The 71,387-nt window shown below is 45.0% G+C and overlaps 2 protein-coding genes and 1 long non-coding RNA gene across 3 annotated transcripts; 1 reads left to right on the forward strand and 2 right to left on the reverse strand.

Moving 5' to 3' along the window:
- Positions 1 to 18,079: 18,079 nt before the first annotated feature.
- LOC116581416 lies at positions 18,080 to 26,758 on the reverse strand. Its single transcript, XR_004282056.1, has 2 exons — positions 26,612 to 26,758; positions 18,080 to 18,258 (listed from the first exon to the last, which is right to left on the reverse strand). It is a non-coding gene; the product is annotated as an uncharacterized LOC116581416 (long non-coding RNA).
- A 24,031-nt stretch (positions 26,759 to 50,789) lies between these two features.
- Positions 50,790 to 60,071, reverse strand: TRIM72 (tripartite motif containing 72). Its single transcript, XM_032328144.1, has 7 exons — positions 59,677 to 60,071; positions 58,848 to 59,244; positions 55,731 to 55,826; positions 55,415 to 55,645; positions 54,916 to 54,938; positions 53,933 to 54,051; positions 50,790 to 52,916 (listed from the first exon to the last, which is right to left on the reverse strand). The coding sequence occupies exons 2-7, from the start codon at positions 59,235 to 59,237 to the stop codon at positions 52,342 to 52,344; spliced, it is 1,434 nt and encodes a 477-aa protein (XP_032184035.1). The 5' UTR covers positions 59,238 to 59,244; positions 59,677 to 60,071; the 3' UTR covers positions 50,790 to 52,341.
- A 7,556-nt stretch (positions 60,072 to 67,627) lies between these two features.
- On the forward strand, positions 67,628 to 69,042 carry LOC116581308 (apoptosis-associated speck-like protein containing a CARD). The gene is made up of 3 exons (XM_032328431.1): positions 67,628 to 67,981; positions 68,241 to 68,294; positions 68,683 to 69,042. The coding sequence occupies exons 1-3, from the start codon at positions 67,711 to 67,713 to the stop codon at positions 68,937 to 68,939; spliced, it is 582 nt and encodes a 193-aa protein (XP_032184322.1). The 5' UTR covers positions 67,628 to 67,710; the 3' UTR covers positions 68,940 to 69,042.
- Positions 69,043 to 71,387: the final 2,345 nt, after the last annotated feature.

Consider the following 71,387-nt stretch of genomic DNA (forward strand, 5'->3'; position numbering starts at 1 on the left):
TCTTGTTCAACATAGTATTAAAAGTCCTAGCAACAGCAATCAGACAACAAAGAGAAATAAAAGATATCCAAATTGGCAATGAAGAAGTCAAACTCTCTCTCTTCGCAGATGACATGATTCTTTATATGGAAAACCCAAAAGACTCCACCCCCAAACTACTAGAACTCATACAACAATTCAGTAACATGGCAGGATACAAAGTCAATGTGCAGAAATCAGTGGCTTTCTTATACACTAACAATGAAAATACAGAAAGGGAAATTAGAGAATCAATTCCATTTACTATAGCACCAAGAACCATAAGACACCTGGGAATAAACCTAACAAAAGAGGTAAAGGATCTGTACTTGAGGAACTACAGAACACTTATGAAAGAAATTGAAGAAGAAGCAAAAAGATGGAAGACCATTCCATGCTCTTGGATTGGAAGAATAAACATTGTTAAATGTCTATACTGCCTAGAGCAATCTATACTTTCAATGGCATTCCAATAAAAATTCCACCGGTATTCTTCAAAGAGCTGGAGCAAATAATCCAAAAATTTGTATGGAATCAGAAGAGACCCCGAATCACTAAGGAAATGTTGAAAAACAAAAATAAAGCTGGGGCCATCACGTTACCTGATTTCAAGCTTTATTACAAAGCTGTGATCACCAAGACAGCATGGTACTGGCATAAAAACAGACACATAGACCAGTGGAGCAGAGTAGAGAGCCCAGATATGGACCCTCAACTCTATGATCAATTAATCTTCGACAAAACAGGAAAAAATATACAGTGGAAAAAAGACAGTCTCTTCAATAAATGGTCCTGGGAAAACTGGACAGCTCTATGTAAAAGAATGAAACTCGACCATTCTCTTACACCGTACACAAAGATAAACTCAAAATGGATAAAAGACCTCAACGTGAGACAGGAATCCATCAGAATCCTAGAGGAGAACATAGGCAGTAATCTCTTCGATATCAGCCACAGCAACTTCTTTCAAGATATGTCTCCAAAGGCAAAGGAAACAAAAGCAAAAATAAACTTTTGGGACTTCATCAAAATCAAAAGCTTCTGCACAGCCAAGGAAACAGTCAAAAAAACAAAGAGGCAACCCACGGAATGGGAGAAGATATTTGCAAATGACAGTACAGACAAAAGGTAGATATCCAGGATCTATATGAACTCCTCAAACTCAACACACACGAAATGGGTCTGTTTTTATTGAGGTCTGCAACTGACCATGAGCAGTAGGGTATGAAAGCTGCCCTTTCTGGCCTCCTGACTCCATTTTAAATGAGATTTCCTTTATTCAGTCACACACAAAATACATAGAATACAAAACTGTACCTTGTATGTGACTGCTAATGTGATTCCCCAAGCCAATGATTTTTTTCACTCTATCTGTAACACATTTTCTCTTGCCCCTAGTCCTACCTTCTTAATTACCAGAGCAAATAAAGGTTTGTTTTCCAAAAAAATCAATAAAATTCTATACATTTATAATAAAATTACTTATTTAAAAATATGTGTGTGTAAGAAAACCAAAATGTTAATAGTGACTATCTTTGGATGGTTGGATTATGGATTTGTTCCAGTCATTTATTGCTGCTTAACGAACCACTCCAAATCTTAGTGACTTATTGTGTCATGGTCCTGTAGACTGTCCAGCTTCAGCAGTTCTCACTGAAGGCTATCATGTGGTCACAGTCAGATTATGACAAACACTAGAGTAGAGTCATCTGAGGCTCAGTTGGGCTGGACTTTCAAAAGTGGTCATTCACATTGCCAGCAGTTGGTGCAGGTGGGGGCTTCGTTGGGACTACTGACTGAAGTACCTCCATCTGCCTCTCTGGGTTCCTTGGGCTTCTCACAGCATATTGATTAGACGTTAAGAGTAAGTGTTCTAGGAAATAATAATCAAAAGTGTCCAGTCTCATGAGACTTCGACTTGAAAACTGCCACAGGATCTCTTCCACCATATTCTATTGGTCAAGCAGTCACAGAACTCACCCACATTGAAGGAGAGAGGACTAGATTCCACTTCTAAGTGGGAATTGTGTCAAAGAATTATGGTCTATTTTAATCGGCCACAGGACGATATTCATTTTCTTCTATATTTTTTGTATTTAAAACTTTTATACAAAAAAGAATGATTTTTATAATCAGAAAGAAAAGAAAAACACCAATAAATAATTTAAAACAACAAAGTGCCTATACATCTATACATGTTAGCAGTAAAGAGCAAAGAGGAGTAAAGTCATAGGCCCTGGATGAAAGGATTCAATGAGAGTGTGGAGGAATAATTTCATGTATATGCTTGATTTGTTTCGGTAAAAGCTTTCACATGCTGATTAACACAGGACGCTGCTATAGCTCAGACATGAGGGCTTCTTTGTCCTGAAGAGTGGCCAAGGGCCCATTATCTGTAAAGGCATGGGTAAATTTTCAGAATGGCTATCCACACCACGGAGCCTTTCTCACTTACTCAACAATAGGTCTTCACCTGATGAGGTGACCCCTGTCTATGGGTTCCCAGCCATTTCCTCTCATCCATTTCTCAGCCCCTCTCTTGATAAAACCTTAGCTTGGGTTCCACTGTAAATGGACCTTGAAACAAGGTGCAAGTGCAAGTAATTTACTTGGGAGGTGATACAAGAAATACTGGTGTTGACGTGGGAACGGAAAGAGCTCCTTAAAAAATGTGTGATGAAAAAATTAACACTATGGACAATTGAAGCTCAATACCTTGAGAACTCTGGAAACCAGTGTAAAACATACCTCAGAGTTATCTGCCTGGGAGGTAAGGGGGTCTAGATTCTTTTTTTTTTTTTTAAGATTTATTTATTTGACAGAGAGAACACAAGTAGGCAGAGCAGCAGGCAGAGGGAGAGGGAAATGCTCCCCTGAGTGGGGAACTGGATGCAGGGCTCAATCCCAGGACCCTGGGATCATAACCTGAGCTGAAGGCAGCCACTTAACCAACTGAGCCACCCAGACACCCCTAGATTCTTACCCACAATTCAAATCAGCTATTAGTTGAGGGGTGCTCTCTGGAGTAGCCTTAATTCTCTGGTACTCCCAACATGCCTGCCATTATGCTCAGGAAGAAGAGGCTCCAGAGGCAGAAAGAGCCCTCAGGCAACCACTTGAAGGCAATGACACCTAGAAATCTGGCCGGCTTGCAAGAGAATGTTAAATACTGATGGCGTGTAAGGAGAGAAACTACAATGTCTGCTACAAATACTAAATTTTTTTCTTAGCACTTATCATTACATGAAATTATATATTTATTTGGGGTTTTTTTATTGTCTAACCCCCAACTAGACTATATAAGATCCCTGAGAGCAGAGATTCTTGTGTATCTTGTTCAGTGCACAGGACAGTGACTGGCTCATAGAAAAGATTCATAATAAAATTAATTGAATCAGAATGAAAATTTCAGAAAGATAGCAGAGTAGAAAGTATTGGGAATCCTTCTCCCTACCTAGACAGCAATTGTACTGGCAGAACATGTTTTATGTGACGATATAGGAATTCTGGAGTCTATTCAGAGACTCGTGGCAAATTTCAGTCTATTTCAGTTCCCAGTACTACGGCAGCTATGGATCCCCCATCTCCCGCAGGTGGAAGGAAACTGTGCTTGTGTTCTAGGAGCAGCTTGCATGCAGCTTGCAGGAGTGTTCTGATTGCTGATTGCCCCTTCTGATCTCAGAAGTTCAGACACAGCCAGGCAACCATGTTGGACCCCACCCATTTATGCAAGCACTTCCATCTCTGGCAGAATCAACTTCCAGGATATTTAATGGGCTGGTGCCTTTTTCTCCTCCATTTTTCTCTTTTTTCAATTTTGGGAACCAGAATAATAAATGCATTTCAAGAACTAGACCATTTGGGATTCCTGAGTGGCTCAGTCAGTTAAGTGTCTGCCTTCGACTCAGGTCATGATCCCAGGGTCCTGGGATGGAGTCCCACATCAGGCTCCTTGCTCAGCAGGGAGTCTGCTTCCTCTTCTCCCTTTGCCTGCCACTTCCCCCACTTGTGCTCTGTCTTTCTCTGTGACAAATAAGTAAATAAAATCTTTAAAAAAAAAAAAAAAAGAACTAGGACATTCAAAAGCAACTATTAATCCCTATCAAAATACCACCAACTTTTTTCGAAGAAATGGAACAAATAATCCTAAAATTTATATGGAACCAAAAAATAGCCAGAGGAATGTTGAAAAAGAAAACCAAAGCGAGGGGCATCACAATTCCAGACTTCAAGCTCTATTACAAAGCTGTAATCATCAAGACAGTATGGCACCAAAAAAGACACATAAATCAATGGAACAGAATAGATAGCCCAGAAATGGACCCTCAATTCTATGGCCAATTAATATTTGACAAAAACAGGAAGAATATCCAATGGAAAAGATAGTCTCTTCAACAAATGGTGTTGGGAAAATTAGACAGCTACATGCAGAAGAATGAAACTGGACCGTTTCCTTACGCCACACACAAAAATAGACTCCAAATGGATGAAAAACCTCAATGTGAGACAGGAATCCATCAAAATCCTTGAGGAGAACATAGTCAGCAAACTCTTCAACCTCAGCCACAACAACTTCTTCCTAGGAACATTGTCAAAGACAAAGGAAGCAAGGGCAAAAATGAACTACTGGGACTTCATCAACACAAAAAGCTTTTGATATAAGTGAACCAGAGAAAGACAATTATCATATTATCATATCTCTCTGATATGAGGAATTTGAGAGGCAAGGTGCAGGGGTCATGGGGGATAGAGAGGGGAAAAAACGAAACAAGGTGGGACCAGGGAGGGAGACAAACCATGATACTCTTTTTTTTTTTTTATAAACATATATTTTTATCCCCAGGGGTACAGGTCTGTGAATCGCCAGGTTTACACACTTCACAGCACTCACCAAAGCACATACTCTCCCCAATGTCCATACGTGATACTCTTAATCTCAGGAAACAAATCGGGCATTGTTGGGGGGTGGGGAGGAGGGACAGGGTGGCTGGGTTATGGACATTTGGGAGAGTATGGGCTATGGTGGGTGCTGTGAATTGTGTAAGACTGATGATTCACAGACCTGTACCCCTGAAGCAAATACATTATATGTTCATTTTTAAAAATAAAAAAAAAACTTTTGTACAGCAAAGGAAACAGTCAACAAAACCAAAAGACAACCAACAGAATGGGAAATGACATATCAGATAAAGGGCTGGTATCCAAAATCTATAAAGAACTTATCAAACTCAACACCCAAAGAACAAATAATCTAATAAAGAAATAGACAGGGACGCCTGGGTGGCTCAGTTGGTTAAGCAGTTGCCTTCGGCTCAGGTCATGATCCCAGTGTCCTGGGATCGAGTCCCACATCGGGCTCCTTGCTTGGCAGGGAGCCTGCTTCTCCCTCTGCCTCTGCCTCTGCCTGCCTCTCTGTCTGCCTATGCTCGCTCGCTCTCTCTCCCTCTATCCCTGACAAATAAATAAATAAAATCTTAAAAAAAAAATTTTTTTTAATTAAAAAAAAAAAGAAATGGGCAGAAGACACGAACAGACGTTTCTGCAAAGAAGGCATCCAAATGACCAACAGACACATGAAAAAGTGCTCAACATCACTCGGCATCAGGGAAATATAAATCAAAATCACAGTGAGATACCATCTCACACCAGTCAGAATGGCTAAAATTAACAAGTCAGGAAATGACAGATGCTGGCTAGGATGCGGAGAAAGGGGAACCCTCCTACACTGTTGGTGGGAATGCAAGAGGTGCAGCCACTCTGGAAAATAGTATGAAGATTCTTCAAAAAGTTGAAAATAGAGCTACCCTATAACCCAGGAATTGCACTACTGGGTATTAATCCCAAAGATACAAATATAGTAATATGAAGGAGCACCTGCACCCCAATGTTTATAGCAGCAATATCCAGAATAACCAAACTATGGAAAGACCCAACATGTCCAGCAACAGATGAATGGATAAAGATGTGAGATATATATACAATGAAATATTATGCAGCCATCAAAAAATATCTTGCCATTTGCAGTGATGTGGATGGAACTAGAGAGTATTAGGCTATGTGAAGTAAGCCAAGCAGAGAAAGACAATTATCATATGAGCTCACTGATATGAGGAATTTGAGAAACAAGACAGAGGCTCATAGTGGATGGGAGGGAAAAATGATACAATGTGAAACCAGAGAGGGAGACAAACCATAAGCAACTCTTAATCTCAGGAAACAAATGGGGTTGCTGGAGGGGAGGAGGGTGGGGAGGATAGGGTGGCTGGGTGATGGACACTGGGGAGGGTATGTGTTATGGTGAGTGCTGTGAAGTGTGTAGACTGAAGAATCACAGACCAGTACCCCTAAAACAAAGTTTTAATTTCAAAAACTAAGAAATAATAAAATCTTTTTTAAAAAAACAACTGCTACAGAAAAGAGTTTACAAAGTCTCTATAATTGCCCTAAGAAGAACTTAATACCTCAAGCTCTTCCCTGGCACAGAGATAACCTATAACAATGAGAGAGAGAGAGAGAACAAACCCCTGGGGAAAGGAGAGAATCTGACTTCCAGAGTTACTATATTGTTAGAAAGTATGGCCCATTCAAAGGGAAAAAACAGAAACTATTCCAGAGAAAGACCAGATGGTAGACCTACTAGATAAAACTTTAAAACAACTGTCTTAAAGTTGCCCAAATAACTAAAGGAAAACATAAAGAAAAAACAAAATGAAAATATCAATAAAAAGAAAACCAAAATTAAAAATAACCTAAAAAGAAACCAAAAAATTCTAGAGCCAAAAACCACAGTAACTGAAGGGTAAAATTCACCAGGAGTATACAAAAGCAGGTTTGAGCAGACAGAAACATGAATCAGCAAACTTAAAGGTAGGCCAATAACCTGAAGTTATTGAGTCTAAGAAACAGAAAGAAAAAAAATTAAAGAAAAGTGAAAAGAGCCTATAGGACCTATGGAACATCATTAAGCAGACCAATACAAACATTGTGGGAGTGCTAGAAGAGAAAGAGAATCAGAGAGATTATTTGAAGTAATAATGACTGAAAAATTCCCAGCCTTTTTGAAGGACCTGAGTATATAGATTACAAAAGTTCAATAAAATCCAAGTAGAATGAATTCGAAGAGACCCATATAAGATATATTATAATGAAACTGTCAAAAAATAAAGACAAGAGAGTCTGAAAGCAGCAAAAGAGAAATGAATCACTGCACAGAAGGTATATTAAATAAGATTTCAGACAATTTCTCATCAGAAACTTTGGAGGCCAGAAGGCAATGGGCTGATATATTCAAAGTACTGAAAGAAAAAAACTGTAAGCCAAGAATTTTATATCCCGCAAAACTGTCCTTCAAAAGTGGAGGAGAAATCAAGACATTCTCAGGTTAACAAAAGCTGAAGGAGCTCATTACCACTAGACCTACCTGGAAAGAAATACTAAAGGTAGTCCTGCAGTTTGAAATGAAAGGACACTAGACAACAGCTTGAAGTCATATGAATAAATAAAGATCTCAGTAAAGAGGAATACCTGCGATTATAAACACTAGTATTCTTATAAAAAGTTTGCATTATAGGCACCTGGGTGGCTCAGTCAATTAAGTGGCTGCCTTCAGCTCAGGTCATGATCCTGGCGTCCTGGGATCAAGCCCCACATCGGGCTCCCCAATCAGTAGAGAGTCTGTTTCTCCCTCTCCCTCTGCCTACTCCTCTGCCTACTTATGGTCTCCCTCTGTCAAAAAAATAAATAAAATCTTTTTAAAATAATAATAATAATAAGGTTGCATTATGAATTTTTTGGTTTTCTATAGGATTTAGGAGATTACTACACTTTGTAAACCATTGGTTTGTATGCCACATTTTGTTTTCTACATATTTGAAGAAACTAATGCATATTTTTAAACAACTGTTAGCCTGCATTTTTGTTTTTACATCTTTTATAAAGATGTAAATTAGTGATGTAAGTAAGCAAAATGGCATGCTGATGGAGCTGTAAGGGAGCAGAGTTAGTATATTCATGAAGTGAAATTATAAATTCAAATTAGAGGGGTGCCTGGGTGGCTCAGTGGGTTAAAGCCTCTGCTTTCAGCTCAGGTCATAATCCCAGGGTCCTGGGATTGAGCCCCACATTGGGCTTTCTGCTCAGCAGGGAGCTTGCTTCCCCTTCTTTCTCTCTCTGCCTGTCTCTCTGCCTACGTGTGATTTCTGTCTGTCAAATAAACAAATAAAATCTTAAAAATAATAATAATAAATAAATTCAAATTAGAATGTTATAAACTTGGGGTTCCTGGGTGGCCCAGTGGGTTAAAACCTCTGCCTTCAGCTCAGGTCATGATTAAATGTTAATTAAAATTAAATTAAAATGTTTCACTGCAAAAAAAATCAACTTTATAAACACAAAAAAGGTGATTAAGAAAGTTTTAAGACATAAGAAAATAAACTGTGACATTACAGAAGTAAGTCCCTCCTTATCAGTAATTACTCTGAATGTAAATAGATTACCCCCCTACAAAAGATAAGGATTGGCAGAATGAGTTTAAAAACCATAATCCAACTATAAGCTGTGTGCTCTCCATAAGAGACTCACTTTAGGTAGAAAAGACACAAACAAATTGAAAGTAAGCAGATGGAAAAAAGATACTTGCAAATAGTAACCAGGAAAGAGCAAGGGTAGCTATATTATCATCAGACAAAATCTTTTTTTTTTTAAGATTTTATTTATTTATTTATTTGACAGAGGGAGAGAAAGATACCACAAGTACACAGGGATTCAGGCAGAGAGAGTGGGGAAACAGGCTCCCTGCTGAGCAGAGAGCCCAATGTGGTGCTTGATCCCAGGATCCTGAGATCATGGCCTGAGCCTAAGGCAGAGGATTAACCCACTGAGCCACCCAGGCACCCCCATCAGACAAAATCTTTAAAAAAATTTTGAGAGCTAGCGAGAGAGCCCATCCACATGCATGAGCAGAAGGTGGGGGAACGGGGCAGAAAGAGAGGGAGAGAATATCAAGAAGACTTCTCAGTGAGCACAGAGCCCAACTTGGGGCTCAATTTCACAACCCTGAGCTCATGACCTGAGTCGAAATCAAGAGTTAGACACTTAACCCAACTGAGCCACCCAAGTTAAATTTTAAATCAAAAACTTTACACAAAGGGTAAAGAAAGACATTATATGTTAATAAAAATTTTAATACAGCAAGAAAATATAGCAATTATAAACATTTACATACCTAATAATGGACCATCAAAATATGGTCTATGAAGCAAAAAGTTGACAGAATTTAAGGGATAAATAGACCATCCTATAATAATTCTTGGGAGACTTCAATACTCTGTTCTCAATAATGGGTAGAATGACCAGACAGAAGATAAGTAAGGACATAGAGGAATTGAACAACAAAATAAGCCAAATAGATTAAGAGACATACAGAAGAATTTACCCCACAGGAACAGAATAAACATTCTTCTCAAGTTCATATTGGATGTTCTCTAAGACAGACTTTAGGTTATGCAAAAAATTAAGTCTCAATAGATTTTTTATTAAGTAAGCACTATGCCTAACATGAGGCTTGAACTCACAACCCCAACATCAAGAGTTGCATGCTTGTTGTTGCAAGTGATCCAGCCAGGTGCCCCAAGTCTCAATACATTTTAAAAGACATATATCATACAAAGCATCTTTTCCAACCATGGTAGGATAAAGTTAGAACCAATAATACAAGGAAAACTGGAAAATTCACAGATTTGTGAAAATTAAGCAATGTACTCTTTTTTTTCAATATTTTATTTATTTATGTGACAGAGAGGAAAAGGGGGAGACCAAGCAGGGGGAAGAGCAGAGGCAGAAGGAGAAGCAGGTTCCCTGCTGTGCAGGGAGCCTGATGCAGGGAGCCTGATGCAGGGCTCAATCCCGGGACCCCAGGATCATGACCTGAGCCAAAAGCAGACACTTAACCAACTGAGCCACACAGGTACCCCTAAGCAACATACTCTCAAAGATCAATGGGCTAAAGAAGAAATTACAAGGGAAATGTTTTAAATATTTAGAGATGAATAAAGTAAAACCACAACATACAAAACTTAAAATGGGATGCAGTGAAAGCAGTGCTAAGGGGAAATTTATAGTCAAAAACACACTAAAATAAAAGGAAGATCTCAAATCAGCATCCTAACTTTACAATTTAAGAAACTAGAAATTCAGATGGATTTTCCATCCAGACTATGGATTTCTGCATCAGTAAGGATAAGTCAGGTTTTGCTGCAGTAACAATCAACACCAAATTCTCAGTGCCTAATATAATACAATTTATTTCTTTTTTTGACATTTTTATTTATTTCTTTTCAGCATAACAGTATTCATTGTTTTAAAGATTTTATTTATTTATTTATTTATTTATTTGTCAGAGAGAGAGAGCACATGCACAAACAGGCAGAGTGGCAGGCAGACACGGAGAGAGAAACAGCCTCCCCGCTGAGCAAGGAGCCTGATGCGGAGCTCCATCCCAGGACCCTGGGATCATAATCTGAACCAAAGGCTTCGGCTTAACCAACTGAGCCACCCAGGCATCCCAGAAGTTTATTTCTTATTTGTCCAAAATTTACTACGGGAAAGAGATTCTCTCAAGAAGTTATCTTTCATGTGTTATCTCAGAAATCCAGGCAGGGAAGAGGAATTGTCTCCTGCACCTGGAAATAGAAGAAAAAAATAGTGACCAGTAGTGATGACTATCATAGAATCCTAACTATGAAATCTTCAAAACTTGAAATAATTTGAGTGAACCAGTGTTCTTTTTTTTTAAGACTTTTTATTTGTTTATTTGACAGACAAAAATCACAAGCAGGCAGAGAGAGAGAGGGGGAAGCAAGCTCCCTGCTGAGCAGAGAACCCAATGTGGGGCTCAATCCCAGGATGCTGGGATCATGACCTAAGCCAAAGGCAGAGACTTTAACCCACTGAGCCACCCAGGTACCCGAGTGAACCAGTGTTCTTAACACCAAATAAAACTAAATAGAAAATAAAGCAAATTGCTGGGGGATTCAAAAGTAAACACGACCACCATTTACCTAGCACTTTACAAGTCACTTTCACAGACATAACCTCTTCTGATACTCATGCTCAAACTGCAAGTTAGATGCTGTTATCAATTATAACTGGTATTTCTCTTGGGCATATATTTTTATATTTAATATAGATTATTATTACTGACCTTTCCTGTGACTTAAGAAATCTCCAAAGTTAGAAAAAACATCTTCCTTTGATATATTATCCAATATTTGTTTTACTTACATTATTTAATTTCTGACTTGCTGCAATGTTTTAATTATTTTTTATTTTTTATTTTGTGTGTATGTGGTGTGAAATAAGGAGTCCAATTTCATTTTTGTCCATATGAACAAATAATTTCCCAGTTCCATTTATTGAAAAGATTTTAAAACAAGCTTTTAGAAGGAAATTTTACTTCTCTATATTTATTTGGGGTTTTTGTGTGTTTTTTTAGCCATTCATCTGTTCACTATGCAAGTCAATATAAAGCAAGATTCCAGTATTACATAGCACCACCAATGCAATTATTTTCTCTTTCAGTTTGAGTAAATCTGGCACAGCTAGGAAACCACTTCAAAGAATTGTTCTGATCATTTTGTTGACTCCCCAAGAGCAAAAAGTATGGGCAGGAATAACATCCAGTCATAACTCTTTCCCACACAAGATATGTTCAGCGGTCAAAAAGTCATCATTTGCAGCAAGTATGAAAATCCAAGACCATTAACAGTAACTTGTTAGAACTAATCTTATTCAGCAAGATGAACATTTATATATTCATATATAATCTAATCTATTCCTTGTTCAGCTAAGGTTGACTAATCTTCTAATGAGAAAATATAACGGGAAAACACCATCCATAACATCAAAAAGTTGCAAAATACATAAGCACAAATCTAATATGAAATATGTAAAAACTGTATTTTTTAACTATTGGGCTTTCCTTAAGGACATCAAAGAATCGAGAGATAAGCCATATTCTTAGATAACAAGGCTTAACACTATAAATACATCAGTTCTCTATCAAAGAAATCAGTAATTCAGTATGATCTCACCCAACAGAATTATTATTGAATTTGACAGCTGATTCTAAAATTTATCTGGCAGTGGGGTGCCTGGGTGGTTCAATCAGTTAAGCATCTGCCTTCAGCTCAGGTCATGGTCCTGGAGCCCTGCATTGGTCCTTGCTTAGCAGGGTCTGCTTCTCCCTCTCCCTCTGCTGTTCACCTACTTGTGTGTTCACTCTCTCTCTCTGTCAAATAAATAAATAAAATCTTTTTTAAAAATCATAATTATATAATACCACCCACATATATATAGATATATCTAGAGAGAGAGACAGAAAAAAAATGTGAGAAGAAAGAAAAATATAGTAGTGGTATCTTCTGCTTGATGGTATTATAGTGTACAATGAAAAACAATTCCTTCTATTTTTCTGATTTTCAGAAATTTAAACAATAAATGTGCATTGTTTTAAAATGAAATAAATAAATAAGTTTTTAAAAAATAAAACTCACCTGGAAGAGAAAACACATAGAAATAGCTTAGAAAACTATGAAACAAACCTTATTAGATCATACCATTCCACAGCCAGAGATGCCACATCAAAGTAAAACCCCAAACCCATTGTAAGTTAAAGTATGGTATTGGTTCCTGAATAAATGCATAAGGCTAATGAAAACAATACTGAATGTATACACAGAAATCTGGTATTCTCATCAGAAATAATTTATTTGTCTTCATGAAAAAGCAAATATTTTCTTTTCGTTGCTCCGTTTTTTGCTTCCTTTTTGCAGACCAGTTTCTAAAACAGTAGACAATGTTTGCTGCGCTCCGTTCTGCTCCTCCCACTCCCCTTTAAACCCATCTCAATCAGTCATTTGCCCCACACCAGCCCCCACCCCCATCAAAACCATCTTCATCAACGTCACCAGGGATACATGGTTGACTGCAGGAGCTGTTTCTCAACCTTCATCTTAAGTGATCCAGCGCACCTTTTGGCAGTTGACCGGTCCTTCCCGGAACTAATTTGTACTTTGGCTTCATCCAGTCCTTCCTTCCTCTTCCTGTTGTCAGTCCCTTCTACTCTCCCAGACTCCTAAGGAGGACCTCAGAGCTCAGTCTTTGGGCCTTTTTTTTTTTTAAATCTATACTCTGTTCTTGGGTGGCCTCAGGGCTGTAAATATCATCCACATGCTGACAATGTCCAAGTTTATGCCTCCAACCCAGACTCCGATATCCCACTGCCTGCTCGATTCTAACACGTACTTCAAACCAAGTATGTCTAAAACAGAATGCCTGGTGGCTCCTGATCTTCCTTCCCTCGGCCGGCCCCATCTCAGCTTCAAGCAGACAACAAAGCTAGGTCAGGCCAAGGCCTGACTGATTGATCAGTCAAGACACAATTAGCCACTGTTAGGTTCAGACCGTTTATTACTTACCTAGATGGCAAACAAATTTCTACATGGTTCTTGTCCTGAGAATCAGAAAGGGTGAATTGGAAAAGGGGAGGCAATATTCTAGACTAATAGAGGAGGCAGTTTTAGTCTGTAGCCCTTAGGGGTGGGGGCTGGTGCGCAAGAAAGTTCTATACCTCTTCAGAACCCGGGAGATCACAGAAACTGATTTGTGATGGCCTCCTAAGGGAAGAAGAGAGGCCAGCAGAAAGCGACCCCAGTGCAGCTCTTCACAGGCCTCCCATTCTCTCTGTTCTAGGAAGATCACAGGCACTCTCCCAAAATTCAGGCAAGCTGTTGTTCAAGCCTTTGCTTGTGTGGACTATGTGGCATTCCAGGAGGCCAAGGCACCGTGGTGGAGATGTTCTCACACATTCAGTTAATAGTAACAGTGCTTTGGGTCATCTGTCGACATGGGGCATCTTGTCCCTTTCTCCCACCTTTACCTCTCCGAGCTCATCCCTTTCTCTTTGACCCCTCACTCCTTCCGCTCCAGCCATGCTGGCCTCCTTGCTGGTACCCAGACATACCAGGCACACTTCCAGCACATTGGCGGTTCCCTTTACTGGACTATTCTTCCTCCAGATGTCTTCAAGACTGATTCTCTCAACTACCTCAGATAAGTGGGGTATCACATAAGTCTTTATATTCAACTTGGCAAATCCTCTTTTCTTCTCCCTAATTTTCTGCCTTTGCCCTCAAGAGAATGAGGAAGGTAGCAGGGTCTCTTTAATCTCCCATGTCCCACACGGCACCCAGGATTGTGGCTCCTCTCTTCCCAACACAATCTCCCGGACCCATCTCTCCAAATTTTTCTCCCAGCCCCCACCTACACAGACAAGTTACCTCTGTCTGAACCTCCCCAATTTGCTTGAACTACCCTATTCAAAGGAACTGGCCACACAGGATCTACCCTTCTGAGGAGATTCTGGGAAGTACAAATACTATATTGTTTTTCCATTACGCTTATTGCTGAGAAAAGTTCCACCTGAATGTCATTCTTAACAATCTGGTTAAGCCTTTGGGGTCTGAAGCCATACTAAGGCTTCAGACTATTTCTATAGCACATCCCCAATGATACATAAAGGGAATATTGGTCTCAAAGCTGCCTGTTGCTCTCAGAAGCATTCTAGATGGTTCCACACACTTCCTCAGTTATTCAACCAGAGATCCAAACTTCAGGCAGGAGAAATAAACAGCCATACCATCTGTTTTCTGGGAGTCCTAGGTCTTCCCTCTCCAAGATCACACTAAGACCATGTTTGGCAGCGGTCACTGGCAGGGCAGAGAAACCATGCACTGCCACCACCCCTGAAATACGTCTTCCTGTGTTTCCCGTCTTTGAAAGAGGAAGTGGCTCAGGACATGACCTGAGGACTGAAAAGAAAGTTTCTAATTTCTGGAATAGGACAGAAAGGAAGTTGTACTTCCTTCATATGAAAGGAACAGAAGGAAAAGAAGTACAAACTCTTTTATATGATATTTTTGCTTCTGGAGGAGAGGGATAGACACAAATGTCAAAGGGCAACAACTTCTCCCCAACTTCTAGGGAGTAGGTCAGATATGTCCTAAGATACACAACTCTGTTCAGTCCCTGACAGTTGAGCCACACCTACAAAGACATCGTATGGGTTTTTTTTCCCTCCCACTTTTTGCCCTCTCTTCCCTGTATGTTCACGTACAAACAGTATTATGACAATATTAAAGAAAACAAGAAAAAGCAACATACAGCCCCACTTCTATCACATATCAGTTTTTCTGCCCTCACTCCCAGCACAGACATAATTTACAAATTTGCCATGACAGGGTTGGTTTAACCCTGTATCCTGGTTTTGTCATAGAACACTTTAGCACAAATATTTCATATTTATACCCATTTTAATGGATACAAAGTATTCCATTAAGTTGAGAAGTTTTAGTAATTTTAGGCAGTTCTGTATTAAAAAATTATCTACGTATAACTTTTTGCTTCTCTGTAATTCCTTTTTATGGATATAATTTTAAGATGAAATGACTCAAGCAAGTTAGATGCACACTTTGGGGCCCTGTTTTTTTTTAACTGATTTATTTATTTTCAGAAAAACAGTATTCATTATTTTTTCACCACACCCAGTGCTCCATGCAATCCGTGCCCTCTATAATACCCACCACCTGGTTCCCAGACCTCCCACCCCCCCCCCCGCCACTTCAAACCCCTCAGATTGTTTTTCAGAGTCCACAGTCTCTCATGATTCACCTCCCCTTCCAATTTCCCCCAACTCCCTTCTCCTCTCCATCTCCCCATGTCCTCCATGCTATTTGTTATGCTCCACAAATAAGTGAAACTGTATGATAATTGACTCTCTCTGCTTGACTTATTTCACTCAGCACAATCTCTTCCAGTCCCGTCCATGTTGCTACAGAAGTTGGGTATTCGTCCTTTCTGATGGAGGCATCATACTCCATAGTGTAGATGGACCACATCTTCCTTATCCATTCATACTTTGGGGCCCTTTAAATGACTCTCTCCCAATGGGTTGTCCCACATGCATCCCATTTTGAAGTCAACATTTTACAGTGCTTTATAGTTTCAAACCATTTTATAAATTTTATCTCAATCACACTGACAGGCTGATCTAAATTCCACCTCCTGGGGCGGATACTTTAGTGGGCTAACTCCAGCTCCCTCTCCCATGCCTCTAAGACAGAGACTAGGAAAGGGGCCTGTAGGGTTCCCCCCCTGCCTTCCAGCCACGCGTGGCCATGCGGTCCCACCCTGAGCAATGAGATGTAAGGGAAGCGTGACGGACAAGGAGGCTCAGGCTCTCCCTGAACCTTCGTCCTGAAATGTGGAAGTGACAACCGGGGCAGACCGTGTTGTGAAGGAGCAGTGGTCACGGGAAGGGAATAAAGTCTATTCCCAAGAGAAGCAAAGATAACACGAGGGAGACACAGAGCCCCTGAGAGAGAAAGGGAGAGTGAGTCCTGCAGCAGCCTGAATTCTGTGGTGATTTCCAGTCTAGTCCGATGGAACTGTCCGTAAGAGTAATAGACTGTTCAAAATATAACTTTAAACGAGGAGTTGTACTGGTCACACAAGCATGCTTAAAGATGACCTTGAGAAAAACATGTACTGGCCGCGGGCCTCTGGTGAAGAGGATGATGCACGTCCTTGAAGCTGAGCAGCTGGGGATGCCCAGCTTGCCCAGGGCGGAACGCTGCCGGCTCCATGGAAGCCAAGCAGCTGGGAACGCCTGGCCTGCTCAGGCTGGAAGCCACCTGCTTCCGTTTTTTTTGTCGTCTCTCCTACCTCAGAGAAAGCCTGCTGCTAAGGTAATCCCTTGCAGTGCACTTGCTCAACTATAAATTCATGCTGCTGGACCAGACACACTTTATTTCTCCTCTTGTTTACCTCTAAGACTCGGGACCAACATATTACATGTTCCTTCTTGTTTACCTACTAGACCGATGGCTATTGTATAACCTTTTCTTCTCCTTTGTTGCTATCTTGTATCGAATAAATACAGGGCTGAGGAGCTGTTTGGGGCAACAGTCCTTCCAGCTGTCAAACCCTGCTCCCTCTCTCTTACAACTCACATGTTTGTGCCTCATTCTTCTCCTGTGCACCCTTAGGAAAGTGGCAGTCCAGGCCTCACGCATCTGCGTACCTGATCCCTTGTCTCCACACCAAGCCCCTATTTTCTTGTAGAAATTCAGGTAGGTATTTATTCTTTATAAGCAGTCCAGCCTGCAGGTATTACAGCTGTTCTTACAATGTGTATTCCATGTTGGTGAACTCAAATGGCAGAGCAATTAGGGATTTTGTTCTTTACCACAAGAGGAGAGGAGGATGTTCACACACCAGGAGCCTGTTGATAGCTGTCTGGACCACCTGTATGCTGCAGAGCATTGCAGGATGAAGCAGACTGCAGATGATTTCAAATTTTTTGTTCTTTTATCAAAGTATGCCCCAACTTCTGGCTAAATAAAGCCAAGGATCAAGAGGGAAAAGGGCTAGCATTAGATTCATCTTTATCCCTATTTGAAGAGGCATCAGTCAGTAGAAACTCAATTGAGCACAGAACTGCTCTGTGGAGATTCAAACACAAATATACCTCACCTGAGTTAGCCATTGGAAGCCACCCAGCATCATGGTTAAAAGCATGTCAGTTGGGACGCCTGGGGGGGCTCAGTGGGTTAAAGCCTCTGCCTCCGGCTCAGGTCATGATCCCAGGGTCCTGGGATTGAGTCCCGCATCGGGCTCTCTGCTCGGTGGGGAGCCTGCTTCCTCCTTTCTCTCTGCCTGCCTCTCTGCCTCCTTGTGATCTCTGTCTGTCAAATAAATAAATAAATCTTTTTTTTAAAAAAAGCATATCAGTTAATCTGGGTTCAGTCACTAACTGTTTTCTACTAGCTGGGTCACTTTGGGCAAGTTAACTTACTCTCTGAGCTTCATTTTCCTTATAATAGTTAAACATTATAAATAAATTATTTTACTAGCAAAAATATGTTTATTCAAGAATTGCTTAAATTTATGCACAGAATTGCAATTTATGAAAGCTATGACAAAACCACAGGCAAGTACAACAAACAAAGGAGAGGAATATTTTTATAGAAATTGAGGAAGCTGATAGGGATTGTTTGGAACAAAAGTCCATTAAAGAGAAGCAGAGGTCCAGGAGAAGACAGTTTCCCATTGGCTGGATTGCTGGAGTAGTCAACTTCTTGTAGACGTAGTATACATCTTTGCCTGTTGAAACCTGCCACTTTCCTAAGGGTGCATGGGAGAAGAATGAGGCACAAACAAGTCAGCTGTAAAAGAATGGGAGCAGGGGACAACAGCTGAAGGACTGTCACCCTGAACTCCTCAATCCCATATTTATTAGATACAAGATAACAAAGGAGAAGAAAAGGTTATACATTAGTCATGCATCTAGTGGGTAAACAAGAAGGAACGAGAATCGTATGTTGTCACAAGTTTTAGAGGTAAACAAAAGAGTAGGATGTGTCGGTCGAGCAGCAGGAGATCTGTAGCTGTGCAACACACTTCAGTGTATTACCTTAGCAGGAAGCTTTCTCTGAGATAGGGGAGACAAAATGGGAAGCAGGGCGGTGTTCCACCCTGAGCCGGCCGGGCCGACCCAGCTGCTGGCTTCAAAGACCTGAATCATCGCCTCCGCCAGAGGCCTGCTGCTAGCACATGTCTTTGTCAAGGTCATCTTTAAGCGTGCTTGCAGGACCAGTACAACTCCTCATTAGTTAAAGTTATAGTTTAAGCAGTATGTTATTCTGAGGGATGGTTACAGGAACCTATCATTTATAATTCCTTCCTGCTGAGGATTCTTCTGTTGGGGTCTGTAATTACCCGTTTTTCCTGTAACTGAGGTTGAGTGCTACAACTTTCTCTTCTAATCTCACACTGCAGCCTCCTGGATCTTGCTTTATGAGGTTTTATTAACTTATTAATTTTCACATAATTGGAAATCCTGTTACTTATTCATAGTGGACATTTGTTGTTTTTGGCCACTCAATATCCATTCTTCCCTGTTTTGCTCATAGCAACCAACTTCCTTTAAGGGTATGACCCAAAAGCTACACCTACTTCTCTCCCATCTCATCGGCCAGAACTTTGTCACTCATAGCTACATAGCTGCGAAGGAAGCTGAGTTTGAATTCTGGAAAAATTTGGAGTTTGACTCCTAAGGAAGAAATAGATCCAGAAGACAACTAGATGTCCCTGCTGCATTATCATTATCATTACACTAATTACATTACATCCTCTGGTTACAAAATCTTGCACAGTTTGACAAATAATCATGATCCTTGACCGGACCTTGCATCATTACTGTCACATTCAGCTTCAAGGTCTCCATGGTCAGGGTTTTACAGACCTGAGGGTTTGAAGAAGGGTTGCATATCCTTCCTCCAGAAAAGTTTTGTGCAGCTTAAATAAGACCAAGAAGCAGGGAGATGGGGACTTCATGGTTCCAAATGAAGAAATACATGTTAGAGAATGGGTTAAGCCTGGAGAGGCCAAGTGAGTTGGGTATTTCCTCCTTCAAAGGACTCCTCACCAGGGAAGGGGACCATGGTAAAAATAAATATCATACCCCCCCCCAAGAACACCTTGAACCTCAGATCCTGAAGATCATAAGTAAGAGATGGACCCAGTCTGCAACAGAGTGAGAATGGGGACACCTCTGGCTACCAACAGGCAGCAAGGCACATGTGAGGAACCCTCTGCTATCTGTCCAATTCTTTCCTCTCAGTGTCTCTCACCCTGGAAGAGCTAGATTTCAATTAGAAAAGAAAGAGGGGAAAAAAAGAAGAAGAAAGAGGAATGAAAAAGCAGATCTCCTCAAAGTCTCTAGAGCCAGAAACAGACCTTACATGGTATGACAAATTCTGTATATATGTATCTTTCCCCTGGACAATTCATTTAACAAATATTTACTATGTCTCACTTGAGAGCAGGGATTGTGCCCTGTTCATGGTTCTATCCCAGGACCCAACACTATATTTGACTGGGGCTCAGAAAATGTTCTTTAAATATTTTATGTATTTATTTACTTACTTATCTATTTATTTATTTATTTATTTTAGGGAGAGAGAGCAGGGGAAGGGGCAGAAAAGAGAGGAAGAGAATCTCAAGCATCTCCATGTGGAACCCGATGCAGGGTTTGAGCTCAGGACCCTGAGATCATGACCTGAGCTGAAACCAAGAGTCACTTAACCAACTGAGCCACCCAGATGCCCCAGGAAATCTTGTTTAGGTGAACAACATCACAATTTTGATTTAGTGTTGAACACTAGTGGTTGCCTCCCGAGCATCCAATTTCCATCTTCCCAGCAACTATTTTTTAAGTTTTTTTTTAAGATTTTCTCCATTTATTTGACAGAGAGAGCAAGAGACCACAAGCAGGCAGAGCAGCAGAAGAGGGAGAAACAGGCTCCCCACCGAGCAGGGAGCCCAATGCCAGGCTCAATCCCAGGACCCTGGGATCACAACCTGAGCTAAAGGCAGTCACTCAACCAACTGAGCCACCCAGATGCCCTTTTTTTAAGCTTATCTAAATTCCTTAGTTAACATGCTGTGTAATATTAGTTTCAGGTGTACAATATAGTAATCCAATAATTCCAGAATCACCTGGTGCTTATCACAACAAGTACACTCCTTAATCCCCATAATCTATTTAACCTTCCCAGCATCCAATTCCCTCTTCCCAGAACTCTTAATTTCCATTTGGACAACTATGTGGTTTAAGGTTCACCCCCAGCTCCAAGCATAGAACATGTGAACTAAGTTAAACCAATCCATATATTCCATACCCCTGACTTCAGCAATTGGTTTAAAATGTGAGCATGTGACTTAATCCAGACCCACCAAAGTGGATCTGAGGACAAAGATGTTTTTTCTCTTTCCAATATAATGTAAAACCTGGAACACTATAGACATTTTTGCTACTGTGAAGAAAGTCCACTTGAGACTAAACCAATTTAGCATAAAAACAAAGCCTAATCCCTCTTGCAAATGTAAAGCTCTAGATCAAACCACACTTGAAATCCTTTTTACCTCTGGACTTTACAGTCACATAATCAATAAATTCTTTCCATTGCTTAAGTCATTGTGGGTGGAATTTTTTATTTGTGACTAAAAATATCCCAGCTGATGCAGAAATACTAAGTTTGACACAGTGGAAGAAATCCAAGCTGACATATGATACAAACTAACAGTTTCCAAAAGTCAGTCCAACAGAAATGAAACAATGAGATGTATGTAAATATACATGAATTTTCAAACAGCCCAAAGGAGAAGCAGAGAATGTTGAGAGCTTATTTAAATGTCTTGGGCAGCTTGCTGCCAGATTTGGATAAGAAGAAGCAGTTCAACCCTAGGTGCCTTCTTCAAAATATTTCAAGATTTCTCTAGCACCAGCGGTTAAAAACCAAACTCTTCAGCCCCTGATAATTTAGTCCATAAATAATTTTCAGCCTCATTGCTAACCATTTATAGTCCAAGCACACTACATCAGTTACACCTGGCATGCCCTAGGTACTAGTCGGCATTCAAGATGGCCCCTTTGATCTTCCTTTCCTTTTTTTTAAAAAACTTTATTTATTTATTTGACAGATCACAAGCAGGCAGGGAGGCAGGCAGAGAAGGGGGGTAAGCAGGGTCCCTGCTGAGCAGAGAGCCGATGCGGGGCTCGATCCCAGGACCCTGGGGTCATAAACTGAGCCAAAGGCAGATGCTTTAACCCACTGAGCCACCCAGGCAACCCTTATCTTCCTTTCTTAATATTCTTTCACATTGAATTATGGCTGGCCTGTGTAACAACAGAACTGAAAGTGTGTGACTTCCAAGGAATTTTGGCTTCTGCGTTGCTCCCATGGATTACCCTTTCTGAAGTCTCAAGAAAGTCACCCACCATGCTGCTAAGGATATTTAAGCTACCCTGTGAAGAGGCCTTGATGGAGAAGAACTGATGTCTTCCACCAATAGCGATACCAACTCACCCTCTATGTCAATGAGCTACTTTGGAAATAAATCCTTCAGCAGCAGCCAAGCCTTTAAATGACTGCAGCCCTGGCTGACATCTGACCATCAGCTCTTTAGCCTACATTGAAAACTCCTTTCCTGGATCTGTACTCAAGGAACTACAGAACACTCATGGAAGAAATTGAAGAAGACACAAAAAGATGGAAGACCATTCCATGCTCATGGATCAGAATAATAAACATTGTTAAAATGTCTATACTGCCTAGAGCAATCTATACTTTCAACGCCATTCCAATCAAAATTCCACCGGCATTTTTCAAAGAGCTGAAGCAAGTAATCCTAAAATTTGTATAGAATCAGAAGAGATCCCGAACTGCTGAGGAAATGTTGAAAAAGAAAAACAAAACTGGCGACATCATGTTGCCTGATTTCAAGCTTTACTACAAAGCTGTGATCACCAAGACAGTATGGAACTGGGACAAAAACAGACACACAGACCAGTGGAGCAGAGTAGAGAGTCCAGATATGGACCCTCAACTCTGTGGTCAACTAATCTTCAACAAAGCAGGAAAAAATGTCCTGTGGAAAAAAGACAGTCTCTTCAATAAATGGTGCTGGGAAAATTGGACAGCTATGTGTAGAAGAATGAAACTTGACCATTCTCTTACACCGTACACAAAGATAAACTCGAAAATGGATAAAAGACCTCAACATGAGGCAGGAATCCATCAGAATCCTAGAGGAGAACATAAACAGTAACCTCTTCGATATCAGCCACAGCAACTTCTTTCAAGATATGTCTCCAAAGGCAAAGGAAACAAAAGTGAAAATAAACTTTTGGGACTTCATCAAAATCAAAAGCTTCTGCACAGCAAAGGAAACAGTCAACAAAACAAAGAGACAACCCACGGAATGGGAAACGATATTTGCAAATGACAGTACAGGCAAAAGGTTGATATCCAGGATCTATAAAGAACTTCTCAGACTCAACACACAAAAAAACAGATAATCATGTCAAAAAATGGGCAGAAGACATGAATAGACACTTCTCCAATGAAGACATACAAATGGCTAACAGACACTTGAAAAAATGGTCATCATCATTAGCCCTCAGGGAGATTCAAATCAGAACAACATTGAGGTACCACCTTACACCAGTTACAATGGCCAAAATTAACAAACCAGTTAACAGCATGTGTCGGAAAGGATATGGAGAAAGGGGAACCCTCTTACACTGTTGGTGGGAATGCAAGATAGTGCAGCCACTTTGGTGAACAGTGTGGAGATTCCTTAAGAAATTAAAAATAGAACTTCCCTATGAACCTGCAATTGCACTACTGGATGCACTACCCAAAGATACAGATGTAGTGAAAAGAAGGGCCATCTGTACCCCAATGTTCATAGCAATGATGACCACGGTCGCCAAACTGTGGAAAGAACCAAGATGCCCTTCAACAGATGAATGGATAAGGAAGATGTGATCCATCTATACGATAGGGTATTGTGCTCCCATCAGAAAGGATGAATACCCAACTTTTGTATCAACGTGGACGGGACTGGAAGATATTATGCTGAGTGAAATAAGTCAAGCAGAGAGAGTCAATTTTCATATGGTTTCGGTTATCTGTGGAGCATAAGGAATAACTCGGAGGACATGGGGAGCTGGAGAGGAGAAGGGAATTGGGAGAAATTGGAGGGGGAGATGAACCATGAGAGACTGTGGACTCTGAGAAACAAACTGAGGATTTGGGAGGGAGAGGGGATGGAAGGTTTGGGGAGCTGGTGGTGGGTATTAAGGAGATCATGTATTGCATGGAGCACTGGGTGTGGTGCATAAACAATGAATTCTGGAACACTGAAAAGAAATTTTAAAAATAAATTTTTTAAAAAACTCCTTTCCTGGGTCATAAAAATGCCACCGAAGCCTAGGTAAGCTGCAATGGGCAGTTCCATAGTGTCTTTTGCGCTCAAGAGAATTAGTCTGCAGACCGAAAAGTGCAAGAAGTCTTGCAACAGAGAAGTGAAGCAATAATGTGGCCAAAAGCTGAGCACCCGCAACATGGTGGGGGAGGGAAGGAGGTTAAGCTTTGACAGCATCTAGAAAAGAGGAACATCTGGTTTCAGACACTTCCTGCTCACAGATGGGACAAGGAGTGTGGAGGGTTTTTTTAAGATATTTATTTGTTTGTTTACTTATTTATTTATTGTTTATTTATTTTGAGAGAGAGAGAGAGATAGAGAGCAAGCAGGGGGAGGGGCAGAGGCAGGGGCAGAGAGACAATCTCAAGCAGACTCCATGCTGACACGCTCCACAATGTGGAGCCTGACATGGGACTTGATCTCATGACACAAGGTGAAATCAAGAGTTGGATGGTTTGGGACGCCTGGGTGGCTCAGTTGGTTAAGCAGCTGCCTTCGGCTCAGGTCATGATCCCAGCGTCCTGGGATCGAGTCCCGCATCGGGCTCCTTGCTCCGCGGGGAGCCTGCTTCTCCCTCTGACTCTGCCTTCCACTCTGTCTGCCTGTGCTCGCTCTCTCTGACAAAAAAAAAAAAAAAAAAAAAAAAAAAAAAAAAAAAATTATTAAAAAAATTAAAAAAAAAAAAAAAAAAAAAAATGAGTTGGATGGTTAACTGACTGAGCCACTCAGGTGCCCTAGAGGAAGTATGGTTTAAGGGATGCACCAGTAGGGTTCTTGGAGGGGAGATGGGTACGAAGATGGGCTGATTAGGTGATGCTCATCACCTAATTAAGAAGGGATCTTGGGTATTATATGCAACTGGTGAATCACTAAATTCTATCCCCCAAAACTAATAATACACTATATGAGAACTAAATTGAATTTAAATTTTAAAAATTTTAAATATATAAATATATAAAAATCCAGCAGTGATGCTAGAAAAGCCGTCGCTTGGAGTCTTTTTCCAGAATCTTGATAATGAAAGTTCTTTTGCGAGTAGAGAACAGGAGGATCTTAGAGGTTAGAAACAAACTGAAATTTGAGAAGAGGTTGGAATGATATCCAATTAGAACCTGGAAGGGGGAGGTGGAAAGGGGACAAGTTCAGATTTACAGATATGGGAATGAACCAATTTCTCTGAACAAAACAACTAGAAAGGCAACATTAGTAGACATATGTGAAGATTAACTTTGCCAAGAGAACCTTTTATTTCTATAAAAGGTTTTTTTTAAACACTGAAGCACATTTTGCAAGAACCATTCCAATTTTATGCCACAAAAGATAAGAAATGATGCATACCCTACTCTCTAATCATGATACATTAAGGTAAGAAATAGAAAATATCAAAAATGGAACTAAAATGCCAAATTTTGAAAATTGAACATTTTAAGAACATAGAACAAATAGTGAACACATAGTATGATAACATAATTCAAAATAATAATAACAGGGGCGCTCAGGTAGCATAGTCAGTTAAGTAGCTGTCTCTTGATTTCGGCTCAGGTTGTGATCTCAGGGACAAGGAAGGGGACCCACGTCTGGCTCCATGCTCCGCACAGAGTCTACTTAAAATTCTCTCTCCCTTAAAATGTCTTACACTGCTGGTGGGAATGCAAACTGGTGCAGCCACTCTGGAAAACAGTATGGGGATTCCTCAGAAAGTCAAAAATAGAGCTACCCTACAACCCAGCAATTCTGCTACTTGGTATTTACCCAAAGGATACAAACATTGTGTTTCAAAAGGGCATATGTGCCCCAATATTTATAGCAGCAATGTCCACAATAGCCAAAATATGGAAAGATCATAGATGTCAAGTAACAGATGAATGGATAAAGAAGATGTGAGATGATAGATAAATAGATGGATGATTGATAGATAGATATAATGGAATATTACTCAGCCATCAAAAAGAATGAAATCTTGCCATTTGCAATGACATGGATAGAAGTAGAGGGTATTGTGCTAAGCAAAATAAGTCAGTCAGAAAAAGACAAATACCATATGATTTCACTCACAGGTGGAATTTTAGAAGCAAAACAGGTGAACATAGGGGAAGGGAAGGAAAAATAAGGTGAAAATAGAGAGGTAAGGAAACCATAAAAGACACTGAACTCTAGGAAACAAACTGAGGGCTGCTGAAGGGAAAGGGTGGGGGGAAAGGGTAACTGGGTGATGGGCATTAAGAAGGGCACTTGATGTAATGAGGACTGGTGTTATACGCAACTGATAAATCACTAAATTCCCCCCTGGTAACTAATAATACAGTATATGTTAACTAAATGGAATTTAGATAAAAAATTTTTTAAAAAGAGAGATTCTCTCTCCCTCTGGCCCTCCCCTGCTCTCTCACTCTCTCTCATATAAATCTTTTTAAAAATAAAGTAATAGGGGCGCCTGGGTGGCTCAGGGGGTTAAGGCCTCTGCCTTCAGCTCAGGTATGATCCCAAGGTCCTGGGATCGAGCCCCGCATCGGGCTCTCTGCTCAGCAGGGAGCCTGCTCCCCTTCCTCTCTCTCTGCCTGCCTGTCTGCCTACTTGTGATCTCTGTGTGTCAAATAAATAAATAAAATCTTTTTTAAAAAAAATCTGTACACTCTAAATATATACAATTTTTATTTATCAACTATACCTCAATAAAGCTGGAGAAACAATTTTTTAAATGTACCTTTTATTGGCTGCCGTTCCTCTCTGCCCGTCTGACAGTGATCCCAACACCTCCCAAACTCCTTGCACCCCATCTTTGTCTCAGGCTCTACTTCTGGGAGAACATAACCCACGGCCGACACCGATGATAAGCAAGAGAGAGGAAACTGCTTCGAGGAAGTCGAGTGCCCCGGGTGCGAAATGCAGCTGAGAGGTGAAGATGAAAAAAAAAAAAAAATGCCCAACAGACTTAGCAGCATAAACCTGGCCTTGTAAAAGGTCATTGCAGAGGCATGGGGCATGTGGAAACCACACTGCTGTGGCTTGAAGAATACGTTTCAAAAAATAAGCAGATGCGATCTCTACACCAGGAAGAGGAAGAGGTGAAAAGGTGATAGCCTTGGGGACTGTGGCCACAAAAGACAGAGAGACAGATAAGATGCACAGATACCACCCTGCATGGAGCATCTAATGTTTCTGGACATACTCAGGAGATCAGACAACTGGAAAATAGGCTTGCAACTGAATGAGTGGTAACCACCAAGATAACTAAGAAAAAAAGGCAATTATTATTATCTATTTTATATATATGTACACTTATACATATATATAATCAAGATTATAGAAAATATATGACATAAATATAAAGAAAACAAAAAGTTACACAAGAGGGAAAAACAAATCAGAATATAGTATGTTGCTCAGCCAAGAATAGCACTTACATAGTCATAATAATGTAAAGCCAGAACATCAATTTTTTTAAAGATTTTATTAATTTATTTGAGAGAGAGAGAGTGTGTGCACACAAGCAGGGGAGAGGGGCAGAGGGAGAAGCAGGCTCCCTGCTGAGCAAGGAGCCCGATGTGGGACTCAGTCCCAGGACCCTGGGATCATGACCTGACCCAAAGGCAGAGGCTTAGCTGACTGAGCCACCCAGGTGCCCCAAAACATCGATTTAATCAAAAATAAAACTTGAACTGTTATTGGGAGGATGGAAGAAAAGAGGCGCGGTGAACAAGGAAGAAGCCCACCTTCCCTAGCAAGAAAGCCTAACAGATTGTGCCTAAGAGTTGAGAAACCACAGTACATGTGTATTGCTCACCGTTACGAAAATAAACGCCAAAATTAGCAAAAGTGATAGCCCGGGGTAGGTGGAGACGGGACCAAGGGACTGTAGGTTTTTGTCACAAAACTTGTATAATCATTTGGCTCTTTTTTTTCTTTATTTTTTAAGATTTTATTACTTATGAGAGAAAAAGAGTGAGCACTCGTACAAGGTGGGGGTGGGTGGGCCAGAGAGAAGCAGTCTCCCCGCTGCACAGGGGGCCTGACACAGGACCCGTCCCAGGACCTGGAGACCATGACCTCGGCTGAAGGCAGACCCTTAAGTGACTCAGCCCCCTAGGCACCCCCTAACTATTTGGCTCTTAAACCAAGGTTCTTCCAAATTTTCTGAATATAACCACAGTAAAAATAATAGTAATTATAATAATAATAATTAATAATTTTTAAAAACCTGAATTTTACTTTACAACCCAGTCCATACATATGAGTATTAAGGGGTTTGTGAACCAGTGGGATCGCTAACACATTACTAGTTAGTGTGAAAACTGAAAGAATTACTTTTGAAACACAGGTTCAAACACTGCGTATCCTACCCAACAAGTCTACTTTTACAAATTTGTCAAGGTAAATTTAGCACATATGCACCAGGAGAAGCATGCAATAATATTCATATCACACTGTCCACAATGACTAAAAACTAGAAGTGATCCAATGTCTGTGATAAGAGAACAAACAGATACAAGGCATAAATAGAATATTATACAGCCAAACGGAATACCATGGATGATAATCCTAGCAACACAATGTTAAGTCAAATTAGCAGGTTCCTGGTACTGCATGTTAAAGAATCCAAAGTGTTGATTTTTGTCAGGTGTGATGATAGTAATACGATTACATTTAAAAAGTCAACAGCTGGGGCACCTGGGTGGCTCAGTTGGTTAAGAGTCTGCCTTCAGCTTGGGTCGGGATCCAGCATCTGGGATGCAGCCCGACATCGGGCTCCTTGTGGAGAAGCAGAAGAGTCTGCTTCTCCCTCTGCCTCTGCTGCTCTCTCTCTCAGTCAAATAAATAAATAAAATCTTTAAAGAAAAAAATCAACAGTTTTCAGAAATGAGTTCTGAAGTATGCACAAGTGACTATGTACAAGTAATTTTTAATTTATTTTTTAATTCAAGTATAATTAACATACAGTGTTATATTGGTTTCAGTTGTACAATATAATGATTCAACAATTCTATGCATTACTCAGTGCTCATCACAGTAAGTACTGTTAATCCGCTTCACCTGTTTCAACCATCCGCCTTCCCACAACAAGTACACTTTTTTGACAACTGAATTACAGGCTTTATTAAAATTATTTTTACAAATTTTTATCTCCTAATATGGAAAGGTTGCTTTTTACTTTAACACGTGCTTTGCAAATTTACGTTCCTAATAAGAAGGGCTTTGGTGAAATAATATCTAAGATTTGCCTTAAAGTATTCCAGGAGGTTGTGGTTCATATACACAATGCAGTATTACTCAGCCATCAGAAAAGATGAAAACCCACCATTTCCATTGACATGAGGGTTATGCTAAGTGAAATAAGGCAAGCAGAGGAAGACAGTTATCGTATGGTTTCACTTATTTGTGGAGCATAAGAAATAGCACGGAGAACATTAGGAAAAGGAAGGGGAAAATGAATGGGGAGAAAGCAGAGGAGGGAGACGAACCATGAGAGACTGTGGGCTCTGGGAAACAAACTGGGTTTCGGAGGGCCGGGGGATTGTGGGTGGGCTAGCCCGGTGATGCGTATTAAGGAGGGCAAGTATTGCAGTGCGCACTGGGTGTTATATGCCAGTAATGAATTGTGGAACACTGCATCAAAAACCAATCTGAGGGTTTTGAAGGGGCCGGGGGTGGAGGTTGGGGGAGCCTGGTGGAGGGTATTGTGGAGGGCACGGACTGCATGGAGCACTGGGTGTGGTGCATAAACAATGAATTCTGTTATACTGAAAAGAAATTAAATTAAATTTTAAAAAATAAAATTAGTTAATTAATTTTTTAAAAACGAATGATGTACAGTATGGTGACTAACATAACATAATAAAAATAAAGAAATAAACACAAATTGCAACATGAATGAATGAATAAGTATCCCAGGGAGGGGTGCCTGGCTAGTTCAATTGATAGAGCATCTTTGGGTTGTGAGTTTGAACCGCACGTTGGAAGTAGAGAATACTTTAAAATAAAATCTTTAAAATAAATAAATAAAGCCTTCCAAGAAAAACATGATAGGTGAAGCAAGAGGGCAAAATCTTGATAATTGTTGAAGCTGGATGACGGGCATACTGAGGTTCAGAGTATTCCTCTTCCCTGTTTTATGGGTTTGAAATGTTCACAATAAGAAAATTTTTTTTATTTCTTTTCAGCATAACAGTATTCATTGTTTTTGCACCACACCCAGTGCTCCACGCAATCCGTGCCCTCTCCAGTACCCACCCCCTGGTACCCCGACCTCCCACCCCCCCCTTCAAAACCCTCAGACTGTTTTTCAGAGTCCATAGTCTCTCATGGTTCACCTCCCCTTCCAATTTCCCCCAACTCCCTTCAAATTTTAATAGACAAGCCAGTTCCCCCAAAACAGAACATTTTCTTGGCATAGTCATATAGTTCAAAAACAAGTAAAATGAAACTGACATGTGTGATAATTAAAAGAAGGAGCAGGAAAAATGAAAAACGCAAACCCAGATAAATCGTCACTTCCGGGGGAGAAATCCGTCCATGAGTAAACTCTGTGGAATCATCTACTTGTTGGATGAAGTACTGAAATCATGATTGCTCAGATTTTATAATAAAGTGGTAACAGAATACGAGAGAGGCATTCATAGGCCAATTAATGATAGTGTACAAATGAAGCACATAACTCTGTGTACCTGCAGTTTAGCAGAAAAGTACAGTATATTGTTCTCTGCCAGAGATCTTACACTTCCAAAAGTGGGAGTAATATCTCGAAAAGATTTCTGAACTAGGAGTTGGGAAAGAGAGGTCCTGGCCTTTGTTCTGTCACCAACTTGCCACATTGCTTTGGAAACTAATTCCTGTGGGTAGTTCAGTTTCCTCACGTATAGAATGAGCAAGCAATTTTGTCAAATCATTGCTGAAGTTCCTGTTAAGACAGAAAGAATGAGGGGAGCCTGGGGGTTCCGCTGGTTAAGCGTCTTAATTCTGCTTAGGTCATGATCCTGGGGTCCTGGGATCAAACCCCACCACGGCTGCTTCTCCCTCTCCTTCTGCCCCTCCGCCCTCCTCCCACTCATTCTCTTTCTCTCTCTCAAATGAATAAAATCTTTAAAAAATAAAAATTAATTTAAAAAATTAAAAAGACAGGAAGGGGGCGCCTGGGTGGCTCAGTGGGTTAATCCACTGCCTTCAGCTCAGGTCATGATCTCAGGGTCCTGGGATCGAGCCCCGCATCGGGCTCTCTGCACAGCAGGGAGTGCTTCCTCCTCTCTGCCTCTCTGCCTAGTTGCAATCTCTGTCAAATAAACAAAATCTTTTAAAAAAAAAAAAGACAGACAGAAAGGATGATTGGGTACTGGCTGAGAGGCAAACACAACAAACATCTCTGCAACAGGCTCGCAGCCCCTCCCCACAGCAGAGTGACCTCACTGCTCACAACCTCCTCCAGGCCCTCGCTTCTTGCTTCCAGGCCCCTGGGTCTGGTCTTCGCTCTTCTCTGGTTGCTCTCTGTTGTAGACCAGGGCTGAGCCCATTTCCTGAGGTCTCCAACCCAACATCTGCCCCTTCAACCTCCCTTCTCCCTCTGCCATGTGTGTTCTCCACCCAGAAACCCAGACATCCTGGCCTAGCCCCTGATTATTCTTGGGAAATCCATTCTGCCCACAGTACCGGAAGAAACGGTGCAAGGACTGGTAGTCCGTGAAGCCACCTACATACTCCCTTCTCCAGCCCGGAACGTTTGCTCCTAGACACGCAGCGGCAGGCAGGGCCGGAGAGTATAAACGGGTCTTGACAACAGGGGTGACTCAGCTGAAACAGGAAACACCCAGGGAACCCGCTTAGCTACTGGGTTCCTCCCATGCCGGTTCCGCGTGTCCTCCTGCCTCTCCTCCTGTGTGGCTCATATCCAGGAACTATGTCTACATCCAGCCTCCCACTGCCTCCACCTTTCTCAGGAAGCCTGCAAGCAGAGACTCTAAGCTAGTCAGAATTGGGGGAGCCCAGGTGGCTCAGTGGGTTAAGCGTCCAACTCTTGATTTTGGCTCAAGTCACGATCTCGGTCTCATGAGATCAAGCCCCACTTGGGCTTGGCTCAGCGGGAAGTCGGCTTGAGCTTCGCTCCCTCTCTCTCTGCCCTCCCCACCAATAAATCAGTCAGTCTTTAAGCGAGTCAGAGTAGGAGGGTGTGACTGAGACGGGGGATTCCTGTGGGCTCCAGGACTTGTCACCACCATAGGTGCTTCCCCCAGCCTGAGGACTTTCTCCCAAGTCTCAGGTGACCTGCGCCTGTGAACAGCAGACTACAAGTGCAGGAGAGTTGTCCTCCCTTGGGGTCACCCTCAGCCAGGGACAGATAGGAGTCAGTGTCTAAATGCCCAGATTCTCCAGCCTCATGCGGACTGAGAGGGGTGCTTTTTACTGTTTCTCAGAGGAAGCAAGGGTCACTCCCCACAGTGCTAACCTGCCTCACAATGCACCTTCCCTGACTCCTTGGCTCACTTCTCCACACCCACTGGGTCCTTCCTGCACTTCCTAAATAAGGAGGGGCTTTCACTGGGATCTTTGCCTTAAGGTCTGCTTCTGGGGAACCCAAACGAAGACAGCTGGATCTCAGAGAAAACTCCAGGCCAGCCCCTCCCACTACAGATAAGACTGAGACCTGGAAAGGAAAGATGAGCTGCTCCCTCAACACCTGGTCGTCACCAAAGACCCCCTTCACCCACATGGCCGCCTCTACTTGAGAGGGAACCTGCCAAAGTACCTCAGATCCCTTAAGTAGTGTTTCCAGCCTTCCTTAACTCACATACTGCCTTTACAGTTTTTGCCACAAACCACATGCCCTTTTTATATTTGTCATATCCACATTACCGCCTGTAGTATCTAATTAATATACTTTTAATTTACTTTTTAATTCAAGTATAATTATCATATAGTGTTATATTTGTATCAGGCTTGCAATATAATGATTCAACTATTCCATACATTACTCAGTGTTTGTCATGATAAGCGTAAATTAATACATTTTAATAGACTCTTTAAATTTCCTTTTTCCGTGTTAATTTCTGTCTTTAAAATAAAAGTTATATAGGGGCGCCTGGGTGGCTTAGTTGGTTAAGGCTCTGACTTCAGCTCAGCTCATGATCTTGGGGTCCTGGGTTCCTTGGCCAATGGGGTGTTTTCTTCTCCCTCTCCCTCTGCTTCCACCCCACCAATCATGCACACACATTCTTTCTCACTCTCTCTCAAATAAATAAATAAAATCTTTTAAAATAATAATAATAAAATAAAAATTATATTTTATATATTCATATGATTCAAGATTCAAAAGGTACAATAATATACACCATGAAAAATTTCTCTCCTTGTCCCCCCAGAATCATAGTACCAGTGTCTCATACTTCTTTCCCAAGATAATCTAGGACTATACATGTGCTCATGTGTGTGTTTTCTTTATTACATGTACCTTTTTTATTTTTTATTTTAATTTTTTAAGACTTTTTTTTTAAGTAGACTCCACTCCCAGCATGGAGCCCAGTGCAGGGCTTGAACTCATGACCCTGAGATCAAGACCTGAGCTGAGATCAAGAGTTAGACACCTCAACCTACTGAGCCACCCAGGTGCCCCTGAATATTTTATTTTTAAGAAAACTTTTTTTTTTTTTTTTTTTTTTTTAGTTTCAGGAGTAGAATTTAGTGATTCATCAGTAGCATAAACACTCATTACGTCAAGTACCTTCCTTAATACCCATCACCCAATTGTCCCTTTCCCCAACCCACCTCCCCTCCAGCAATGGCCAGTTTGTTTCTTCAAGTTCAGCCATCTCTTCTGGTTTGCTGATTTTGTCTTATTTTATTTTTTCCCTTCCTTTCCCTATGTTCATCCGTTTGGTTTCTTAAATTCCACATTTGAGTGAAACCATATGGTATTTGTCTTTCTCTGACTGACTTATTTTGCTTAGCATAATACCTTCTATTTCCTTTTTTTAAAGATTTTATTTATTTATTTGACAGATAGATCACAAGTAGGCAGAAAGGGAGGCACAGAGAGACAGAGGGAAGCAGGCTCCCTGCTGAGCAGAGAGCCCGATGCAGGACCCTAAGATCATGACCTGAGCCAAAGGCAGAGGCTTAACTCACTGAGCCACCCAGGTGCCCCAATACCCTCTATTTCCATCACATCACTGCAAATAGCAAGATTTCATCCTTTTTTGATGGCTGAGTAATATTCGTGTGTGTGTGTGTTTGCCACATCTTTATCCCTTCATCTGTCACTGGACCTCTGGGCTCTTTCCATATTTTAGCTGTTGTGGACATTGCTGCTATAAACATTGGGGTGCATGTGCCCCTTTGAATCACTATGTTTGTACCCTTTGGGTAAATACCAAGTAGTGCAATATCTGGGTCATAGGGTAGTTCTATTTTTCATTTTTTAAGGAACCCTCATACTGTTTTCTAGAGTGGCTACACCAGTTTGTATTCCTACGAACAGTGTAAGAGGGTTCCCTTTCTCCACATCCTCACCAACATCTGTTGTCTCTGACTTGTTAATTTTAGCCATTCTGACTGGTGTGAGAGGGTAGCTCATTGTGGTTTTGGTCTGTATTTCCCTGACCCCCAGTGATTTAGAGTATTTTTTCATGTGTCTGTTGGCCATTTTTATTTCTTATTTGGAAAAATGTCTCTTCACGTCTTCTGCATTTTGGGGGGGTTTTACTTATTGATTTGAGAGATGCACAAGCACACAAGCACAAGTGTGGGGGAGGAGCCAAGGGAGAGGGAGAAGCAGACTCCCCATTGAATAGGGAGTCTGCCATGGGGCTCAATCCCTGGTTCCAGGATCATGACCCGAGCCCAAGGCAAACATTCAACCAACTGAGCTACCCAGGGGCCCCTCTTCTGCCCATTTCTCGGTTTTTAGATTGTATTTTGGTGCTGAGTTTGGTAAGTTCTTTATAGATTTTGAATATTACCCCTTTAGTTTTGTTGACTGTTTCTTTTGCTGTTCAAGAGCTTTTTATTTTGTTGAAGTACCAATTGTTCATTTTTGTTTTTATTTGCCTTTAGAGACGTGTCTAGCAAGATGTTGCTGCAGTGAGGTCAAAGAAGTGGCTGCCTGTGTTCTCTAGGATTTTGATGGATTCCTGTCTCACATTTAGGTCTTTCATCCATTTTGAGTTTATTTTTTGTATGGAGTGAGAAAGTGGTCTGGCTTCATCCTCTGCGTGTGGCTGCTAATTTTTTCAATATCTTCATGTGTTAAAGAGACTGTCTTTTTTCCATTGGATATTCTTTCCTGCTTTGTAAAAAAATATATATATATTATTAAGAAATCTCTACAGGGGCACCTGGGTGGCTCAATGGGATAAGGCCTCTACCTTCGGCTTGGGTCATGATCTCAGGATCCTGGGATCGAACCCCACATCGGGCTCTCTGCTCAGCGGGGAGCCTGTTTCTACCCCCCCTGCCCGTCTCTCTGCCCACTTGTGATCTCTGTCTGTCAAATAAATAAATAAATAATCTTTAAAAAAAAGAAAAAGAAATCTCGACACACAGCATGGGACTCACCCTGCAACCCCAGGATCGGGAGTCACATCTCCGGACTGAGCCAGTCAGGGGCCCCTCTAATACATATATTTTAAAGGTTAATATGTCAAAACTATATCTAAAAACCAGTATCACTTCTTTATGAATAGAAGGTAAGAGCAACACATAAATATAATAAATACAAAATAAAATTAAATTCCTAGAAGTCTTTGCTTATTAAATGGTCTGAGCTGGAGATGAGATTTCTCTGTTAAAAAATTAGTAAGTGTCAGAGAGGTGCTAAGTACCAAATGGAGACTTTCTCCTGAACTGAATCAGCAAGTTTATGGAACCACCAAAAAGAAAATAACATTCTCATGTGTCAGTCACTAATGAATGCCAAGGTTGTCCGAGTAAAACCAACTTATAATTGGTAGAACATTCCTTCCAGAGGCAGAACTTACTTTGTCTTTGAACTGTAAACTAGCTCTGAGTTAGAATCAGCTTTGCCACTTCCTACCATACCTATCAGTATACTGACACTCACTGGTCTGAAGAAAACAGCAGGGGCACCTGGGTGGCTCAGTCTGCTGAGTGGCCAACTCTTGATTTTGACTCACACCATGATCCCAGCGTCCTGGGATAGAGACCTGCATCAGGCTCTACATTCAGTAAGGAATCTACTTAAGGATTCTGTCTCTCCCTCTGACCCTCCTCCCATTATCGCTCTCTCTCTCAAATAAATAAATAAAATCTTTTTTAAGTTTTAAGTAGATACATAAATAAATAAATAACTCGGGCACCTGAGGGCTCAGTTGGTTGAGTGACTGCCTTTGGCTCCGGTCATGATCCTGGAGTCCCAGGATCGAGTCCCACTTTGGTCTCCTTGCTCAGTGGGGAGTCTGCTTCTCCCTCTGACCCTCCTCCTTCTCATGCTTTCTCTCTCTCTCTCTCTCTGTTCCCCAAATAAATAAATAAAATATTTTAATAAATAACTTCTTGATATAATAACTCATACTATGTGTTTCATAAGGTTTCATAATGATTTAAAGGAAAAGAAAATATATTTACATGATGGAGATGTTTCTAGTCAGACGGGCTTTGGGCAACTAAACAAGGGATGTTTCCCAGTTCTCAAATCCTTTCCTAGAACTGTTGGCTCCACCAGTCTTGCTAAATTCTCTACTCAGCATCTCCTCTCAGGAAAAAACCAGAAAAACAATAGCAACAACCTATATTGTCTATGATTACCTTTAATTTTACTGACACAGCATTCCTTCTGAGGAGCTCAGATTACCTGTTACATCCTCCTCAGAAATTCTTCCGAATTCTTTTAAGACGGATATTAAACAATGGCTGTATGGGAGACCATGCCAACAGAGGCCACAGTTGGGGAGAAACAGACTTGGGCTCCAGGTCTGACAGCATGATTCAGTTGTGATTAGGAACTACTGAGAACCTCAGTTTTCTCAAAATAGAGACATAATTCCAACCCTCCAAGAGGCTGAGGTAATACAGATTTGAAAACACTCTGTAAATAAATTAATAAATTTAATAAATTAAACATAAATATTTTTTAATTTTTTTAAGATTTTATTTATTCAGTTGACAGAGCGTGTACAAGCAGGGAGAGCAACAGGCAGCGAGAGGGAGAGGCAGGCTCTCTGCCAAGCAGGAAGTCAGATGCAGGACTCGATCCTAGGACCCCGGATCATGACCTGAGCCAAAAGCAGCCACTTAAGGAACTGAGCCACCCAAGTGTCCCTAAACATAAATTCTAAAGCACTGCTTTTGTAAAAAAAAAAAAAAAATTAGGAATTAGGATGCTCTAAACAAATTAAGGATCCAAGTTCATACTCCAGTTCAAAATATTTTAGGGACAGGAATTTTTCTGCCTGACTGAACAGGGGTGGTATTACAAAGAGTGCATGCTTAGGATTCAGAAGTCCCTTCTTGCTGGAAAGAGCTCATAGTGTAGAGAGAAGCGTGCCCTCAGGCACTTAGAGGGCACAAAATATACTGCTCAGATGACACTTAGGCCAGAGATTTTTAAACTCTTCCTCCAAAAACTGCAAGAAAAAGAACCCCATAAAGTTAAAGGATAAGCTGTCCAATTAAGAAAAAGTATTTGTCTGTAATTGACAAAAGGAATTTGTCTGTAATTGACAAAGGAAAAGTATGCAGAATACATAAAGAGCCACTATAACCCATTAAGAAAAATGAGCCAAAGGGGATGCCTGGGTGGCTCAGTCAGTTAAGCATCAGCCTTCAGCTCAGGTCATGATCCCAGGGTCCTGGGATCAAGTCCCTCATTGGGCTCCTTGCTCAGCTGGAAGTCAGCTTCTTCCTAACCTCTGCTTGCCTGTTCTCTCTCTCTCTCTCTCTCTCCCTCTGACAAATAAATAAATAAAATCTTATTTAAAAAAAAAGAAAAGTGAGCAAGTGATGTGAACAGGTGGGGTTTTTTTAAGATTTTATTTATGTAGCCTGCCTGTTCTCTCTCTCTCTCTCTCTCTCTCTCTCTCTCTCTTTCTCTCTCTCTCTCTCTCTCTGACAAATAAATAAATAAAATCTTATTTAAAAAAAGAAAAATGAGCAAGTGATATGAACAGGGTTTTTTGTAGCATATTACAATTATATTTATTGAAAAGTTGTTAATATTGACTTATTTAATATTTGTTGGTAACAGTTTGTGCAAACTTGCTTACTTACAAAAAGGTAAATTAACTGTGGAGTACTCAGATACAGCAAAAGGAGAGAGAAGTAGTATAACTAGAGCTTGCCTTTTCCGGACCCTCTATGGGAAAGTTTTTATAATTTCTCTGTTCTTCTCTGCCTCAGTTTCCAATGCCCCCCTGTGTCTGCAAACAGGTAAAAGTTGTAGGAGAAGTTTGGGTTTGGAATTGCAGAGACTCTAAAGCAATCATACCCAGGCCAAAGGGTACATCAGCAGAGCCTGTGGGGTTTGTTTTTTTGTTTGTTTGTTTTAATATATAACATATTATTAGCCCCAGGGATACAGGTCTGTGAATCGCCAAGTTTATACATTTCACAGCACTCACCATAGCAGGTACCTTCCCCAGTGCCCATAACCCCACCCCCCTCTCCCTGCCCCTCTACCCCCAGCAACCCTCAGTTTGTTTTGTGAGACGAAGAGTCTCATGGTTTGTCTCCCTCCCGATCCCATCTTGTTTCATTGATTCCTTTCCTACCCCCCCAAACTCCCCACGTTGCCTCTCAAATTACTCGTATCAGGGAGATCATATGATAATTGTCTTTCTCTGATTGACTTATTTTGCTCTAGTTCCATCCACGTCGTTGCAAATGGCAGGATTTCATTTCTTTTGATGGCTGCATAGTATTCCATTGTGTATATATACCACATCTTCTTTATCCATTCATCTGTTGATGGACATCTAGGTTCTTTCCATAGTTTGGCTATCGTGGACATTGTTGCTACAAACATTTGGGTGCACGTGCCCCTTTGGATCATTATATTTGTATCTTTAGGGTAAATACCCAGTAATGCGATTGCTGAGTCATAGGGTAGCTCTATTTTCAATTTTTTGAGGAAACTCCATGCTGCTTTCTTGAGTGAGTGCACCAGCTTGCATTCCCACCAACAGTGCAGGAGGGTTCCCCTTTCTCCCCATCCTCACCAGCATCTGTCATATCCTGACTTGTTAATTTTAGCCATTCTGACTGGTGTAAGGTGGTATCTCATTGTGGTTTTGATTTTTATTTCCCCGATGCCAAGTGATGTGGAGCACGTTTTCATGGGTCTGTTGGCCATCTGGATGTTGTCTTTGCAGAAATGTCTTGAACAGTCTTTTTTTAAAAGATTTTATTTATTTTTTTGAGAGACAGAACACAAAAGGGGAGGGGGAAAAGGGAGAGGGAGAGGGATAAGCAGACTTTTCACTGAGCATGGAGCCTGATGTGGGGCTCAATCCCAGGACCTTATATCATGACCTGAGCCCAAGGCAGACCCTTAACCAACTGAGCCACCCAGGTTCCCCCCAGGAAATATTTTTAATTGTGTTATGTTAGTCTCCATGCAACACATCATTAGTTTTTGATGTAGTGTTCCAAGATTCATTGTTTACATATAGCACCAGTGCTCCACGCAATACGTGCCCTCCTTAATACCCACCACCACGCTCATCCATTCCCCCACCCCACCCCCAAGATTTATGTATTTATTTGAGAGAGAGAGAGAGCATATGTGAGTGGGGGGAGGGACAGAGAAAGAGAATCTTCAAGCAGACTCCCCACTGAGTGTGGAGCCCAACACAGGGCTTGATCTTACAACCCATAAGATCATGACCTGAGCTGAAACCAAGAGTGAGACACTTAACCAAATGAGCCACCCAGCCATCCCTGAACATGCAATTTTTTAAAAAGATCTTATTAATTTATTTGTCAGAGAGATACAGAAAGAGAGAGAGTGCATGCACAAGCCGGGGTGGGGGGCGGTACACAAGCAGGGGTAGCGACAGGCAGAGGAAGGATTGGGCTCCTGCTAAGCCTTCCTGGTAAGTCTTCCTGGTAAGCCCAATGCAGGACTTGATCCTAGGACCCTGGGATCATAACCCAAACCAAAAGCAGACTGAGCCACCCAGGGGTCCCTGAACAGGCAATTTTTTGAAGAGAAAATGTTACTAGTCAATAAATGGAAGTAAAGAGAAATATGTAAATTAAAATAAAAGAACAATGGGATACTATTTATCTCTTTTTGGGGGGATCTCATACTTTCTTTTATTATAAAATTATATAAATGACCATAGTTATCAAACTAGTATTTTTTTCTGTATGCATAACGCGACTCATGACTATTCTTTTGTAAAATAAGAGAAAATTTCTTGGGATGATATATGTTCTTTAAATAGAAAGTATTAAAAGAAATAAAAATTAAAAAAATAAATAGAAAGTATTCTTTTTTAAGATTTTTTTAAATTTTTTTTTGCATTTTTTTAAATTTTTATTTATTTTTTTAATTTCTTTTCAGTGTTTCAGAATTCATAGTTCATGCCCCACACCCAGTGCTCCATGCAATACACACCACAATACACACCACCAGGCTCACCCAACCTCCCACGCCCCCTCCCCTCCAAAACCCTCAGTTAGCTCCTCAGAATCTGCAGTCTCTTTATTTCTTTATTTCCCATCACATTGGCAAAAAGAGATAAAGAATTTGAGTTTGATAATATTGAGAGCTGGAGAAATTTTAGGGAATTTACATTCTCAAATGGTGCTGTTTGGGCTGTAAATTGATAGTTTTTGTTTAAAACCCCAAAGCTAAGGACAGTGACTGAAACACTGCCCCACATTCTTTTAAAAAAAAAAAATGCTGCAGACACAGCTTTTGAGACTTTCTGGTAAGAGGCAAGTCCAGCCCAGCAAATTCCACCATCATCACCCACCTCAATGGAAGAGAGTCATAGTGTTTCCCAACCTCAAAGCAAGTGAGAGTATTGCTCCCAAAGAACCCCTCATGGATATTAGAGGTAACTCTTCTTCCCTGATCTGCAAGAACTGAAGGTCCAGATGAAGGCTAATGAGTTCTCAGAAGAACCTGAAACATGTCTCAGAATATGGAGAGCTACAAGACCATGGAGACTAGTCCTGGTTTCCCACCTGGAGGGTTCCAGAGGAGGAACAGAGTATATACCAGAACATTCCAGGATGGCCAGGCAAGGAGAGAGATAGAAGTATGCCCTTGTCTTTTATGAGACACCCTAGGTCATGTGAATGCCACCAGAGTAGTTGGGCCCAAAGTGCTGTGATCAGCCCCTGCTTAAGACAACCACCTGCCTTGATGAAGGGATCTGGCAGTAGTATAACTACTTCAAGAGTGTATTGTTGGGGGGGGGGGGGCCTGGGTGGCTCAGTGGGTTAAAGCCTCTGCCTTTGACTCAGGTCATGATCCCAGGGTCCTGGGATTGAGCCCCGAATCCGGCTCTCTGCTCAGTGGGGAGCCTGCCTCCCTTCCTCTCTCTGCCTCTTTGCCTCTTTGCCTACTTGTGATCTCTATCAAATAAATAATTTTTTTAAAAAAGAATGTATTTGGGGAAAGAAGGGCTACAGAGCAGGAGCTGAGGAATTTCCACAAGAGGTCAGCCCCAGAGTGTCTGACTACATCATCTCTGAAGAACTCAATGGCATCTCCCATGAAAGCAGCAGTATTTGGACGCCTGTCCTGTCATGACTGGGGTCCCACATTATAGCCACACCAATCATGTTGTACTCTGCCTCTGTACTCTTGGAGGAAAGCTCTAAGTAACCTTGACCTTGAGAAGTTAGAAATGCAGAGGTAGGGAGGGTTCTGGGGAAGAGGGATTGAGAGAAGAGTGGTAGATTCCCCTCCCTTCTCCACTTAGGGTCCCTTTAAACTGGGTATGATGTTGAAATCTTGAAATATTCTGGACTGGACTTGTTTATATCTGAAAATGAGACTGTTCGTAAAGCTGAAAATGACCAAAACTCTGTGAAATCCTCCAAAGTGTGGCTGAAACCAGAGGTAAAAGACAGTTTCCTGATGTGATCTTCCAAGTCCACCACTTTTTCAAGCCCACAATTTAATGGTAACATTTATTCAAATTTTCTTATTATTAACATATAATGTATTATTTGTTTCAGGGGTACAGGTCTGTGATTCATAAGTCTTATGCAATTCACAACACTCACCTTAGCACATACACTCCCCAGTGTCCATCACCCGGCCACCCCATCCCTCCCACCTCCCTCCATTCCAGCAACCCTCAGTTTGTTTCCTGAGTCTCTTGTGGTTTGTCTCCCTCTCTGGTTTCATCTTGTGTCATTTTTACTTCCCTTCCACTATGATTCTCTGCTTGTTCCTCAGATTCCACAAATCAGTGAGATCATATAATAATTGTCTTTTATTGACTTATTTCGTTTAGCATAATACCTTCTAGTTCCATCCACCTCGTTGCAAATGACAAGATTTCATTTTTTGATGGCTGTATAATATTCCTCTGTGTGTGTGTGTGTGTGTGTGTGTGTGTGTGTGTGTACACACACCACATCTTTATCCATTCATCCATGGATGGACATCTGGGCTCTTTCCATAGTTTAGCTATTGTGGACATTTCTGCTATAAACATTGGGGTGCAGGTGCCCCTTCGAATCACTACATTTATATATTTAGTGTAAATACACAGTCATGCAGCTGCTGGATCATACGGTAGCTCTATTTTCAACTTCTCAAGGAACATCCATACTGTTTTCCAGAGTGACTGCACCAGCTTGCATTCCCACCAACAGTGCAGGAGGGCTCCCCTTTCTCCTCATCTTCACCAACATCAATTCCTAGCTCATTAATTTTAGCCATTCTCACTGGTGTGAGGTGGTACTCTCATTGTGGTTTTGATTTTTATTTCCCTGGTGCCGAGTGAGGTGGAGCACGTTTTCATGTGTCTGTTGGTCATTTTGATAGCTTCTCTGCAGAAATGTCTACTCATTTCTTGATTGGCTTATTTGTTCCTTGGATGTTGAGTTTGATAAATTCTTTATAGATTTTGGATACTAGCCCTTTATCTGATATGTCATTTGCAAATATCTTCTCCCATTCTGTTGGTTGATTGTTTTCTTTGCTGTGAAAAAACTTTTTATCTTGATTAAATCCCAATAGTTCATTTTTGCCCTTGCTTCCTTTGCCTTTGGCAATGTTTCTAAGAAGGTGCTGTGGCTGAGATGGAAGAGGTTGCTATCTTCTGTGTTCTTCTCAAGGATATTGATGGATTCTTGTCACACATTGAAGTCTTTCATCCATTTTGAGTCTACTTTTGTGTATGGTGTAATAAAATGGTCCAGTTTCATTCTTCTGCATGTAGCTGTCTAATTTTCCCAACACCATTTGTTGCAGAGACTGTGATTTTTCCATTGGAAAAGTCTACTTCTACTTTGTTGAAGATTAGTTGACCATAGAGTTGAGGGTCCATTTCTGGGCTCTCTATCCTGTTCCATTGATCTATGTGTCTGTTTTTGAGCCAGAACCATACTGTCTTGATGATGACAGCTTTGTAATAGAGCTTGAAGTCTGGAATTGTGATGCTGCCAGCTTTGGTTTTCTTTTTCTACATTCCTCCATCTATTTGGGGTCTTTTCTGCTTCCATACAAAATTTAGGATTATTTCTTCCATTTCTTTGAAAACAGTTGATGGTATTTTAATAGGGATTGCATTAAATGTGCAGATTTCTCTAGGTAGTATAGACATTTAAAAATATTTGTTCTTCCAATCCATGAAAGTGTAATGTTTTTCAATTTTCTTTGTGTCTTTCTCAATTTCTTTCATGAGTATTCTATAGTTTCCTAAGTACAGATTCTTTGCCTCTTTGGTTGGGTTTATTCCTAGGTATTTTATGGTTTGGGGTGCAATTGTAAATGGGATCAATTCCTTAACTTCTCTTTCTTCTATCTCATTGTCGGTGTATAGAAATGCAACTGATTTCTGTGTATTGATTTTATATTCTGCCACTTTACTGAATTTCTGTATGAGTTCTAGGAATTTGGGGGTGGAGTCTTTTGGGTTTTCCACATAAAGTATCATATCATCTGCAAAGAGTGAGAGTTTGACTTCTTTTTTGCAGATTAGGATACCTTTTATTTCTTTTTGTCGCCTGGTTGCTAAGAGTAGGACTTCTAGTACTATATGAACAGCAGTGGTGATAGTGGACATCCCTGCTGTGTTCCAGATTTTTACCCCACTGAGAGATGTATTCGCTGTGGCTTTTCCATAGATGGCTTTTATGATATTGAGATATGTACTCTCGATACCTACATGGTGAAGAGTTTTGATCAAGAAAGGATGCTGTAGGGACACCTGGATGGCTCAGTTGGTTAAGCAGTTGCCTCAGCTCAGGTCATGATCCCAGCATCCTGGGATAGAGTCCCACATCGGGCTCCTTGCTCAGCAGAGAGTCTGCTTCTCCCTCTGCCTCTGCCTGCCACTCTGTCTGCCTGTGCTCACTCTCTCTGACAAATAAATAAATAAAATCTTTAAAAAAAAAAGGGGGGGGTGGAATGCTGTACTTTGTCAAATGCTTTTTCTGCATCTATTGAGAGTATTATATGGTTCTTTTTCTTTTTTTTTTATTAATGTATTGTATCACATTGAATGATTTGCAGATGTTGAACCAACCTTTCAGGCAAGGAATAAATCCCACTGGGTCATGGTGAATAATCTTTTAATGTACTTTTGGATCCTATTGGCTAGTATTTTGGTGAGAATTTTTACATCCATGTTCATCAAGGATATTGGTCTCTAATTTTCCTTTCTGATGGGGTCTTTGTCTGGCATTTGTTAGACATCTGTTCAGGTTTTCTATTTCTTCCTGGTTCAGTTTTGGTTGTCTATATGTCTCTAGGAATGCATCTGTTTCTTCTAAATTATCTAATTTGTTGGCATATAGTTGCTCATAATATGTTCTTATAATTGTATTTCTTTGGTGTTGGTTGTGATCTGTCCTCTTTCATTCATGATTTTATTTATTTGGGTCCTTTCCCTTTTCCTTTTGATAAGTCTGGCTAGGGGTTAATCAATCTTATTAATTCTTTCAAAGAACAAGCTCCTAGTTTTATTGATCTGCTCTACTATTCTTTTGGTTTCTATTTCATTGATTTCTGCTCTGGTCTCTATCATCTCTTTTTTCCTGCTGGGTTTAGGCTTTATTTGCTGTTCTTTCTCCAGTTCCCTTAGGTATAAGGTTGGGTTGTGTTCTTGAGACCTTTCTCGTTTCCTAAGAATGGCTTATTATTGCTATATACTTTCATCTTAGGAAGACATTTGCTGCATCCCAAATATTTTGAACAGTTGTGTTTTCATTTCATTTGTTTCCATAAATTTTTTTAACTTTTATTTAACTTCCTGGTTGATTCATGCATTCTTTAGTAGGATGATCTTTAGCCTCCATGTATTTGAGTTCTTTCAAACGTTCTTCTTGTGAGTGAGGTTGAGTTTCAAAGCACATTCCAAAAATATGCAGGGAAAGATCCCAATCTTTTAGTGCCAGTTGAGACCTTATTTGTGATCCAGGATGTGGTCTATTCTGGAGAATGTTTCATGTGCACTAGAGAAGAATGTATATTCTGTTACTTTGGGACAGAATGTTCTGAATATATCTGTGATGTCCATCTGGTCCAGCCTGTCATTTAAGGCCTTTATTTCCTTGTTAATCTTTACTTAGATGATCTGTCCTTATCAGTGAGGTGGTGTTGAAGTCCTCTACTATTATTGCATTATTGCTGATGTGTTTCTTTGATTTTGTTACTAATTGGCTCATAGAATTGGATGCTCCCATTTTAGGAGCATAAATATATACAATTGTTAGATCTTCTTGTTGGATAAATCTTTTAAGTATGATATAGTGTCCTTCCTCATTTCTTATTAAAATCTTTGGTTTAAAATCTTATTTGTCTGATACAAGGATTGCCACTCTAGCTTTCTTTTGATGTCCACTATCATGATAAATGGCTTTCCACCCTCTTACTTTAAATCTGAAGGTGTCTTTGGGTCAAAAATGAATCCTTTGCAGGCAGCATATCAAAGGGTCTTGCTTTTTTATCCAATCTGATACCCTGTGTTTTTTGATCAGGACATTTAGCCCATTTGCATTCAGGGTAACTATTGAAAGATATGAATTTAGTGCCATTGTTGTGCCTGTAAGGTGATTGCTACGGTATATTGTCTCTGTTCCCTTCTGGTCAATGTTATTTTTGGGCTCTCCCCTTGCTTAGAGGACCCCTTTCAATATTTCTTGTAGGGCAGGTTTGGTGACTGAAAATTTTTTTAAGATTTTATTTATTTGACAAAGAGAGAGAGATCACAAGTAGGCAGAGAGGCAGGCAGAAAGAGGGGAGTAAATAGGCTCCCTGCTGAGCAGAGAGTTCGACATGAGGCTCAATCCCAGGACCCTGAGACCATGACCTGAACCAAAGGCAGAGGCTTAACCCACTGAGCCACCCAGGTGCCCCAATGATCACAATTCTTTTAGCTTCTGTTTGTCCTGGAAGATTTTTATCACTGCTTCTATTTTCAGTGACAGCTTAGCTGCATACTTTTCTTGTTTAATGCTCCACCTATTCAAACTTTAAAGACACACATGCTAGACCACAGAAACTCCAGCACTCAGAATCTACCCTAGAGAAACCCTTGTGTATGTGCATATAGAAGCATATACAAGGATGCTCATTGCAGCACAGTTCATAATTACAAACAACAGAAACAAATACCAATTAATCAGGGAATGATTAAGTAAGCAATGCCACATTCATATAGTAGAATACTATAAAGCAGTTAAAAGGAGAAGGTACACTCTACATATTACATGGATAGATCTCCTAACTATATGACTAAATGAAAAAACATGTTGTAGAATATGTCATGTTTATGAAGAGTATGATATCATTTATATAGAAAGAAAAATATAATACTATGTATTTTCTGTGGAACATATATGTACAGGAAGTCCCAGCAAACTACTCCCCAAACTGACAACAGATATTATTTCTGATGAAGAAGAAAAAGAAGAAATTAGGAATGGGTGAGGGAGGGAAACATGGTCATAGAACATTCCTCTTATCTATAATATATTATTAAGTATATTTGTACATCACCAGGCTCACCCATCCCCCCAATCCCTCCCCTCTAAAACCCTCAGTTTGTTTCCCAGAGTCCATAGTCTCTCATGTTTTGTCTCCCACTCTGAGTTCTCCCCTTCATTTTTCCCTTCCTTCTCCTAATTTCTTCCATGCTATTCCTTATGTTCCACAAGTAAGTGAAACCATATGACAATTGACTTTCTCTGCTTTACTTACTTCACCAATATAATCTCCTCCAGTCCCATCCATGTTGATGCAGAAGTTGGGTATTCATCCTTTCTGATGACTGAGTAATACCCCTTGTGTATATGGACCACATCTTCTTTATCCATTCATCTGCTGAAGGGTATCTCAGCTATTTCTATAGTTTGGCTATTGTGGGTGATGGATATTAAGGAGGGCATGGATTGCATGGAGCACTGGGTGTTACATGCAAACAATGAATCACTGAACACTACATCAAAAATTAATGATCTACTGTATGGTGACTAACATCACATAATAAAAAATTCTAAGTACACTTGTGCATTTTTTTTAATTTTTTAAAATAATTTTAGGAATTCATATCCCTGAGGGTCTAGAAGGCTAGATCCACATCGCCAGTACAAATGCAGAAGTTTGTGGACATCTCTTGCTTGATCTCAAAAATTTTCATCAATTCTGTACTCCATAATACGTTTGTTTTAATATGAAACCGTTTGCAATGTTTACTTATGGGTTAAATTATAGAACTTTTTCACCACCACTACCATCAAGAATAATAATAATCTTAGTATAAAGTTGATACTCCAAGAGGCATCATGCACTAATGGATTCAGGTCCTTCATGGCTATACCATCATGTTCCCAGAGGCTATTTGAACCTCAGGGACAGAGGCAACAGAACCAGAGCATCTGGGTGGCTCAGTAGGTTAAGCATCCACCTTCAGCTCAGGTCATGATCCTAGGGTCCTGGGATCACCCTTGTGATCAGGGAGCCTGCTTCTCCCTCTGCCTCTGACTCTCTGCAACTCGCTCACTCTCTCTCAAATAATTATTTTTTAAAATAAAAAGCAGAGTAGGGACCTTAGTCATTGTGAGAGCTCAGCTAGAATATCAAATAACAAGCTCTCAATAAAAGGGTTTTGGACAGGAAAAAATATACACTGGAAAAAAGACAGTCTCTTCAATAAATGGTCCTGGGAAAACTGGACAGCTCTATGTAAAAGAATGAAACTCGACCATTCTCTTACACCATACACAAAGATAAACTCAAAAGGGATAAAAGACCTCAACGTGAGACAGGAATCCATCAGAATCCTAGAGGAGAACATAGGCAGTAATCTCTTCGATATCAGCCACAGCAACTTCTTTCAAGATATGTCTCCAAAGGCAAAGGAAACAAAAGCAAAAATAAACTTTTGGGACTTCATCAAAATCAAAAGCTTCTGCACAGCAAAAGAAACAGTCAAAAAAACAAAGAGGCAACCCACGGAATGGGAGAAGATATTTGCAAATGACACTACAGACAAAGGTTGATATCCAGGATCTATAAAGAACTCCTCAAACTCAACACACACAAAACAGACAATCATATCAAAAAATGGGCAGAAGATATGAACAGACACTTCTCCAATGAAGACAAACAAATGGCTATCAGACACATGAAAAAATGTTCATCATCACTAGCCATCAGGGAGATTCAAATTAAAACCACATTGAGATATCACCTTACACCAGTTAGAATGGCCAAAATTAGCAAGACAGGAAACAACATGTGTTGGAGGGGATGTGGAGAAAGGGGAACCCTCTTACACTGTTGGTGGGAATGCAAGTTGGTGCAGCCTCTTTGGAGAACAGTGTGGAGATTCCTCAAGAAATTAAAACTAGGACTTCCCTATGACCCTGCAATTGCACTCCTGGGTATTTACCCCAAAGATACAGATGTCGTGAAAAGAGGGGCCATCTGTACCCCAATGTTTATAGCAGCAATGGCCACAGTCGCCAAACTGTGGAAAGAACCAAGATGCCCTTCAACGGATGAGTGGATAAGGAAGATGTGGTCCATATACACTATGGAGTTTTATGCCTCCATCAGAAAGGATGAATACCCAACTTTTGTAGCAACATGGATGGGACTGGAAGAGATTATGCTGAGTGAAATAAGTCAAGCAGAGAGAGTCAATTATCCTATGGTTTCACTTATTTGTGGAGCATAACAAATAGCATGGAGGACATGGGGAGTTAGAGAGGAGAAGGGAGTTGGGGGAAATTGGAAGGGAAGGTGAACCATGAGAGACTATGGACTCTGAAAAACAATCTGAGGGTTTTGAAGGGGTGGGGGGTGGGAGGTTGGGGGAACCAGGTGGTGGGTATTAGAGAGGGCACGGATTGCATGGAGCACTGGGTGTGGTGAAAAAATAATGAATACTGTTATGCTTAAAATAAAAAATAAATTTTAAAAAAGGGTTTTGGGGGGTCTTTTTGTTTGTTTGTTTGTTTTTGCAGTGTAGCATGGCTCTGGTAGGTGCCGGTTTGTTCCTGTACACAAGGAAGTCAGGAGGTACAGGAAACCTCTCAGCATCCGGCTGTTCTGGGTTCTTAGAGTCTCCATGAAGGGGAAGGACTAAAGGAGAAGACTCTGGTCTTTGGAGGCATGGGTTATAGAATAACCCAGCTCTGTGCTCCCATTTCACCTTCCTACATCACCAGGAAGATTCTGGATTGTTCAGGGGGCCAACATCCAACAAGGAACACTCTGACTAGGCAAAGTTTGCCACAGACATATCCCACCCTGGAAGCCTTTGTCTCAGGGACCCCACCTCTCTCACTCAGTCAGCCATAGGCAAGATCACAAGGTCGTTTCCCTCAATGCACACAGCTCAAGCCAAGGTAACTTTATGTAGAAAGAACCTGTAGCAGTTGTGAAAAGAAATTTTCTTGACAGAACTCCAACAAAGGGAAGCAAAGACTGAGGGCAGCAGCTAAAGAGCCGTGAAATCCATCCCTGCACCTGTGCTGAGCATAGCTCCCACAGCCAGCTCCCAGCAATGACCCAAACACGGCAGGGACACAAAGGTAGGCCCATACTGGGACACACAGGGCTTCCTGCACAGGCAGCTTGTAGAGAAGTCCCCACAACCATCAAGGACACTTTCATCCAAAATTCCCCTCCCCCTCTCCTTCACTCAGGGTCAGACTGACATCACAATCTGACCGCCCCGTTTGCTCCCACAGGGGCATCTTCTCTCATTTAATGAGGGAACCCTTGACATTTAATGCTGTCTTGGCACCTGTTTCTCAGAGCACCTAATTCTTCAGGAACGGGCTTTGGGTTCTTGGACGTTGCCAGTCTGTGACAGCGAGGACATCGGAATGCACCTTGTAAAGGTGAGCTGGGGTCTAGAGAGCGTAGGAAATCGTGTGAAATAGTGTTTCAGGAAATTCCTGGGGGATGAGAGGGAAACAGAAAAAAGCATTCCTAACAGAGTCATGTGGTGTTGCGACACGGACCCCGAGAGGTCAGTAGGGCCAGAGTGTAGATGTGGCTGGAGAATAGCAGGGTGTCGCAAATGCTGAGCCAAAGATCTAGGGCTTTCTCTTGCAGGGAACACGGAGTTGTTGAAAGTTTTGAGCAACCGGATCCCACCACCACATTTGTGGGTTTTTTATTTTTAATTTTATTTATTTATTTGACAGAGAGAGCGATCACAAGTAGGCAGAGAGGCAGGCAGAGAGAGAGGAGGAAGCAGGTTCCCTGCTGAGCAGAGAGGCCGATGAAAGGCTCAATCCCAGGACCCCGAGATCATGACCTGAGCCGAAGGCAGAGGCTTTAACCCACTGAGCCACCCAGGCGCCCCCACATTTGTGTTTTTGCTAAGATGAGATGGGTCAAGACTAAAAGCCAGGTGGACAATAAGAGGTTACTAGGCCTAGCAATAGGTCACTTGTCTGTTCACAAAGAGTTAATGGGGAAGGAATCTGAATATCATCGTCTCTATTAATGCTACTGAATTTTACAACCAAATAACCCTTAGTGTCCAAGAACCATTCCTCTGGGAGCACAGCCGGGAGTCCCCCCAGCCAGACCCTGAGGCCTTTCTTATTCTACCCACACCTTCCTTTCACTCTATCCCCCAAGAAAATTCCCGTCCTGGCACCTGTTTCCAGGGGTTCCCAGGCCCTTTCACACATCAGCAGCAGCACGTTGGCGCAGAGAGCAAACGGCCCCTACCGTCACCTCTTGGACAGGAGCGGCAGCAGCTCCGCTCCCACCGGCTTGAGTCCCCACAGGCCTTCCCCTAAGGAAGAGGAACTGTCACTCTGGGCCTCGGTCTAACTCCAGGGCCCAAGACACGGGCCGTTGAGCTAAAACCAAAGAAGGTGTGAACCAGTGAGTAAGCAGCGAGGGGCCAACCCAGGAGAAGCGGGGCTGGTGGGGGAGGCCTTCTCTTCCCCACAAACAGCAGGGCCCAGGCTGGGATCCGCATCAGGCTCTTTCTCTGGGTTGGCAGCTTGGGGGATTACTTCAATGTCCAAGACACTCAGTAATCATATTCCAGAGGTGAAAGGAACTAGCTAGGGGCCAGTTTATTCACTCAGCATGGTATCTGGCAGTTTTTCAATGACTGTTGAATCTCCAGAGGAATATAGTGTGGGTTTTCTATTCCTGCGAGCTGAGAGCTACTGATAACCACCTCTGTGCAACGGAGAGCTCACTGAACAGACCAGGGTCCAAGTCCTGGGTTCTCCAGGTGATCCCACTTGTAACCTGCAGCAACAGCACGGCCCCAGGAACTTGTAAGGAAAGCAAAATTTTGGTCTGCGCCCAGACCTAGTGAACCAGAAACACAACACTCTGCTTCAACAAGTCACTGTCACATGCTTTGAAAAAGTGATTTTGATGCACGCTTAAGTTGTGGAACCATGAAGGGAAAGATCTTTCTGTGTGGTGAATCTGGGCCCCCCCACACACACACCCCAAGGCCACCAGGAAGGAGGGAAAAGGGGCTCTTTGCTCTCCAGAGAGCTTCAGTTCCCACCACCCCAACCCCCACCCCACCCCAGCCGGACCCCGGACCCTTTTCACTCCTTCCCTCAACTTCAATTTCTTCCTGGAACCCTCGGGCTTCCTAGTTCCCAAACTGGGGTTTCCTCGCGGACCTGACTTTAGACCTCCCTTCCCCACACCCACCCCAACCCCTCCAACCCCGAACATCTCAGAACTCTGAAGGGTCCCCAGCCCCCAACCCCCTCCGCCTTCAGTCCCGACAGCCCCTGCCCTCCCTGCCTCCTTCCAGGCCTGCAGGACCCCCGCAACCCACCCCCAGCCCAGCGGGCGGCTCAGGCCTCCTCGCCATCAGCCCCCACGAGCAGCAGCGGCTGAGCGTTTTTGCCCTTGTCGTGCCAGCACACGTCGAAGAAGGGGTACACGGGCCCGGGCAGGCGCTCGTGGAAGGCAAAGAGCAGCTCGAGGGCGTCGGCGTCGCTGGCGTCGTAAAAGGAGAGGACTCCGTCCGCAAAGCTCAGGTAGACGCCGACTCGCGACGGCCGCCTCTCCGCAGGGCGCAGGGCGCGCGGCTCTTTGGCCTCGACGTGCGCCTCCAGGATCTTGCCGTCCCGCAGCCCGATCAGCCAGAGGCCTTGCGAGGGCACCGCGTGCAGCCGGCCGCGCCGGTTGGCCTGGGCCGCGATCACGCCGAGGGCCCAGCGCGGCTTGTCGCCCACCTCCACCTCCCAGTAGTGCTCGCCGTCGGACAGCAGCTGGCGCGCCACCACCGCCACGGCCTTGTCGAACTGGCACGGGTCCTCCCCGGCCGGCGGCGCCTTCTGATCCGAACACTCCACGCGGCGGCCGGAGGGAGACAGCACCAGACTCGGGTGGGCGGTGCTCGGGTCAAAGGTCAGGTCCTTGGTCACTGCGGTGGGGAGGGAGGCGAGGTCGGCCCGTGCGAGTCTGCCTACCGCCAGCTCCTCCCAATCAGTTAGGGGCCAGCGGGTCCCCCCTCCTCTCCCCCATCTCTGAGAGGTGAGCCCCTCTCTGCTTCCTGCGCTGGGCCAAAGACTGGATGTCTCTGAGTTTCAGCTGGCTCTGCTGAAAACGAGGCCGTAACTGCCCCCTTCCAAGGTAGGGAGGACCCCGTGGCCACAGGGCATGTAAGTCTGTAGCTAAAGCCCAGGTCACAAAGCAGGAGACAGGAAGCCTGGTCCTAGGCCAGCCCCCACCTCGCCCGGCTGTATGACTGCAGTCAAGTCTTTTTTTTTCTTTTCTTTTTTTTTTTAATTTTATTTTATCTTCTCAGTGCTCCACAATTCATTGTTTATGCCCCACACCCAGTCCCTCAAGTCTTGAGCCAGTCTCTGGGCCTTACTCTTGCCTTGGATAAAACAGAATCCCCGCCCCGCCCCGCCGCAGGGCAGTCAGGACTATAGCAGCCCTGTGCACGTGTCCTGCAGTTCTGTAGCTAATGCCACTTCACTCTGACCTAGCTCTCAGGGAGAGAAGGCAGAGCCCGTGGGGCCTCCAGCCACAGGCCACCAGAGTCACTCTCTGGCTTAAGCCCGTCCCCAGGGCACCGGCTCTGCACATCCTCAGCCTCCAGCTGGCAGCCATCCAGTGGCGGCAGGAACTGACCCAGGATCACACAGGGCTCAACCCCCAGGCCCCAGCCTCCCTTGCTTGCCAACGGCAGCAGCAGCTTCCCAGCAAGCAGAGTCTTCCCACATCAGTCACCCACCCATGAACCCCATGCCTCAAAGGTCCTTCTCTGAGCACAGGTCACAAGGTGCAGAGCAAACACAGAGGTAAAGGAGCAATGGGCTCCTTCTTCGATGACCTCCCAGCTGGGACTGAGAGGTCTCTCTCGGGTAGTCAGGACCTCCCCTCAACCACACGGCGACAAACACAAACCCGGAGACAGCCCCTCCCCCGCACCTGGCATCAGCGCCCGGAACATCTTCCTCCACACCTGGAATTTGAAGTCATCTGAGATGACAGGCAACTGGATATCCAGCCGGGCAGGCGGTGGTGATTCTGCCAGGATCTTCTGAAGCCTGGGGGCGGGGACGTGGGGGCAGGTGTGTGTGTGGAAGGACTTCCTGGAGGAGGCATGGGGCAGGGGCCGGGCACAAGGTGTTACCCCAAAGAGAGGAGGACTGGGCTGTGGTGGAGTTCCAGGATCTCTGGTGTGTCAGTCCTGGCTTAAAACTCTGTCAGAGTTTCCCTTTGGAAGGATGAGAAAGTTCTAGACGGAGATGGTGGACGCCACTGAACTTAAAACTACATGCCAGAAAATGGTTGAGGCGGCAAACTTTACATGGTGTATATTCTACCACAATTTTTTACTTACTTACTTATCTCTACACCCAGTGTGGGGCTCAAAAGTCACGACCCCAAGATCAAGAGTCACAGATCCAACAACTGAGCCAGCCAGGAGCCCCCACCAAAAAGAAGAAGAACCTTCTGTTGGGATAAGGGCCAGGCTCCCGAGGCCTCCGGCTTGGCCCCGCCTCCCACACCGGCCCCGCCTCCCTCCCTCTTTCCAGCCTCGGCTCTTGCCCTTCACATGTCTGCTGCGTCTCCCCGAGCTCTTCACCTCACCAGCTCGCATCACTCCCCCAGAGCCCCAGGCAGAGGTGCCCTGCTCTGCGAAGCCTACCCCAGCCACCCGCTTCCCGCCACGGCAGCACGGAGCACCTACTACCCCTGTGTCCCCGCCCATGTCCAACCCCAGCACCTGTCTGGGAGGTCCCTGAGGAGAAGGACCAGGTCAGGGTCAGGGTCATTTCTGTGCTCAGCACAAAGGCAGGCCGATGGAGGGGGGCGGAATGGGGCGTACAGGTTTGCTGCGATTAGAGGGTGAGGCAGCAAGTGTGAAGACCAGGGCAAGTTGGGAAAGGGGGCCAAGTTGATCTCACCTGCTGGTCACCAGACAGTATTTCTGGAAAGAGAGATAAAGAGATGGAGGTGAGGCAGGCAGGGGAGACACTGGGGACTTCTGAGGATGGACAGACCACCAGGAATGCTAAGTGGGGGGTCAGGAAGAATCAGAAAGAGGCAAAAGGAACCCAGAATTTAAGGCCAACCCTAGCCCTTTACCTCTGTGTGAACTGAAAAACGTACTCCCTTTCCTCAAGAGAACAAACAGTTCCACCGGGTAGATGATTGTCCAAATAAACACACAAACCTCTAACGTCTGTGATAGGAATGATGACCACTTAGATTCAGTGTCCTTGTGCAGTGTGCAACCTAAACAACCATAACAGCAGCCCCAGGGGCCCATCCCTCTCCGAAGTGTGACCCGGCCTTGTCCCTGCCCCGCTCTGGACCTCAAAGTCCATGTCGGACAATGGGATGAGGTCTCGAGGCACCGAACCCGGGCTGAGAAGCAGAGAGCGAAGGTCACCCAGTGCTCACCATGAGGAACTCCGTCTGTGGCTTGTCAGCCACCTCCTCCAGGACTTTCTCCATCTGCCGCAGCTGCTCCAGGTAAGAGTTCAGGCTGCCCAGCTCTCGTCTCAAGGCGACCCCCGCCTCACTCCGCACACGCTCTGCCTCCCGATCCAAGGAGCCCTCCAGCGCCGCCAGGAACACCCGCATCTTGCCCAGCTGATCCCCGACCGCCCCCCGGAACTGACGCACCGTCTCCTGCGGGAGCAGACAGGCAAGAGCACTAGGCTGGGAGCCCCTGCCCGACCCTAGGACCCAGGCCCTGCCGTGCTGAGCCGCTCACCTCCACCTCCAGCAGCTGGTGCTCCAGCACGGCCGTGCTCTTCTCCTTGCGCATACACGCCTCCTGCAGCTGCAGCTTCTGCTGGGGCAGCTGCGTCTGAGGGGCAGAGCGGCCAATGACAGGGCTGCCCCCGGCCCCACCCGCCCCGCCCCAGGCCTGCCGTCTCTGGCTTGGCCTGAACACCGACCCTCCCCCAGGCGGGTGGGCATCTCCCCACTCCGCAGACTCGTGGGCAGACGTCTGGGCCCTCAGCGGCACTGCTCCCGATGGCAAGACCGCGCTGCCCTCCCACTATTTCAGGAGGTCCTCCCTGGCCACCCATCCCTCATCCCTCGCCGGGCACGGTTAGCGCCCTTAGCACACGTCCTTGTGAGGGCGACAAATGCAAACGCGGCTTGGTGTCCTCCAAGAGGGGTACAGCGCTGACCCAGAAGGCCTCTTGGGCTCAGTGTGGGGTGTATGAGGAAGAAATGCAACCTCCTCCTCTCCTGGGGCTTTACCCCATCCTTAAAAGCAGAACAACAGCAAAACACCCCAGTCAGCCTTCCTGCCTACCCAACGGCTCTGGGGGGGCAGGGAATTGAATGAAAGTGTCTGCTGTGTTGGGGCAGCTGGCTCTTTCAGCCGGTAGAGCACGGGACCCTCGATCTCCTGGTGGTGAGCTCCAGTCCCACCTTGGGGGTAAATCTTACTTTAAAAAAATATATATAGGGGTGCTGGATGGCTCGGTGGGTTAAGCCTCTGCCTTTGGTCCCAGGGTCCTGGGATCGAATCCCGCGTCGGGCTCTCTGCTCAGCAGGGAGCCTGCTTCCCTCTCTCTCTGCCTGCCTCTCTGCCTAGTTGTTCTCTCTCTCTCCCTGTCAAATAAATAAAATCTTAAAAAATACACATAGATATAGATATAAATCGATAGATAGATATCTCTGCTATGTCTACCAAACACATTTGTGGGGGTACCCTACCGTAGGCCTGCCAGTTCGTGAGTCCGGAAATGCAGGTGTCGGGAAACTAAGAGCTCCTGCCAAAGTCACTCTTTGTGGGAAAACTGCAAGGCCCTGGAATCAGACGGTCCCAGGCCCACCTCCATGGCTTCCAACCTCGGTTTCATCTTTCTGGAATGGAAGCAGTCTTCCCCCCTCGCCCATAGCTGTGACAGATCCGTGGCCTCCTCCCTACTCCCCTAAGGGAAACGGAGAGACCCTCTAGGCTCTGCCTGCAGATGGGTCCCAGTCTTAGCAGGTGCCCCAGGATTAGCCCAGCCTGTCGCAGGACAGGGCGGACCTGGTGGCTCTCAGCATGGAGCCCTCAGAGGTTCAGTAGCAACAGGGCTAAGCCATGAGGAGGAAGCATGACGTCATCCTGGCCGCACAGGGAAAACTTGACCACTGATGACCTCAAGAAGTTCAAACGGAAGCTGGGGGTGGAATCGCTGTGCCAAGGCTTTCAGAAAGTCCTGCAGGGGCCACTCCGGCAGCTAGAGTCCCCACAAGCTGGTTGCCCTCTGCGGTGAGCACTACGGCTCCAGCTCTGTAGGGATCCGAGCCCAAGGCAGCCACGCTGTGCGACCTTGGCACTCAGGAGGATGCAGCTCAGTTTCGGGGTGTCACATCAGCCCCCCGTTCCCGGCACATCCCATTCGACCACTCTTGAGTCCTGGTACATGGTCTCTGGACCCAAGCCCTCTTCGTGGTCAAGGACCGAGGCATCCAGCCCAGCCCCAGCCTTCCTGTCTCCGTCCTCCATCGGACCCTTCTTGGGCCCCTTCTTCCGAATTCCTGCCAGCCCTCCCCTGTGTCTTAGGGCTGGGGCTGATTCGGATCCTGGCAGAATGTATCCCACCTCTCTGCCCCCTCAGGACTCCTGGGTCACCTGGTGCTCGGTTCCATGTCAGGGACTCTATTCCCTCTTCACAGATCTCTCTCTTGGGCCCAGGCTGGGAGTCCTGGGGTTACCAGCAAAGGTGAGTCTCGGTTGGAAAGGCCCCTGGAAAGAGGAAGCTTCTGCAGTGGTCTAAGAGCCACCAATCGGCACTGGGCAGGACTGGGCAAGGCAGGAGGGGGCCAGAATGTTGGGCTGCGTCCCTGGGAGAGTCTGGGGGCCTCGAATACCCGACTAAGGACAGTGGTCTACCCTCTTTAGAAGTCTGGGGGCGAAGCAGAAGCGCAGTACGCTGATGTTTGTGGCTAAAGATAACCCGCAGAAGCCCCCCACTCATCATTCCTGAGAAGCCAATGACGGCTTCACTGCGGGGTTAAGGACCGTTCCCTGCCTCCAGAACCCCCCTGCCCCTCTCCTGCACCCGTCGTTTCTTGTTCCCCAGCCCCACCAACGCTTCATGGCAGACCTTCCTGGGCCTGTGTAGACACGTACTCTCCCGTAGCTGCGTGCCTGTGACTTGCCACACGTCTGACACGAACGAGCCAGTGTGTGTGCGCGCGTCTCTATTCACTATTCTCCGGGGATCTTTTCTGGGCACCCGTGGGAATCGCAAACCTTGGGCAGAGCACAGCTGTGGGCTGGCTCTGTTAGCCAGCGTTCAAGACTTCCAGCTCCATCCGGAAAAACAGGTGGATTTGGGTCTCGGAGCCAACCTGGGCCTGCGCCCAGAGGAGCGTCCCCAGGCCTGCCTTGCCCTCCCCGCCGGATGCGCTGAGCCCTGGGCCCGCACACGTTCAGCAGCAGGAGCAGAACGTGGGCTCAGCGAAGCCGCTCGGGGGCCTCCACGCACACCGCCCCCGGCCGCGCCCCTGCCGTTCCCGCTTCCCCGCCGACACCCGCGGAAGGGCCGCGACTCGCCGGCCCAGACGCCGGTTCCCCTCCCGGCTCAGCCCGCTCCGCTGTGCGGCGGCTCCCGCTCAGCCCCGGAAACCTAGGCCGGGGTTCCCTGAGCGCCCCTCCAGGGTCTCGTCCCCGCCAGGCCCCCGCTTCGGCTCGTCCGCCCCGATTCCCCAGCGGCCTCGCCCAGCCCGCGTCCCGCACAGCCGCGGGGGCCCCTGGCCCCGGAGCGCGGAATCCAGGTCCCTGCGGGAACGTGCGGGGCGGCCAGACCCCGCGCCGCCGACCGTCCGCTCCCGCCCGGGCTCCCCCGCCTCCGCGGGCCGCGCTCGACTCCCGCACCTTGAGGCGCGCGTGGGCTTCGGCGGCGGGCAGCAGGCGGTGGCCGCGGTGCGAACCGAGCGAGGCGCACACGCCGCACACGAGCGCTCGGTCCTGCTCGCAGTAGACGCTCAGCGGGTCGAGGTGCTCCTCGCAGTGGCCCTGCGGCACCTGCGCCAGCCCCTCCACCAGGCGCGCCAGCTGCAGGTTGGTGCGGAGCGCGTGCGGCCGCGTGAGCGCCTGGCAGCACGGGCAGGGCACCGAGCCGTCCGCCGCCGGCTCGCCCGCCACGCGGCTCAGGCAGGCGCGGCAGAAGCTGTGGCCGCACTCGGCCGTCACCGGCGCGTCGAACAGCTGCAGGCACAGCGGGCAGGACAGCTCCTGGTGCAGGAGGCCGGGCGCCGCCGACATGACGGTCCTGAGCAGAGGAGGGGTCGGTCAGGGAGGCTCCGCGGAGCGCCCCGCGCTGCGCGCAGCCCCAGCCCCAGACGGGAAGGACCCCCAGCCTATAAAGACCGCATTTCTCGTGCAGAAAAGGACTCTGGTTCTGGCCAACGCACGGGGCGGGGGGGGTGGGGGGGGGTGGAGGGACTCGGTTTCGATCCCAAAAGCAGTCTCAGCTGCACTTCTCAGCCCCAGGCCCCAAAACAGCCACGAACAGAGACCTTGTCTCAAGCCCTAAACAGTTCCTAAACAGGATCCAGATTGCAGTCCTTCCCTTGTCTTAGCCCCAGCCTCAGCCCCTGCCCCAGATTCCTCAGAGCCACCACCCCTCCCCCTCTACCTCTCCAGGATCCCCAGGCCTCCCCTCCCCCCATATATCCAGGCCCACAGGACCCGCAGGACTCACAGGTCTGGTTGGAGATCTTGGGCAAAAAGAGACTCCCGGGAGGCCCACTCAAGGTCAGGCCCAAACTTAGCCGGGTCAGAGCTGTGTCTGAAAACAGGCAAAGGGCAAACAGCAAGCACAGAGCACAGACCGGGGCTCACCGACGCAGCTAGCAGTGGACCCCACTGGTGAGGGCACGGAGTGAATCGCAGACAGACCCTCCCAGACTGTCTTGGCCCCAGGACTATATTTAGTCGTCCTGCTCACCCCTTTCCATCACTTCTGGAAAGCGTTCTAAAAGTGAGGACTGAGTGGTCAGCGGACAAGCATCACATGTCAAGGCCACCTGTCCTGGCCCATCCACTGGCCCCTCCCTGGCTCAGCCTGGAGCCAGAAATTACAACAGCAGGGAGTCACAGAAAAGAGAGAAACTAGGTTGGGAGGAGTGTCTCCCTTCTCCCCCAACCCCCCATCCGCACCCCCCCCATCCCTGCCTGTGGCCCATCCCCAGTTTGTCACCCACTTACTCACTCCCCAAGTTTCTGGCTCTCCAAGATCCCACTGACCCTCTTAGCTCCACCAGCAGGAGAACAGGACCTGCTCACTCCAGCCTTGGCCTTTGGGCTTGCGGGCCCCTCGGCCTGGAACACTCTCAGACATGGTTGCCACCCTCCTGTCCCTCAGATCTTTACCCATGTCCCCTCTTCAGTGAGGCTTTTCCCAACTCCCTGATTCTAAATCTCACATCTCCCTTCCCCTGCCCTATTTTTCCCTATAACATTTATTACCATCGGACAAGCAATATTTTACTTGGGTTTTTTTGACTGATTCCTCCTACCAGAACATAAATTTTATACACTGCTTGTCTCCAACTTAGAATAAAGCATGTGCACACTACAGGAGCTCAGGAAGTACTCAGTGAATGAATAAACACACAAGGTCACTGAGTCCTCTTTTGGCCTCTCAGCCACTCTTTCGGCTTTTCCTGGATTTGTCCGTTTCTCCCTCCCTCAGCCACATTCTGCCTGTCTTAATCTGAGTTTCTGCTTATCTTTCAGAAACATGAGGACTTTGGACTCTCTTTTTGCCTCTCTCTTGGGTTTTAATGTCCATTCTTATTAATTTTATCCCAAATGAGCACATGAGGTGCTCTGGATCAGAGACAGGCATACTAAATCTCTCCCAGGAAATAGTAAATGTCTGGCTCCCTGTGCCCTAGGATGATGGGATAAGAGCCAAGTTAACTGGCCCATGACAGCAGCCAGGTACCGTGCAAAGCATCTACAAGGAAGAATTCCTTTCCCTGATTATCGAGGAGAAGAAATCAATTGCCCCATCCCCTGCTTAAAGATCTTTTTCTTTTTTTTAAGATTTTATTTATTTATTTGACAGACAGGGATTACAAGTAGGCAGAGAAGCAGGCAGAGGGAGGGTGGGGAAGCAGGCTCCCCACAGAGCACAGAGCCCGATACGGGGCTCGATCCGAGGACCCTGAGATCATGACCTGAGCTAAAGGCAGTGGCTCAACTCACTGAGCCACCCAGGTGCCCCTCATATCTTCTTAAACGTTTGAAGCTCTTGCATGTTGCATGCTGGCCCACTTAGGAAGCTTCCCCAGGCTTCCTGGCACCTTTGGGCTTAACCTAGGAACCTTGTACACGTTATCATGATTTAGGCCTCTCAGGAAGAGATAAGTCTTATTATTCTTTTGGATCAGAGCCACTGGCTACACAAATGACTAAAGTATTGAAAAGTCTCAGGAAGCTCCTAGGACTTTTTCCCTGAGCAGCCCAGGGAGGTTTGATTTCCCTGAACAGGAGTGGGTGGGGATGACAGCATATCTGGAGGCGGTCTCTGAAACCACAAGCTACCTTACTTCCACTCAGAAAGTCCATGTGCTGAATGTTGATCTCACCTGGAGTTTCCATCACCGCCAGGCTAAGGCTGAAGGCTTTGAGCAAAAGGAGTGGGTGCCCAGGACAAGGGGGTGACAGTCAACTCAATCTCTCCCTGTGCATGGGCCAGATCTGACCTCTGACCCATGGGAGGGACACTGGTTGCCGACAGCAGGGAACATATCGAGAAGGAAGTAAGGACTTGGGTTGCTAACCCTAGGATGGAGCTCTCTGAAGTCCCCGCAGCCAGGGCTGAGAGGGGGCAGATTTTGGCTTGTCCTAAGGGAGAGCTTCCCAATGGCTAAAGTCATAAATGCCATGAAAGGTGAGAGCTCCTTGTATTGGGTAAATGCAGGAAGAAGGCAGAAATCCTCTAATCAGGGCCAGAGTAAAAGCAGGTCCTGAATGCTGATGTCACAAATTCATGTTGCATACACCCAGGAAGGTCACCTATCTCTCTGGACTCCAATTTCTGGAGCTACAACGTGAGGATAAGTAGGAAAATAATACCATCCCTGTAGGGTTGTTATGAGGATTAAACCAGATATTATATTAAACAAACACCAGAGGCAGTATGCTGACACCCGGGGTTTAGTGGGCAGTGACTGCCACCACTAGGCTCAAATCTTTTTTTTTTTTTTTTTTTTTTTTTTTTTACTAGGCTCAAATCTTGACTCTGCTCTTTCCTCATGTGACTTTGGGCAAGTCACTTAACCTGATTTTCTCAATTGTAAAATGGGAACCATGTAAGGATTTTTATTAAGACTCTTAGATTGGGGGCGCCTGGGTGGCTCAGTGGGTTAAGCCGCTGCCTTCGGCTCAGGTCATGATCTCAGGGTCCTGGGATCGAGTCCCGCATCGGGCTCTCTGCTCGGCAGGGAGCCTGCTTCCCTCTCTCTCTCTCTCTCTCTGCCTGCCTCTCTGCCTACTTGTGATCTCTCTCTGTCAAATAAATAAATAAATAAAATCTTTAAAAAAAAAAGACTCTTAGATTGGGGGTGGGGCACCCAGGGTCCTGGGATCAAGCCCCACACTGGGCAGGGGGCTGGGGGGGTCCTTGCTCATCAGGGAGCCTGCTTCTCCCTCTCCCTGCTTGTGCGTGCTCTCGCTCTCTCTCTCTCTCTCTGTCAAATAAATAAATAAATTTTTTTTTAAAAAAAGACCCTTGGATTGGGGCACCTGAGTGGCTCAGTTAGTTGAGCATCCAGCTCTTGATTTCGGCTCAGATCATGATCTCGGGGTCATGAAACGAAGCCCGACATCAGCCTGTGCACTCAGCAGGGAGTCTGCTGAAGATTCTCTCTCTTCTCCTGTCCTTCTGCTCCGCTCCCCCAGCTCACTCATGCACTGACTCTCAAATAAATCTTAAAAAAAAAAAAAAAATTCTTGGATTGTTATGAAGATTCAGCAAACTAATTCAAACAAAACTCTTATAACAATGCCAAGCCCATAGGAAATGTTCAATAAATGTTGGCTATTGAGATTACTACAGTTATTATTACTAAGTATTCCAAGGAATCCTCCATATAACCCTATAAGGTAAATAACATCATCCCTACCTCAGAGACTGGAACACCAAGGCTCAGAAACTTTAACAAGTTTAACAAGTGACAGAATCACCACCTGTTCCAGCCATTTCACCATTCTTAATCCACTTACAACCTCATAAACTCATTATAACCTTGTAACCGCCCAGCGTTGATTCTGTTTTACAGGAGGCCATGAGGGACGAGATTAAGTGGTCTGACCAATGTTCTGGAAATCTGTGGTCTTGGCTGCAGAAGAAGCAATCTGGTTCCAACGATCAAGGGTTTCTTTGGTTAGGTGGTGAGGAGCACACCCAGGAAACATCTAACCACCAGCAACAGCTCTGGCTCCAGTCCAGGGGCAAGGGTGGGCCTGAAGTAAAACTTGAAAGTTCTTTTCTTGCCAGGGATCAAAGTTCAGACCTCTGGGCACTCCCCCCCAAGAAAGGGAGGTTTTGAGGGGAAGAGATTATCATGGCTTCCCTGGGCCTTCCCAGGAGGCCCAAACCTCCTGATCTCCACCTCCCCAGATGAAAATCACCCTGTCAGTGTCCAGGAACGAGTCGGCTCTGCCTCTACCTCCCTGATTTTGGCCAAGTCACTGCCCTTCTCAGGGTCCTGATTCCCTACAGGCTGATGAGGTGAGCACATTCACGTTACAGAACACAGACCCAGCAAGGGGCTGTGACCTCCCTAAGTCACAGCTAAGAGGATCTGGGAATCAAATCTGAGTGGAGCTGATACCAGTCAGCAACTTCCTTTCCCACTATTCAACCGTCTTCTGAACTTAAGTTCTAGAGCTTTCTGCAAAGAGGAGGAAGTTAATGTTATCATTACTACTATCGTAATATCTACCCTCCTAAGATGTTTGTGGACAGTCTGGAGGAGGCATAAATCTCCATAATCTCTCCAAGCCGTTTGTCGATTTTCAAGGAGGTAAGGATGGTGGTTGGAATTTGGGCCTAGGGATCAGATGGTTCAATCTGTTTCCTCACTTACTACCATTGTTGGCTTTGAGAGTAATTTCTGAAAACCTGTTTTCTCCTCTGTAAGGTGTGATAATTAACACTTCTCACGGGGATGTCAGGAGGTTTAAATAAGATTATGCATGTTGGGTGGCTCAGTGGGTTGAGCCTCTGCCTTCGGCTCGGGTCGTGATCCCAGGGTCCTGGGATCGAGCCCCGCATCGGGCTCTCTGCTCGGCGGGAAGCCTGCTTCCCTCTCTGTCTCTGCCTGCCTCTCTGCCTACTTGTAATCTCTGTCTGTCAAATAAATAAATAAAATCTTTAAAAAAGAAAAAAGATTATGCATGTTATGTTATGTTATGCACATGCCTAGAACATAGTAAATTCTAAAGAATGGAAATTTTTATTACTACTATTACTGCATCTCACCAGCACTTACCACGTGGGTGAGAGTCTAGTAGATTCTTAAAATAGGGGTGCCTGGGTGGCTCAGTCCGTTAAGCCTCTGACTCCTGACTTCCGCTCAGGTCACGATCTCAGGATGGTGAGATGAAGCCCCATGTCCGGCTCCACACTGGGCATGGCGCCTGACTCCTGAAGAAGGTTGGGACAAGCAGTAACTCATCAAGCCAACCAGAAGGGAAAGGAGAGCAAGCAGAGGACAGCGACCACCTATGGAGGGAAGTCCAGAGGCTAACAGGGTCAAAAGTATAGCTAAGGAAGTTGGCAAGGATCTTGAAGGCCAAGCCAAGGAGCTTGAACTTGGTTCTGAGGGCACTGGAGAGTCACAGGTTTCCGAGCAGAGAAGGAGTAAGATTGATGTGTGGGCTAGGAAGAGGTAGCCTGTCAGCCACAGCGTACAAAGTGAACTAGAGATTCTAAAAGGATAAAGACCAGGGAAGAGGCACAATAATAACCATCCATAAGCCAAGGAACATTGGCTATTGGACCAGAAGTGCCACCCGTGGTGAGGATGTTGGCACGCAACATGCCCAGACCACACGGGGCAACATGAACATGGATGGGGAGTAAGCCCTGCCGCCGCCCTTGCTGGAAGCTCCTGAACACAGCGCGCCGCAGGCACCACGGCCTCATTCATTCCTTCATTTAACAAACCTTCTCCGCGTACCTCCTACGTGTCACTCTCCTGATGTCAGGGATTCAGCAATGAACAAGACAGAGAAGGTTCCTGCTCTTACCAAGCTCACATTTTGATGGGCGATGGATGTCCAATAAGAGAATAAATAAATGTGGAAGTCAGGAGCACATCCGCAAAAGGAATGGTGATTGCTACAACGCAGCCGAACTGGAAAAATGGGCTCCCAATACCCACCTAGAAGGAGGGCCCAGATTCAAACTAGACACAGTACAGCTTCAAGCCCTGTCTTCTAGCTCCTGGCAGCGGCCTCTTCGAAAGTGTGTATGTAAACCGCGCCCTCCAGGTGCTGGTATCCTCCCTTGAACCACAAGGTGCCTTCGCTGTTGTTGTTGTTTGTTTGTTTGTTTTAATTTAATTTTTTATTTTTTATAAACATATATTTTTATCCCCAGGGGTACAGGTCTGTGAATCGCCAGGTTTACACACGTCACAGCACTCACCAAAGCACATACCCTCCCTCGTTGTTGTTTTTTAATTTAAATTCTAGTGAGTTGATATATAGTTCAGTATTGGTTTCAGGAGTACAGTTCAGCGATTCGTCACTTACATGGAATGCCCAGGGCTCATTATAACACATGCCCTCCCTAATACCCGTCTCTCTCCATCAACCCTCAGTTTGTTCTCTCTCATGATCTGCTTCCCACAAGGTCCCTTCATTCATTACTGATTTCACCATAGGCTTGTTCTAGATGCTGTGGATGCAACAATGATCTGGACGGGCACAACTTACAGACTGGCAGGGAAGACTGATGCCAAGCAAATCCACGCAGTTACGATCCAGTCACAATTGCTAGGAGAGCAGGGGTTATGAACTAGTCTGGGAGGGATTCTAAACCTGGTTGGCCAGAGGAAGTGACCGTTAACTGGAGACCTAAAGTCTCAAGAATTTAGCAGGCCAAGAGTAAGAGAAGAGATTGTCAGGTCAAGGGAACATGTTGAAAGGCTTGGACAGGGGCACCTGGGTAGCTCAGTAGGTTAAGCGTCTGCCTTCGGCTGGGGTCATAATCCCAGATCTTGGGACAGAGTCCCACATCAGTGGGGAGTCCACTTCTCCCACTGCCTGTCTACCACTATGGTCTCTCTCTCTGAAGTAAAATCTTTAAAAAACAAAACCAAAAAAAGGCTTGGAGAAGCAAAGTAGTGTTGCACGTTTGAGGAACTGAGAGGCCAGTGTGGTTGAAACTCAGAGATGGGGGGAGGGCAGGGTGTGGCACAAGACGAGGCTGCTGAGGTTCACCAGGGGCCAGAGCAGCAGGGCCTTCCCACCATGTCAAAGGCAAGTTAAGGATTCTGGGCACAGCTGGGGCTCCAATGCCTACTCTTGCCGCCTTCACTTGCTCTTCTACATCAAGCCCTCTGGGCCCAGAGTGGATCCAGAACTTTCCCTCCAGTCAAGAAGTTTCACAAGCGTCTCATCACCATTTCCCCAGAAATTCAACTGCTGGGACCAAATCCTGGTTGTCCCAGGAAGTATCTAGCAAGGTTTCAGAAGCCACCAGGTACTCCACGTTATGCTGGAATACTAAGAATATTAAGTGGATAAGTGGGTGTTATGATACCATTTCACAGATAAGGAAACCGAGGCAGAGAAAGGACACAACTTGGGCGCCTGGCTGGCTCAGTTGGTTAAACAACTGCCTTCAGCTCAGGTCATGATCCCGGAGTCCCAGAATCGAATCGTACACCAGGCTCCCAGCTCCACAGAGAGTTTGCTTCTCCCTCGGACCGCCCCTCCACCTCTCATGCTCTCTCTAATGAATACACAAAATCTTAAAAAAAAAAAAAAAAAAAAAAAAAGTGAAAGGTTTTGAGAGCGAGAGAGAGAGAGAGAGAGAGAGAGAGCGAGCGCATGCATGAGCAAGGGTAAGGGGCAGAGGGAGAGGGATAAGCAGATTCCTTGCTTATCCCTTTTTGCTGGGAGCCCAGGCCAGAGTCCCGGGATCATGACCCGAGCTGAAGGCAGACCTTTAATCAACGGAGCCGCCCAGGTGCCCCCCTACCCTTTTTTTTACATCTCTTTTCTTCCCACTATGTGGAATTTGGTAAGCTACACGATTCTGGCTGTTAGAATTTTATGATTCTAAGATTCTTTGACTTGTGAGAGTGGATGCTAAGGTTCAAGGAAATGTGGACATTATAGTGTTCTAGAACTTCAAGATTCTAACCTTGGCACTTGAATAAACCAGGCTCCCCTGGTCTGTGGTAATTACTGCAAGCCTGGAGATGCAGGCACTACCCTGGAAGTCCCTCTGTGGCATCTCCCTGGTCCCACCCTACACATCAGCTGCAGGATGCAATCTGGGCGCCCCCCGATGGCCAGGCTATGGAGTCTGGAGACCTTGGTGGGTGGGAACCAATGGGATCATCAGGGTTCCCTCTGCCACAGGGCACTGGGCTGGGGCAAAGGCAGGAATCGGGAGAAGGCGGGGAGTTCCAGGTCCCGCCCCAGAGCAGACTTCCTGATCTGCACACATCCCGGGTGAGCGAGAGCAGCAGAGGACCCCAGCGACATGGGGTGCACTCGCGACGCCATCCTGGACGCACTGGAGAACCTGACTGCAGACGAGTTCAAGAAGTTCAAGCTGAAGCTACTTTCAGTGCCCCTTCGCGACGGCTATGGGCGCATCCCACGGGGGACACTGATGTCCATGGACGCCATAGACCTCACAGACAAGCTCGTCTCTTCCTATCTGGAAGAGTACAGCACAGAGCTCACCGTGATCGTGCTGCGGGAGATGGGCATGCAGGAGACAGCAGAGCACCTGCAGATCAAGTGCACAGGTGAGCACGCCCCTACACACACTCTGCAGGGGCCACCTCCTATACCCCTCACTGCATCAGCCCCCCAACACTTGCCCCTCGGGCTCTTTCACTTCCTGTTCCTCCTACCCTCTAAAATTACAAAAGCTTCTCCTGCTGGGAAGGGAGGTTTCCTGTGCTTGGCCCTGCACTTGGCTTCCAGACCAAGGGGCCCCTAACCCCAGAGAGACCAAAGCTACGGGATGACCGGAAGGCGACCACTTGACTCATTTCCTTATAGGCCCCGCTCCAGGGCCTGCTGGGATCCAGGATCACCAGACTGGAACCTCGCCAGGTGAGGCCTCCACTCCCAACCGCTCAGCCGCACCCCATCACGCCCCATCAGCCTGAAGCAAAGCAGCTGCGTCCCACAGCCGGGAGCAAGGGGAGCAAGATCGGGCCCAGCCTTCCTGCCCCCCACCACTCCTTCCTGCCCACCTCCACTCCTTCCTACCCACCTACACTCCGTGGGCCACACCGGTGGGCGGCAGGGGCCGGGCAGGGGGGCTGATCGGAGGGAGAGAGAAACCAAGTTCTGCTCGTCCCACTATCTGTAGTGTGGGTGGGCTGCCCACCTGGAGCCCCACCCCGTGAGTTAGAGCAACTTCTGAAGCAAGCAGTGCTGGAATACAGGCCTGCACCCACCCTGGGAACTGGCTCACGGCTCTCTGCTCTGCCCACAGCACCGCACTTCGTGGACCGGCACCGGGCCGCGCTCATCACCCGCGTCACAGACGTGGAAGGGGTGCTGGACGCCCTGTACGGGACGGTCCTGTCAGGTGGGCAGTATGAGGCCGTGCGGGCGGAGCCCACCAACACCATGAAGATGAGGAAGCTCCTCAGCTTTGCTCCGGCCTGGGACAAGACGTGCAAAGACCTGCTCCTTCAGGCCCTGAGGAACACCCACCCCTACCTGGTGGCGGACCTGGAGAAAAGCTGAGGGGTCTCCCGCAGCAGCAGCCCCACCCAGAATCTGGGGCAGTTCCAGTGCTTTCACGCAAACCTGACTATTTTATATACAATATATGAAAAGCCAGCTTGTACTTGTGTGTTTTTCCTACTTGGAGCCTGGAAGCACAGGCAGAGCTAAGCTAGAGATGAACAGCGCAGAGGCCAAGCAAAGCTCTACTTTCACTGCCTGTTCCCAGGGCAGCCGGTTCCCCCCTTTACCCTCACGGTCACCCCAGGCTGGCCCCTCTCATTTACCATCTGGCACCTCCTCCAGTGCCCCCCTAGTTAGCCCTGGGGCCAAGGTCTAAAACATATGTGCAAAGGGTCTGGAACTAACAGGCCAGCTTTGTCGGGTATTTGACAACAGAGGGGTCTCCGCCGCTTCACTTTCACTTTTTCCTTAGGAAAAAAAAATTGTAAAATTAGAGAACTTTTCCGAGGGAGAGAGAGTATCCTCTAAATAAAGAAGAGGACAAGAAATCAAGTATCCTTCTAGAGCTTCTTCTGGCCCCAGCACAGCCGTGGGCAAGCCTCACCACTCCCTCTGCACCCTGCCAGCCACCTGGAGGAAGGGGTTATAGGTTATACTTTGCCCACAAAACAGACCATTCTAGGAGCCATTTATTCTCTTGGTTGAATTTTTGCCTCAAGGGATATAGATTTTTCTCCAGAACAGCACTTAAGGAGCCTTTGCAAAGGCTGCTGGGGAGCCAGGATCCTAGGATTACATCCCCCATACCCTTGGCACCCAAAATTCTTCCTGGCTTTGAAGCAAGATAGGGTTTGGTAGGCAAAGCAACGGGCAGGCACACCAGCCCAGCTGTCCTAGTCTTAGGGGGTCAGATCATCAGACAGAGGATTCAGATATGTGGGCACATGAGTGGTTCTGTGCCACTCACAAGGACACCCCAGTTCACAATGAACAAAGCTGTGTGGACTCCCTCACCCAGAGGACACAAAAACTAGAAATGTGGTGTTTATGCTTCCCCTACACTCCCTTAGGGGTGGACGCACAATACTGTGAGTCTGTAAGAAATTTCCCTGTCTTCATCTACGGGATCACCTGAGCAACCGGAGAAAACAGGTAATTTGCTACGAGAGAAAGCATCAAGGTAAGACAAGGTCGCCCACTCATCACATGGGAGGAACTGCTCCTAATGCTACCCAGCCACCCGGGTACCCCTCGGCCCAACCTTTAAGGACTCCATCCAACCTGTCCTTTAACATATCCCATGATTCCAGCAATATTTGCTCACACCCCATTCCCTAGAACATGAAGGTCCCTAACTCTGGACACCTTGAAACCTTTATCTGGGTTCCAGTGCTATTTCCCAGGATTGCTGTGGTAAAGCAAACCTTTTGGGGTCTCTTACATAGGGCTGAGCCCTAATAAAAAGGCAGTTTTTCAACCTCTTAAGTGCCTTGCATGCAAATAGTAATAAGTGGGGGCACCAGGGTGGCTCCGTGGGTTAAAGCCTCTGCCTTCGGCTCAGGTCATGATCTCAGGGTCCTGGGATCGAGCCCCACATCGGGCTCTCTGCTCAGCAGGGAGCCTGCTTCCCCCTCTCTACTCGCCTCGATGCCTACTTGTGATGTCAAATAAATAGAATCTTTTTAAAGAAAGGAACAAATGGTAGCTACTGTGTATCTCCAATATCTTAACAACTTTTCTTAAAAACTCCACAGGAAGGGGCCCCTGGGTGACACAGACAGTTAAGCCTCCCTTCGGGTCCTGGGAGAGAGGCCCGCTCCAGACGGGAGCCTGCTTCTCCTCCCCATGCTCGTGCTCTCTCTTGCTCTCAAATAAATAAAATCTCTAAAAAATAAGACTTCACATAAAACTAATGATTCTCAGATGAGGAGGCCTTAGCTAATACTTTCTTGCCAAGTTATCCTTAAAAAGAGCAGTTACAGGGACACCTGGGTGGCTCAGTCAGTTAGGTGTCTGCCTTCAGCTCGAGTCATGATCCCAGGGTGTTGGGATTGAGTCCCTAAGCAGGCTCTTTGATCAGAAAGCTCCTAGCTCTCTCTGCCTGCTGCGACCCCTTCTTATTCTGACAAATAAAATCTTAAAAAAAAAAAAAGTTCCGTTACAAAACCAATGCAGTCCTGAAGCAAAAGAAATGGCTCTGATAAACTTCCCTAGGTTAAAATTTTGGGGGGCCTTTTCCCCTTGGGGAGATGATTGGGGGAAGGGGAGAAGCACAGGAGAACGGAGTTTCTTTTTTGTAGTATTTCTTTGATTTTTTTAAGAGAGAGCACAAGCAGGGGGACAGAGACAAAGCAAGAGAGAGAACCTGAAGCAGACTCCACACTACGCACGAAGCCTGACACAGGGCTCAGCTGGGGGCTCGATCCCAGCTCGCCACCTGAGCAGAAAGCAAGAGCCGGATGCTTAACCAACGGCACCACCCGAGGTACCCCCGGGAAGGCTGCA

The sequence above is a fragment of the Mustela erminea genome, chromosome 20 (genome assembly GCF_009829155.1).
Source record: "Mustela erminea isolate mMusErm1 chromosome 20, mMusErm1.Pri, whole genome shotgun sequence".
NCBI classification, from domain to species: Eukaryota; Metazoa; Chordata; class Mammalia; order Carnivora; family Mustelidae; genus Mustela; species Mustela erminea.

What these genes read in the sequence shown, in the direction of transcription:
- TRIM72 (XM_032328144.1), bottom strand. Translation starts at nt 59,237, where the DNA reads ATGTCGGCGGCGCCCGGCCTCCTGCACCAGGAGCTGTCCTGCCCGCTG. An exon ending in AAGCCCACGCGCGCCTCAAG is followed by an intron (nt 55,827 to 58,847) that starts GTGCGGGAGTCG and finishes TCTGCCCCTCAG; the next exon opens with ACGCAGCTGCCCCAGCAGAA. An exon ending in ACCAGCTGCTGGAGGTGGAG is followed by an intron (nt 55,646 to 55,730) that starts GTGAGCGGCTCA and finishes CTGCTCCCGCAG; the next exon opens with GAGACGGTGCGTCAGTTCCG.
- LOC116581308 (XM_032328431.1), top strand. Translation starts at nt 67,711, where the DNA reads ATGGGGTGCACTCGCGACGCCATCCTGGACGCACTGGAGAACCTGACT. An exon ending in CCTGCAGATCAAGTGCACAG is followed by an intron (nt 67,982 to 68,240) that starts GTGAGCACGCCC and finishes ATTTCCTTATAG; the next exon opens with GCCCCGCTCCAGGGCCTGCT. An exon ending in CCAGACTGGAACCTCGCCAG is followed by an intron (nt 68,295 to 68,682) that starts GTGAGGCCTCCA and finishes CTCTGCCCACAG; the next exon opens with CACCGCACTTCGTGGACCGG.